Source organism: Delphinus delphis, chromosome 6 (assembly GCF_949987515.2).
Source record: "Delphinus delphis chromosome 6, mDelDel1.2, whole genome shotgun sequence".
Classification (NCBI taxonomy): Eukaryota; Metazoa; Chordata; class Mammalia; order Artiodactyla; family Delphinidae; genus Delphinus; species Delphinus delphis.
Window position 1 is genome coordinate 93,667,242 of NC_082688.1, and position 72,089 is coordinate 93,739,330.

A 72,089-nucleotide genomic window follows, 5' to 3' on the forward strand; every position below is an offset into this window, starting at 1 on the left:
CAAAAATGGGCAGAAGACCTAAATAGACATTTCTCCAAAGAAGATATAGACTGCCAACAAACACATGAAAGAACGCTCAACATCATTAATCATTAGATAAATGCAAATCAAAACTACAATGTGACATCATCTCACACCAGTCAGAATGGCCATCATCAAAAAATCTAAAAACAATAAATGCTGGAGAGGGTGTGGAGAAAAGGGAACCCTCTTGCACTGTTGGTGGGAATGTAAATTGATACAGCCACTGTGGAGAACAGTATGGAGGTTCCTTAAAAATCTACAAATAGGACCACCATATGACCCAGCAATCCCACTACTGGGCATATACCCTGAGAAAACCATAATTCAAAAAGAGTCATGTACCAAAATGTTCATTGCAGCTCTATTTACAATAGCCCAGAGATAGAAACAACCTAAGTGTCCATCATTGGAGGAATGGATAAAGAAGATGTGCCACATATATACAATGGAATATTACTCAGCCATAAAAAGAAACGAACTTGAGCTATTCATAATGAGGTGGATAGACCTAGAGTCTGTCATACAGAGTGAAGTAAGTCAGAAAGAGAAAGACAAATACCATATGCTAACACATATATATGGAATTTAAGGAAAAAAATGTCATGAAGAACCTAGGGGTAAGACAGGAATAAAGACACAGGCCTACTAGAGCATGGACTGGAGGATATGGGGAGGGGAAGGGTAAGCTGTGACAAAGCGAGAGAGAGGCATGGACATATATACACTACCAAATGTAAGGTAGATAGCTAGTGGGAAGCAGCTGCATAGCACGGGGAGATCAGCTCAGTGCTTTGTGACCGCCTGGAGGGGTGAGATGGGGAGGGTGGAAGGGAGGGAGATGCAAGAGGGAAGAGATTTGGGAACATATGTATATGTATAACGGATTCACTTTGTTATAAAGCAGAAACTAACACAACATTGTAAAGCAATTATACACCAATAAAGATGTAAAAAAAAAAAAAAAACCTAACACAGTGGTTTTAGTTGTCTGTTGCTGCCTAACAAACCTCAGTGGCTTTAAAATGGCATATCTTTATTATCTTACAATTTCTGGTGGTCAGGAATCCAGGTGTGTCTTCCGTGAGTGGTTCTGGTTCAGGGTCGCAGAAGCTGCAATCTGGGTGTTGGAGAATCTGCAGTTCTCTCAAAACTGGTGTGAAACGGGAGTCTCTTCTTCCAAGCTCACTCCCATAGTTCTGGGCAGGATTCTGGTCTTTGCACATGTTGGATTGAAGGCCTCTGTTCTTTGCTGGCTGGAGCTATCAGTTCTTGGCTAAGGGGCCTCTCGTGAGGCAGATCACATCAGGGCAGCTGGCTTCCTGCAGAGTGAGTTAGCAAAATGCAAGAGAGGGTGAATGCAGGGACAGGAGGCAAGATCTTTTGTTCCCTAAACATGGAAGTGACATCCCATCACTTTGTAGAAGCAAGTCACTAAGTCCAGCCCTCACTCAAGGAGGGGGTTGACACAGGGCTTTGGATGCCAGCAGGCCCTGGGTTCCCTTTTAGAAACTGCCTATCAACATCAAGATGAAGAATGACGTTAGCCGACATCCTTGGAAACAAATGTTCACAGTGAGTTTTAACAGCTGGCACATGCCTTAGAACTTGGCTTCCCTCTTTTCTGACAAGGAACTGCCCCATGAATATGTCATTTAATGGGTGGAGGGGAGGTAGTGGGTAGAAGCAGATCTAGGTTCCCATCAGCATGTTCCTCCTGAGGGAGCACTGACCTGACCAGGACAAAGTCCTCTCTTCTGAGAGCAGGGAAAAATGCAGGACTTTGTCTCCATCAGAAGCTGTTATCTCTGGTTTCCAAGGGTGGCCCAGGATTGCTTCAGGGGAAAAGATTCAAGGAGTGGGCATGGAGAGGGGTGAGTTGAGAAGAGACCCTTCTCCAGGGTCAGTTCCTGGACAGAGGCAGCCACTTTCTTGTGGTCAGTAACTGGGTAGCACGGCCAGCAGAACCTGGCTTGCCTGTTCCGGCTTTTTAATTAAGAGGTGGCAGCTGTTGAATGCTCCTGCAAGCCAGGCACAGACAGTGCTTTCCCTGTGTCACCTCACTCACCCCTCATAAGACCTCTATGGAGGGGGTGCTGTTTTACCTCGTTTTAAATCTGGGAAAATTGAGGCTACAGGATTGAGCCATCTGCTGGAGGACCTGGGACCAGTAGGTGGCAGAACCCAGATTTCATGGCTTCTCTGGATCCAAAGTCTTCACTTCTCTGTTTAAAAAATTCCAATGCACATCCAAGAGAGGTAACCGCATTAGTTGTTTCTGAAACTGAATGTCACTTAATATGAGTCAGCGGTGAATGTAGGTTAATGTGCAGCCTCCCAGCTTCTCTGAGGGCTGTGAGAGGTGTCAGGCTGGAGTGGCCTTCCTGGAATCCCAGGGGTTTCCACAGAAAGGCATCCTTCTGGGAAGACTCTTATGCCCCATTTTTATCCTTAGTTGGTCCCAACAGTGCTCTAAGGGCTGTGGAAGCACCCCTTCACATGCTCTGGTAGGTACATCCTTCAACACACCACCACACTGCACAAATGTGAAACACACATTGCAAGTGCATTTGTGACCTGGATACAGTGTTACAAGAAAGGGTTGCTGGAGATTTAAGGGACACCTATGGCTTACATTTATGCAATAGAAAGTATTCTTTTGTAGCTATCAATTCCCAGTGGTGAAGCATGGCCAAGCAGGGGCAGACTATTCCTTATCGTAACTGGGACATTGCTCAAATTCTGCCTACAGGATATAATCACAATTGATTTTATTTTCATCTTCTGTGGTACCTATGAAACTTACATGATGGGAATAATCTTTCCCCACCTCTGGATGAAAATCCAGCTGGCCCCCTGACCTCTGTGCTCGCTCTCACCTAATGGAGGGTCCTAGAGTGGGTGGAGTCATGCACACTGTCTCGGGGTCTCATCCACACCTAAGGTGTCCAATCCCAGACTGGAATCAATCTTCACCTCCACCTCCATCTGCCCACCTGGCACTGTGGGCTGATTGCTTGAAGAAGGAACCATATATTCCCCCCTTCCCATCCTTTTATTTTTCTCTTTTCTCCATCCAACTTTGCAGTTTTGGATCCTCCAGGGTGAGCCTGGGGAAGGAAAGAAAGGGAAGAAAACACAGTCTGTTGTGTGCATTTATTTTCTATCTGCGGAGGGAGCCTCTGGGACAGGTATGGTTGGGATTTTCTCTGAGGCACTTTCTGTGGTTCTCCCAGCAATGTTCCACTGCTGGGCTCTGCAACTGTGGTTTTCAGGGTAGGGTGGTGCCTCTTCTCGGAGGGCAGCTGCTGTCCCTCAGGCCTTGGTTTTGCCAGGTGTCCACTGTACTTGCTAACTCTTGCCTTCAGGGAAGTGGACCCCTGACAGGTGATCCTTCTAGGGAGACTTAGGCATCTCCAGACAAGCTTTCTCTCCCCCAAACATCACATCAATTCCACCAGAAGCACTCAGATCCTTTGACCTTTCTCAGCATGGAAGTGTGGTTACCTGCTCTGGTGGGTAGCCTCCAGGGTGGCCCCAAATGGTCTTGCCTCCTGGAACTCACACCCCTGTGAAAACCCTTCCATTTGAGTGCTGGCTGGACCTAATGATTCACTTCTAACCCATAGATTATAGCCAAAGTGATAGGATGCCACTTCTTAGATTGGGCTATAGAAAGACAGTGACTTCAATCTTTTTTCACTCATATTTCACTGGAGATTCATCCAGGTTGTTACTGTATCAATAATCTCTTCCTGGGACTTCCCTGGTGGCCCAGGGGTTAAGAATCCGCCTGCCAATGCAGGGGACATGGGTTCTAGCCCTGGTCCGGGAAGATCCCACATGCCGCGGAGCAACTAAGCCCGTTCGCCACAACTACTGAGCCTGTGCTCTAGAGCCCGCGAGCCACAACTACTGAAGCCCACGCACCTAGAGCCCATGCTCCGCAACAAGAGAAGCCACTGCAATGAGAAGCCTGTGCACCACAACGAAGACCCAACACAGCCAAACATAAATAAAAATAATAATAATAATAATAATAATAATCTCTTCCTCTTTGTTGCTGAGTTGTGTTCCATGGTATGGAAGGACCACAGTTTATTTAATCATTCACCCACTGAAGGACATCAGAGTTTTTTCCAGTTTTTGACTATTAGAGGTAAAACTGCATGAACATTCATGTACAAGTATTTCTGTGAACTTAAGTCTTCATTTCTTTGGGATAAATGCCCAGAAGTATAATTTCTGGGTCATAAGGTAGTCACATAATTTTTTTAAGAAACTGTGCTCTGTTCCATTTTATATTCTCACGAGTAATGTATGAGTAATCCAGTTTCTCTGCATCCTTACCTACATTTGGTGCTGTCACCATTTTTTTTTAATTTTAGTCATTCTGACAGTTGTGTAGTGATATCTTATTGTGATTTTAATGTACATTTCCCCCAAAGCTAATGTTGAACATCTTTTCATATGCTTATTTGCCACCTGTATACCTTCTTTGGTGAAATGTCTCATTTCTTTTGCCCAATTTCTAAGGATTTTTTTAACTGTTCAGTGTTGATAATTCTTTATATATTCTAGTTATTTGCCCTTTGTCAGGTACATGATTTGCAAATATTTTCTCCCAGACTATAGTTTGTCTTCTTACCCTCTTGCAAAACTTTTGCAGAACAAAAGTTTTAAATTTTGATGAAATCCAAGTTAACAATTTTTCCTTTTCTGCAACATGTTTTGGTGTAAAGTCTAAGAAATTTTTGCCTAGCCTTAGATCCTGAGGGTATTTTTTTCTTTTTCTTTTTACTAATATTTTTAAAGCTTTATGTTCATAAACCATTTTGAGTTGTTTTATATAAGGAATAAGAATTCAGTGAAGGTTCATGTTTTGTGTTAAGGATGTCCAAAAGCTCCAGAACAATTTATTGAAAAAGCTGTCTTTCCTCCATTGAATTCTTTTTGCACATTTGTCAAAAATCAGTTGTATGTATTTCCCCAGGTCTATTTCTGGGTTCTCTCTCTGTTCCATTGATCTATTTATCCCCCCACCAATACCACACAGTCTGTAACTATAGCTACATAACAGTTCATTCTGCTTGCTTTGGGTTCATTTTATTCTTCTTTTTCTAGGTTCTTGAGATGGGAGCTTAGATTATTACTATGATACTTCTTATCTTTTCTAATGTATACATTTAATGCTATAACTTTTCCTCTCACTGTTGTTTTGGTTGTTGTCCATAAAATTTGATATGTTGTATTTTCATTTTCATTCAATTCAGTACATTTTTATTTTCCTTGAGACTTTTTGTTGACCCATAGATTATTTAAAAGTATGTTTTTAGTCTGTGTTTGGAGATTTACTTCTTATTGTTCTGTTATTTATTTCTAGCTTGACTTCATTTTTGTCAGAGAACATATTCTGCATGATTTAAATTCTTTTAAATTTTCTTAGATTTGTTTTATGGCCCAGGATATTAGCTATCTTGGTATATATCTTGTGGGCACTTGAAAAGAATATGTTTTCTACTGTTGTTGGGTAGAGGAGTCTATAAATATGGATTAGACCTCTTGGTTAATGGTGTTATTGAGTTTTTACTTCTATGTTCTTGCTGATTTGTTTTGTCTAGTTCTATTGATTGTTGAGAGAGGGATGTTTGAATTTGTATCTGTAATTGTGGAATTCGTTCAATTCTGTCAGTTTTTGCTTCACATATTTTTCACCTCTGTTGTTGATTGTATAGAAAGTTAAGACTGTTATATTGATAATTTGATCATTATGTGTTTGGAAATTTCTCTCTCTGTGTTTGGAAATTTCCCTTGTTCTGAAGTCTGCTTTATCTGATATTAATATAGCCACTACTGCTTTCATTAATGTTTGCATGATAAAAATTTTTCTATTCTTTTATTTTCAACATGTTTAGATCAGCTATTTGAAGTGTGGCTGCATATAGTTAAATAATCTCTTTTAATTTACTTTATTAATTTCCATCTTTTGATTGATGTGTTTAAATCATTTATATTTATTGTAATTATTGGTATGTTAGGGCTTAAATCTTCCATTTTATTAGTTTTTCTGTTTGTTCTCTCAGTTGTTCCTTTCTCTGTTTTTTTTCCTGTTTTTCTGTGGGTTACTCAAACATTTTTTAGGATTTTATTTTGAATTAGCAATTGTGTTTTGAGTGTGTCTCTTAATATAGCTTTTTTAAAAATAATTGCTCTAGATATTACATTATACATACATTTCTTATCAGTCTACTGGTGGTGTCATTTTACCAGTTCAAGTGAAGTGTAGAAACCTTGTACCCTCTCCCCCTCATATAACATGAATGTCTTAAATAGTTCCTTTAAATATATTTAGAACCATATCAGACTGGTATAAAATTTGCTTAAATTATCAAACATTTAGAAAACTCAAGAGAGGGACAATCTATTATATTTACCTATATTTTTGCTTATCCTGTTCTTCCTTCTTTCCTGATGTGCCAAAGATTCATTTCTTGTTTGTTTCCTTTTTGTTTATAGAACTTCTTTTAGCCATTCTTTTAGGGTAATTCTGATTGCAACAAATTATCTTAGTTTATTTTATCTGAAATTGTCTTTATTTTTTCTTTATTCATATATATAGGAATCATTTACAGGATTAGTTTATATGAGGGATTCATATACAGGATACAGGATTCTGGGTTGACAGTTTTTTTCTTTAAGCATTTGCAAAGTGTTGTGCCACTTCTTTTTGGTCTCTAATGGTTTCTGATGAGAATCCATTGTCATGAGAATTATTTTTCACCTATAGGTAAGGTGTCATTTCTCTTTCACTGCTTTCAATACATGTTCTTTATTTTCATTTTTCAGATGTTTGATTATTATGTGTCTTGGTGTGGATTTCCTTGAGTTTTTACTGTTAGGATTCTCTCAGATTCTCAAACCTGTAGGTTTATAGATGGTATTTTTTTCTAAATACAGGAAATTTTCAGCAATTATTTCTTTGAGTACTCTTATAGTTTCACTCTCTTTTTCCTCTCCTTCCAGGATTCCAATGGTACACATATTAGATATTTTGTTATAGTCCCACAGGTCCCTGTGTCTCTTTTAATTTTTTAAGTCATTTTTTCTTTCTGTTGCTTGGATTGGGCTTTTTTCCAGTTCACTGATTCTTTCCTCTGTACCCTCCATTCTGCTGTTGTCTTTCCATTTATTCTTTATTATTGTTATTGTATTTCCCAGTTTTACGATTTCCATTTGGGTCTTCTTTGCATCTTCTATTTCTTTGCTTAGACTTTCAAATGTTTCATAAGTTTGAAGCATGTTCATAATTGTTTATTGAAACATTTTTATGTTGATACATTTAAAGTCTTTGTCAGAGAATTCTAACATATTTGACAACTTGGTGTTAGGATCTATTAATTATCTTTTTTCATTTAGTTTGAAATCTAAAATCTAAAAATGAGTTATTTTTTATTGAAACCTGGAAATTCAGGGACTATGGTATGAGAATTTGGATGTTATTTGTTTTCCATTTCAGTTGGCTTTCGTGACACTGTGGAAGAATGGGATGCAGGGACTTTTAGGATGCCTCTTTACTGCCTGGAGGACACAGAAGTCAACACTTCCCACTTGGCTGCTGCTGGCATGAGTGAGTGTTAGGCCACAGGTTTAAGTGCGATTTTGCTAAAAGGAGAGAATTTCACTGAAAGCTTCTGTCTTACTATTCTGGGTCCCCTTGTCCTTTGGCTAGAAAAAGAATAAATTTGTTGAGGTATTTTTGTCTGCATATTATTCAGCTTCAAATTGGAGTTGTATGAGGCAAAAAGAAAACCCAGAAACTACTACCATGTTGATTCCCTCATCCCAAGGTCCTTAGCTGGCCTGCCTTCTTCTCTCCACCTTTCAGAATCTTCTTAGGTTGTTGTTTATATAATGTCTAGGGTTTTCAGTTGTACCTGGTGGGAGGAACAGGGAAACATACAGCTACTCCATCTTCTTGGAAGCAGAAGTTAAATAAGTTTACTTTGAAACCAAGGGAAAAAAAAACACACAGCACTGGGACTATATTTTCTCAAAGGAGGAGTTTCAACAGATGTCACAAGGCTTCCCTGGTGGCGCAGTGGTTGAGAGTCCTCCTGCCGATGCAGGGGACGTGGGTTCGTGCCCCAGTCCGGGAGGCTCCCACATGCCGTGGAGCGGCTGGGTCCGTGAGCCATGGCCGCTGAGCCTGCGCGTCCGGAGCCTGTGCTCCGCAACGGGAGAGGCCACAAGAGTGAGAGGCCCGTGTACTGCAAAAAAAAAAAAAAAGATGTCACAAAGCAGAAGAAACTGGGAGATGGCACAATTCTCCAACATACCAATACCAAAACCCAACACACAAACACATTTCCATTAGGGTATTTGTTTCTATGGCTGGCTATCTCAATAGGAGAAATGAGAAGGAATGAGTGAAACTGGGTCCTGGGCAATCTATTTATTAAAGTATGATTAGTAAAGCCAACAGAGCAAATTAAGTTGTGTTGGAGAAGAGATTACAATCGTTAAGAGAGCTTGATCTGTTCAAGGTAATGTCCTCAAATGACAGTGAATTTTACCAGCTTCTATTTCTCCTCCAACTCTTTAAGGGGAATTTTATTATTTATTTCATCTGGAAAATATGTTCTGAGAGTTCATATTTATATACTTTTATTTAATCAATCATACATTGGTTATGTAACAAAGGATAAAACAACTGTTTTACTAGTCAAATAAAAATAGTGATAATCTAAGACAAAATAAAATCTTAAAAATACACTTTTATGAACTCAACTTGGTGTCATGCTAGCTTTTGACACAAGTAGGAGAAAGTCTATATTAGTCAGCTAGGGCTGCCATAACAAAATATCACTTACCGGGGGGCTTAAGCAAAATAAATATATTTTCTCACAGTTCTAGAGGTTCAAAGTCTGAGACCAAGAAATCTCTCTCTTTGGCTTGCAGATGACCACCTCCTCCCTGTGTTCTCATTTGGTCTTCCCTCCATGAATGTCTGTGTTCTAATCTTCTCTTCTTTAAGGATACCCGTCAGGTTGGATTAGGGCCCACTCTAATGAATTCATTTTAGTTTAATTACCTCAGTAAAGATCTATTTCCAAATACTGTCATATTCTGAGGTAGTGGAGATTAGGACTTCAACATATGAATCTTGGGGGGACACAATTAGTGCATAAGAGGGTCAACCCACTTGAGGCCACCACTGCATCCCATATTACTTTCTTGCTCACCATGGGCTCCACCAGCCTGTCTGCCTCTGGCATTCCCACTGTGTCTGTATATTTCCTCATCAAAAAAAAAGACAGGAGCTTTCTAAAGATGCTAATGTGTCCATTGGCTCCTTTCCCTGACGTGGTCTGTGGCCCCATCTCACCTTGCAGGGCCCACCCGGCCTGCCCTCCCTGCATCTTCTCTCTTCCTCTCCTGCCAGACATTGCTGTGTACTTTGTCCTGCTGCAGCTGGGAGAGAGAAGGATGTATTGTTGCCTGCACACCATCTCCTGCCTGCTGACTCTGCATTTGGCTCAGTGGTATCATGGAGTCAAACATTTTTCCACCTCACACAACATTTACCTTTCCTTATCAGAGTTAACTGCATCAACTTCTGCTGCCAGGTCCATGCCACGTCTGGGTCCTGGGGAAAGGTGAGCAAGCAACTTTTCTGCATGCACCTCATTCTTGGTCATTTCTGGGGTGGTCTTCCTCTCCTGATAAGTTTAGAAGTTTGCTTCCTTCACTACACTGTGAACTGCATGAGGGCCATGTCTATGTTCTTATCTGTCTTTTTATCCCTAGCTGCTTGGCTAAAGTGCTGGCATAGAATATGTCTCAATAAACATTTGCATCTTCAGTGAAGCCTGGAAATTCCACTCCTAGAAAAATACAGCAGGACAAGCCATGGTAAATTGGTCTGTTGCCTTCCCTTTCTCCACACCTAGGTGAACAATAGGCAGTATTCCCTAAGGAAGAAGGTCCACTTTGGATGTGAATCACAGAAACAAAAGGGCACCATGGGTCTGAGTGGTATTTGTACAGGAGTGTTGGGAGGTTTGAGACCCCACACACCTGTCGGTCATGGGGAAGGCACCGAGAGCAGGGTTTAATCTCTGCTTGCAACCTCACGGACTGACTATTGGTGATCCAGAGTTCAGTCTCCTTGCCCCTTTCCCTCACACCTTTGTGATTCTTGTACTTTTTTGATCAAAGGATATGTTTCCACACATCCAACATCTCTGCAACATTCCCATTTTCTTTAACTTGAAAGACGTTTATCATCTCCTGTGCTTCTCTGCAAGACCCAGCTTCCCTCTGTCCCATTCCACCCATCAGATTTCTGCTCAAGGATGCAAATTCCTCTCTGGTGAGCAGAGTGAATTAGGAGTGTCTCAGCCCCAACTCTACCTCTCCCATCCTCACTCAAGGCTTGTGACTGGCAGGAGCCCCACTGTTTCTACTCATTGTCTGAGGGTGAAGACCACAGGCCAGGACTGTGCTAAGGGTCCTTATGGGTCACTGCACTTAATCTTCAAATGACCTTGTGCACTGGTCACTGTGGTTGACCTCATCTTATAGGTGGGCAAATGAGTCACAGAGAAACTAAATAATTGTAGGGGGTCACCCAAGCAGTGAATGGCATTGCTGGAATTTACACCCATCCTGCCATCAGCTACCAGAGCAATGACTTTCCAAAAGCACCCAGGTAGGCTGAGGTCCCATCCTCCCACTTTAGAAAGACTGCTTTTCCAGGAATCACATGGAGCAAGACAGGGGTTTTCTTTATATTTCTTTCCTTCTCTGCCCTGAAATATACAAAATCAGCAGGTATTCTGTGGGCCTTTGAGGGGTGAAATGTAGAGTGATGTAGGCATAAGGCATGAGGCAGTGAATGAGGTCATATTGGAAACTGTAGGAGACAGTGGGCCAGGTGGGATAGAAACCCACTTGCTGGAGCAGGACAGAACAGCAGGGGATGACAAGGGACCCTGTCACAAGGCCTAATCCAGGAGCCTCCAACCATTTGGGAGCATCATGCCCCTGCCCGCAGAGGTCTGCAGGGAGACCCTAGCAGATGGCCCTGGAAGAGGACACTGAGCAGCTGGGGGCTGGGCAAATGCAGAGGCTCCAGAAAGGCAACCAGAGAAACTGGTGGACTAGGTTCCAGTTAGATAAATATGGCTTCAGCAACCTCAGTCCTGAGCCTCTGCCCGTTGCTCAGGCTCATTCCAACCCCTCACCCTCCTCCTTCTCTCAGCTGTGGGAGTGGTCTTCCTGTTCTTGGAATACACCATGACTTCCCCACCTCCAGACCTTAGTACCTGCTGTTCCTTATACATGGGACTCCCCCAATCCCTTTCTCCCAGGCTTTTGCTCAAGCAACTCCTATTCAATTTTGATGCTCAGCTTAAATGTCGAGTTTTGAGAAAATACTTCCATTTTGCTGTCCCACCCCACTAAAGTTAATTGCCCCTTTCCCATCAAGTAATTCTGCATCTTCCCATTAGAGCATCCCTCCCCATATACACCCCTCCCTCAGTGAAGGTCGAGACTGTGCATTCTGTTTATGACTATAGCATTGGTCAGGGAATTACTGATGGGTGGAGGAGCAAGGCAGGAACTAAGAACTAGGCTGAGCTTCAACCTGGGCAAACTTGGAGGATGGGCAGATAGATGGTGCTGATGTGATTCCAGGAGAAAAGTGATACATAGGTAGATAAAGTTGGTTTTAGGAGAGACACCCTGGTCCCTTCCTCACATTCACTTACTAATGGTCCCTTCACTTCACTTACTAATTACTGACAAATTACTTAATCCCTACACCCCATCAACCAGCTGCCCATTTCCCCACCTGTACTTAGGATTCCCCTGAGTGAGGACCCCATGGATACTCCTTAGTGAATGCCTAGTATCAGGTGGGGTTCATTGTCTCTTTCCCTCTTTCATTCTCACCCTGTTAGTACTAAATATGTTAAAACTCCAGATGTCTGGAGAATCCAGTGAAATTGGCTCCCACCCCATCTTGGTGGTCTTCTTGAACCCAGAGGGTCCTCCCAAGTCGGGTGGCCAGATTTAGCAAATAAAAGTACAGGATGCCCAGTTAAACATGAATTTCAGATAGACATTGAAAAATGTCTTAGTACAGGTATGTCTCATAATGCTTGGGACATATACTAATCAATTCATTATTTATCTCAAATTCACATTTTAACTGGGCAGCCTGTATTTTATCAGGCCACCCTCCCAGGAGGCATAGTGACCTGATTTCTCTACTCGTACCAGCACCAGTCACACCACTTAAATAAACACCACGTAGGATGGAGATTTGATGTCTCTGATCTCAAAGTCCTCCAGCCAGACCACTGATGGGACATCCAGTGACCACCTTTCTCTTAGGCTCCCTGTGGTTCCTAATTTTCTTAAGCCCTCAGGCATCTCAGTCTCCTCCTTCCAGACCAGGCCTTGGGGGCTCCAAGTCCCCCCTAAAATAATTTATCCCATTTTTATTTTGCTTTGCAAGAGGCCAGGTGGTCTGCAGCTGGGCTCGCCCTCCTCCGGGCAGGCTGCAGGCAGTGCTGTCCTGTGGTTCACCTTTCCTTTGTCCTAGTGCTTACATTCTCCCCATGCTCTGTCTTACTTAGGGTTATGACTAAACACACAATGCACAGACACACATATGCATATACACATGCACATAGACCCATTCACATGTACACATAGTCATACATACACATGTATACACACATGCACACAGACATACACATAGAGACACGTACGCATACCTACATACACGTATGCGTTTACCTGCACACACACGTATACACATATACACAGACATATACACATGATTTGAAGACACAGACACACAGGAAAAAGATGGCCATGTGAAGACAAGCAGAGGTTGAAGTGATGCAGTCACAAACCAAGGAACACCGGAGCTCTCCAGAAGCTGGAAGAGGTGGAAAGTATTCTCCTCTAGGGTCTTCAGAGGGCTCATGGCCCTGCTGACAGCCTTATTTGAGACTTCTGGCCTCCAGAACAGGGAGACAATAAATTTCTATTGTTTTAAGCCACCGATTTTGTGGTTCTTTGTTATGACAGCCCTAGGAAACTAATAATAGCCCCTCAAAAACAAAGCGGTAATGATCATCCAGTAAATGAGGTCCATTATCCAACTGACCCAGAAAACACAGGGCTAAAATTGGCAGATCTGATAACAGGCACCTGGGAATTAAGCTCTTACTCAGATACATTAAACCTGGCAGGAGCTGACCCACAAGCTGGGTAGGAGATAGCGAGAACCATCTGGGTCATGCAACAGGAAACTCCTCTGGGTTCTGGAAAACATAGGGTCCTGTAGCAGTTTGAGAGAATTCTTATATGGCCTTGCTGGCCAAAAGCATCAGGCAATGTCACGTGCTGTGGTTCGGCTGGAATCACTGGGGGAATGGCAGGAGCCAGCTCTGGGAAGGTCTGGAGCAGCCTGCCAGGGATGGACAGGGAGTGAGGGGGGTGGGGCCTGGCAGCAGCTTCAGGAATGAGAACATTGCAAAGTTAGGGAGCAAGGCAAAGTTGAAGCCAACGATCTTAGAGATATGTTTGCAGGCTGATATTTCAAAATCTCTATCCAGAGTCATCCATTTTATATTCTGAAGTCCATACTCTGAATTCACACAACTCATCTAGAAATAGGGCCTTTGATTCATATTTCCTTATAAAAGGACATTTTGCCTTCTGTTTTCACTCAGTGTTTAGTGCCCTTGGTTTAAGTTGCCATCCACTGGTTGCCAAAGCCAACGCTCAGAGGGTGTGGATCACAGGATGCCTCTGGATGTGTTTGCCTGTGTTTTTCACCACAGGCTGATGCTTGAGCAAGGGCTCATGAATAACGCACAATGAAAACACAGTGCCTTCTGCCCAGGCAAAAGGTCCCTTGCGCCACAGAGAGGAACAAAGAGGATTGCCTGGTCTTGACTAGCCAGGTGAGCTGCTTACCTAGAACAAGCCTCAGTAGAGACTTGTCTTGATGAGGTGGATGCCAGCTTTCTCATCCTCTCCTGCACAGATCCACAGAGAGAGAACTCAATGGTGTTTGCCGGGGTGATAGGGGACCCTCAGTCTAGACAGATGGGTGAGTTGCTTGGTATGCTATTAACCAGCTTCTGTGACCTGATCCTGTGTGGGTTGGTTCCTTTCTCCGTCTGTAAGGTTTAAGGCTACAGACGGTAAATAAATAAGTGGATGCTCCATCCTGCCCATAAACAACCCTATCTCTCCCACCATCTTCCACAAACCCCCACTGACTCTCCCCTGAATTCTTTCCCAACTCTTCTCTGAAATGTAGGACCCTAAATTCATAAAATTTTGATCCAGATCCTGCCATAAAGATAAAATAAAAAGTTAATCCCTGTGTTTACAGAGATTATCTGGTCTGTTCTATATTTGATCCTGGTACAAATTGTCAGTGCTATTTATAAATTCTGGAGTAAAATGAGTCTCTGGCTAAATCTGGTGGTGCCCCAAGACCATTAAAACAGTAGGTAAAGATTTTAATGCCAGATTGAAAAAGAGACTTTCAGATCCTCTTAAAGCATCATGTGTGCTTGTCATACAGTAAATGCGTATTGTGGTTACCGAGTTGCTTTGCTACCAGCTCCCCCACTTTCAGCTGTGTGACTATAACTTTCTGAGCCTCAATTTCTTCATATTTAAACTGTGAATAGAACAATGACAATAATTGAACATGGTTATGGTAAAAAAATTTAGATGATGTAATCCCCACTCTGGGAAGGCAGAGAATCAGTGCTCAATTAATTAGCAACCTTCCTTTACTCCAAGAACATGTTTGCTCTCAAAGGTCAAAAATATTGCCTTCTTTTTATCATGAGTAAAAGACTTACATGGTCTTTTGTGGCACGTGATATGCATCTAGGAGCTTGTGGGCTTGCCTGGAGACCTGGGCTTGGGCTGCCTCTGCTTGATTGTGGGACCCTTGCTCACCGAGCCTGTTCTACTGATGACTCTCCTTGGGAGGCCCCAGCACTGTCCTGCTCACAGGGGCCCAAAACAGTTTCCCTTCTTACCCAGGGTCACCAACTTCAGTGGCCATGCTATGAAACATTCTCAGACTTCCTTATTCTTTTGTATTTTCACTGTCTGGATCCTCCTCCACTCGTGTTATTTATTTATTTATTGGGATATTTTTCTTTTGTTCTATTTCTTCTCTTATGCATGATTGCCACAATAATCTTTTAAAAATATTATGATCATAGCTCTTCCCTCAACCCTTTAGTATTCGGGTCAGATTTTACCAGTCCCAAACTGTTTATTATCCTCCCCAGCCTCCTGCTTTCATTTTACTGATTTCAAGCTTTCAGGGTAGGTGTCAGAGAACAAACCTAACTGTGCCTTACACAAGAGTAACACCTCACTCTGTCATGGAAGCTGAGCCTGGAGCTAGACCATCCCAAGTTTATTTCAGCCACTCAGCAATGGCGTGAAGGCCTCAGGCTCCACACCTCCAGCATTGCCCACCTTCCTTCATTACCATATGGGTACAGGGTTTCGCTGCAGCTCTTAGCAGGCGGCTGACAGCTCCTGTCTTGAACCATCTTCCTCATCCTCACTGTCATCTTTCCCAAAGGTCACCCTTTTGTGTTTTCACTTGACTTAGAATATTCTCTATCTCTAAACCAAATCTTCTTCCTTTGAGGCCAAATTATTGTTTCCTCTAAGCCTTCCTGGATTTATTATATTTTCTCATTTTCTGTATTCTTGATACTCTGGCAACTGGGACCTTGCTGACCGGGAAGGAACTACTCCTTCTAGGGTTAGTTAATTCCTGGAGATAGCAAACAATTCACTCAAGAGTGTGCCGCTCATATGCAAACTAATCGATCCAGCTCATACCTCCTCTATAACGCTTTCACTCTCCAGGCCTATATTTCTCTGCCCTAATCACCCCAGGGCCAGGTACCAGCCAATTCGGGGCAGCCTCTACACCCTAGAGTCCTATGAAATTATTCAAACTAGCCAATCTTAAATCTGTTTATCATGCTTACTCTGTCTCGCCCATTCCTTTCCATGAAAATCACAATACAGATTCTTGCCCACATTTTGCCTTTTCCCTCTGTCTCCTGACGGACCCTGATGCTTCCTCCTGTGGCCCTGCGTGGCATGACCCCTCCTCTTGAGAACTGTAAGTAACAAACTATCTTTTCAATGGCAGTTGTCTCCGTCTCCTGATTTGTTGGCCTCACTATAGTTAAATAATAATAAAGCTTACATTTTAAAACACTTTCCAAGCTAGCTTTAGCAGTAATGGGAACCAGTGAGATTTTCCTTTCCCAGGCATTTATGTCTTGTGAAACCTTGGATTCAAAAGAGTAAAGGAGGGCTTCCCTGGTGGCACAGTGGTTGAGGGTCCGCCTGCCAGTGCAGGGGATGCGGGTTCATGCCCCGGTCCGGGAAGATCCCACATGCCGCGGAGCAGCTGGGCCCGTGAGCCATGGCCCATGAGCCTGCGTGTCCGGAGCCTGTGCTCCGCAGTGGGAGAGGCCACAACAGTGAGATGTCCGCGTACTGCAAAAAAAAAAAAAAAAAAAGAGTATAAAGGAAGCTGATAGGCACACTGACTGGAGGAAGCAAAGAACTGTGGGGAAAACAAGACAATCAACCAAGATGGCAGCATTACTATTTCTGAGAAGGCTTGAAGAGAGAGAAATGATGGAGAGGGCCACAGTTTGTCGTTAGGTAGAAATGAAAAATATGAAGGTGAGAATAACTAATTTAAATTGTATTAAAGACAGATAGTGAGAGACGCCCAAGAAAGGCCAGATAACAGACTTGAGAGGGGAGAGAGGAAATGAATAAAGAACTTACTCTGATCTGATAGCCCCAAAACATGGTTCCAGATGCAATAGCTCAATCCTTGGAATCAGATTTCCAGGATCCAGGATCCTGGAAGAACTGCTAGCTGAGTAAAAATGAGTGAGATGTTAAATCTATTACTCAGCTATCAGCTGGGACAGACTGGTGGATAAGACTGCAATCTTATTTCAAGATCTGAGTAAAAGTGAGTAATTCCCCATTTTCCCCAAGAAGAACTTTATCTGCTAGTGGCACAACGCTCCAGTTTCCTGCCGCTCATCCATTTTCCTTACCATACCATGTTTTGTTGTTCCTTTTCATCCTGAGGAACCAAGTATGCACACTATGCCTCCCATTGGTTGTTCTACACAGATTTGATCCCACAAGAATAAAATCAGTTAGGATGGCCTCAGTTGAAAGTAAGAATAGCCAAAATAAAACAACTTACTCCAGCACTTCTCAAACTTTAATGTGCAAAGGAATCACCCAATGATTGTGTTAAATGCAGATTTTATTAATACACAGATCAGCAGCCTTGAAGTAGAGATTCTGAATTTCTGACAAGATCTGTTGTTTCAAGGAACACACTCTGAGGTAGAAGGGCATTAATAGCACAGACACTTAGTTTTCTTTCCCAGGAAAGGGTTGATGTGGAAACTCTGCTCCATGGAGTCTGAGGAGTCCCAGGCAACTTCCATATTGCTGCTTCATCATGAAGCCTGCATTCCTTAGAGTTCAAAATGCCTGCTGCAGATCCTACCATTGTGTCCACATCCACCCAGCAGAGAGGTGGAAGGGTTGAAGAAGCAGAGGCAAGTCTTAAGGAAGGCTATAAACAGCTGTTCTATGACACTTAGGGTTTCAAAACGTTACTCAGAACAAACAAAGGAAGCGGAGGAATGTTGTCTTTGTTATAGGGGTTATATGCCCAGCTAACAGCTCTTTGTTCTTTAACTAGGAAGACTGGGTAAATGAATACTAGGGGAAAGCCAGGATTTTGTGTGTTTCTGAGGGTTTAGGAAGATGGCAGGCATTTATATAGGATATGCATATTATTAATATTATTACATAAATAAAAGTAACAACAACAACAAAACACCAATAATGGATAACAATTACATTTTGATTCATTTACTTCTCAAAAAAACCACAAGAGAAATGTTAGGCAGAAGGAGATTAAGGAAATGCTCAGGTCACACAGCTGTTTAGTGATAGAGCAAGGACTCTGAGTGGCTGCTTTCAGGCAAATGTGCCCTTGACTAGCTGGTGCTCTGGTAAAAGTTTAACAACCTGCTCTCCAAACAGAAACGCCCTGATCTGAAGCATTTGCCAAATCCTGTGGTGTAAATACTTCAAGCTACCAGCATGCCATCACTGGCTCAGTCAGGAAGAGATCACTGTGTATTATGTCACCACACGATACTTTACAGTGTTATATGTTACATATGCCATAGATATAGGCAACCTCAGGAGCCCAGGTGTACAATGTAATAAAATAATTAGGAAGTGATAAGTTTTGAGTATATGTTAACTTTGTTTTTAGTATGTTTTACTTATTGTGAGTTTCTGTTATTTAACCTTGAATAATTGCTAAGTTTAATGACCAGCTTGTGAAATTCCTGACAATTTAACAATTGGCTTTTGTGACCCAGTACGAGCAGACTCCAGCCACCACTGCTGGCACCAGTATGCTTTACAAATAACTTAAAACTAAATGTTACACAACTGTTCTCCTTAAAAATATTGTTTCTTTGCCATTTCAGCCATGCAACAAGTCATCTTTCTTCCCCATTTCTGACTTCTCTGTCCCCATGATTTCAGGAATAATAAATAAAATTTAAAATACGTTTTCAAAATCTCATCTTCCTAAGGAAAATAATTTGACAATCTTTGCTTTCTTATTCCTTGCCAACCTATTCTCTCTCTGACCCGCATTGGCTGTGCATGTGACTAATCAAGGAAAGCCCCCCTTCAAAAGGGCATTTTAGTACCAGCCATTGTGGTTCTTTCTACAGTATTTTAGAGTGGTCCATCTAGTGACTGTCTGTAATAGGTATGATTTCCTTTAACTTATGAAGCCGTATCTGCATCCTATGGATTCACTGTATGAGTCACCCTTGGGTCACCCTTGTGGATTCACTGTATGTGTCACCCTTGTGTGGGGGCTGCCTGGGATGAGAAGGTGATATGTCAGAGCTGGCAGAACTGAATGGTGTGTCTCGGCTCTGCTTCTTAGAGTCCCGGAGCATTTTGGTTGTACCTAATTTGTACCCCAAGAAGATTCTCCTTTAAGAAAGTGTTCTGCCCCCTTTAAAAAAATTATTGAAAATCATGGATCTAGCAGATGAGATGGGATATTTCAGAAATGCTCTTCCCTCTGATTGAAACACCTGGTCCCTTTGACTAGCAAAACTCTATTTCCCACCCTTTAAGGTTCAGAATAGTATCACTTACTTTCAGGAACTCTCCCAGTTGCTGTAGACTGGGACCAGTGTCCTCCCATGAGCTGTCATGGCACACTGTACTCTTCTCTCATAACCTTTATCTCACAAATCATAATTATTCTTTGTGTGTATTTATCATTAGACTGTAAACTTTGTGACAATATGCACTGTGATTATAGATTTTTTTATATCTCCTAAACTGCCTGGCATCAAATAGATGTTCAGTCATTCATTAATGACTAATTTGATGGATAGAGCGAATGCTATATGCCATTTCATTAGGTAGTTTTCGGAGGATAGAGGGAAAAACTTCCACAAAAACCAGAGCTGTCCAGAAGTCGAAGGTAATTGGACTCTATTAGGCTATGGAATTATTTCTTCTGGATCTGCTGTGGAGGGAAGGTTTAGGATTAGTACATGGAGGATTAAGAAGGAAGATTGTAATTCACACTAAGTAAAAATGTCTACATTAAAAAAGTGTCACAAAATAGATAATAATGGTTCTGGCAGCACTAAAGTCTACATCTATTTTCCTGTAAAAATACAAAGTTGTGGGTAAAATCTTTACAAGCACATACTTGATGAATCAAAGAAAGAAAATCTTCAGATTCTGGGATTAAGTGTTGAACTCAGGAGATTAACTTAGTTTGGGTTCACCTCAAAGTAGACCCAATAACAGATTTTAATGTATGTGGTTTACATGGGTTGTACTCCTGAGATTGATATATATAAAGTAGAATAAATTTATAGCAATGCTGAGAATAAGGTAGGGGTCATGGTAGGCTTTTCCCAACTTTCTTTCCCAGAACCTATATTTACTCCCAGAGTGAAGGCAGAAATACTTGAGTAGGTGGGGTTAGGGCTCCTAAAATAATAGTTGCCTAGGATAGGGTTCTTTTCCTTTGACATTTTAGGCTTGAGGATGTCTGCCAATTTTCCCTCACCATTATTTATATCCTTAAAGAAACCTGCCAGGTGACATACTTCACTTATATTCAGACTTGCAAGAAGTCCTCAAATTCTGGGGAGAGGTCATAAATGAGCAACATTAGAGTAAATTCTTGTGAACTGTCTAAATTAATCAAACCTATGATTTATTTATAAATACATAGTTCAAGAAAAAAAAATCAAAGGGGGAAAAGAATGAAAAAAGGTGGAGCAAGGCAGGATTTGCCAAGCAGAACTGACCCCAGAGGAAACAAAGAAAGATAATCCAGAGAAAAAAGAGATATTTTTAAATCTCTAATCAAGTAAGAGGAGAAGAAATTACATCCATAATCTAAGAATGGATTACTGTTCAGACAGAAAAAAAATCAGAAAATATAATCAATTCATGGAATTAAAACATGCTATCTGAATAAAACAGTTTAATAGAACTGATTGAAAGAAAAAAATTGATGAAGTACAAAGAGATGAGAAATATGAGAGAAAAATAAGAGCAATTTCAGAAAATTAAGAATAAAACAAAGATAGTAAAATCTTCTAAAAGCAAAAGGTGTATGAACTACAATGAAAGAAGATCAAGATTGGCAGAAGAGTTTTCATCAATAACACTAGTTTTTTAGAATATGATGGAGCAATGCTTGAATTTTCTCGGGAAAATGATTTTTAAGTTAAAATTCTATTCCCAGCCAAGCTATCCATCAAACATGAGCACAAAATAAAAAAGACACTTTTAAACATGCAAAGAAGGATTGGAAATGCTACTTCCTACCAAAGTACCTTTCATAAAATAAGATTCTTTGAGAACACACTGTAGAAAAACAAACATGAAAAGAATCCAACAAAAGAGAATACATGGCATTTAAGAAATAGTGATCATAAGCAAAGTGTGCATGTAAAGCAATACAAGGCTGGCAGCTTGTACACTAGGCCTGAAAAGAAGATGGAAAAGGAGAGTTTCTTTTCCCCTCTCAATAATCACAATCAATAAACAATAATCACAAATAGGTACTTTTCCCAATATGATAATATTTATGCAAATATTTTGAACTCATGAAAGAAAATCAATTTAATGTACACACTCAGAGATAATGTATAAAACCTTGCACGGGAAATACACTGACATCTTGACAGGGGTTGCTTTGTGAAAATGACAAAGGGAGAGGGAGTAAGAGGGGAGGGATGAGAGGTAGGAATATTTCTGCAATACTTTTATTTCCTTTACAAAAAAAACTAGCAAAAAGTTCAACGATCTTGGCTATGACAGAGATTTTTTTCAAACAGCTTTATGGAGAAAATTGGCATACAATAATTGCATATATTTAAAGTGTACAGCTGGAAAGTTTTGACATATGTATACACCTGTGTAACCATCACCACATCAAGATAATGAACACAAGCATCACCCTCAAAAGTCTCTTTGTTCCCCTTGTAATTCCCCCTCCCCAACCCCACGCAAACACTAATATACTTTCAGTCACTGTCACTAGTGCTTTCAGTCACCAGGAAAATTTGCATTTTGTAGAATTTTTCATAAATGCAATGATACAGGATGCATATCTATTGTTCCAGTATAATTATGAATAGTGCCACCTTTCCAGTCTGGGCAATTAACTATACTGTAATCAACTTATTAACAGGCAAAGAGTTAGTTGTAAAAGTGTTTCTGAGCCCAGGTTATCTTTTTCTAATGGGAGACCAAATCTACCCTTGTTTTACCTTATGTGTTCATGCCCAAGTAGGCACTCTGATTTCTGTCTGGTGACAATGACAACTTGGGCTGGTTTAACCTAGCAAGGAGCACTTTGATCATTTTGACAGTTTCAACTTTCAATATGGCTAGGACAATTGAACTAGTCTTGAATATAAATAACCAAATGTCAGAAGCTCACAGGCACTTGTAGTTAAAGTCAGCAATTCCGAATCTTTCATCATCAAGTATAAAGTTGGGCAGAGGAGTATAAGTAAGAAAGATTATGGACTATTTCAAAAGTTGTCATTAGCTTACCCATGGGAAGATTTCTCTCCCATGTTCATCTTGGCTCTTCCTGAATCTCACACGTCATAAGGAGTAGAATTAACAGGGCTAGTCAGACAACCACCACTAAGAACATTTTACCGCAAGAAATTTCATGTTCCAACTATCCATGGCTGCACAGAAAAACCACCCCAAACTTACTGACTTAAATCATCTATTTTACTATGCTCACAGATTCTATAGTTAGAAATTCAGACATTTCTCTAGAGCTCACAGCTCTGGGGCTTCAGCTGGGAGGATCTGAAGCACTGGGGGTGGCTTGACTGGCTGTGAGCTGGAAGCATCTGGGCCCATCTGGCTCCCATATTGACTGAACTCAGCTGGGGCTCTCTGTCCTTGTGCCCACACATGGTCTCAACATGTGGCTTGGGTTTCTCACAGCACGGAGGCTGGGTTCTGAAACACAGCACTTCAAGAGGAAGCATCTGAAGAGCCAGTGTTTTGAGAGAACAGTCCGAAGTGCATGGCCTTTTCTGACCAGGCCTCAGGAATCTCACAGCACATAACTGCAAATGTCCCTGGTACCTTCTCACTACCAAATTCTATTGGTTACAAGCAAGTTCCTAAGGCCACTCAGCTTCAGGAGGAGACAATTACGCCCCACTTTAATGAGGAAATGGGAAGGTTGCAACATATAAAATATTGTGGGATGTGACGTATATCAGTCTGCTTGAGCTGCCATAACAAAAGCCCACAGATTGGTTGACTTAAACAGCTAGAATTTATTTCTCACAGTTCTGGAGGTTGGAAGTCCAAGATCAAGGTTCTGGATGATTTAATTTCTGGCAAATACTCTCCTTTTGGCTTGCAGATGGCTGCCTTCTCTCTGTGTCCTCACATGGCCTTTCTTCAATATGTGTGCATGGAGAGAGAGTTCTCAGGTGTCTCTTTTTATAAGGACACTAATCCCATTGAAAGTGGGCCCCACCCTTACTACCTCATTAATCTTAATTACTTTCTTACAGGCCACATCTCAAACAACAGCCACACTGGGGTTTAGGACTTCAAAATATGAATTTTAAGGGGACACATTCAGTTCATAACAGAATGTTGTTGAGTCTGTCTTTGAAAAATACAATCTTCCCCAACCAGTGCAGTGAGACAGAAAGGGAAAAAGAGCCAAAGTCTCATAGAACGTATAGCTTTGACATGGCTTTGAATAACCAGAGAAAAATATGGTAGCCAATGAAAGACACTTCTTTGGGAAAAATTTACAGCTTCCCTTAACTGGAAAAAAAAAAATCTCTGAATTAGAAGTCAAGATTCATTGGTTTTCTAATGGGCCCACTACTAATCATGAGTAATCATGAGACATACTGCAATCATTGGACCAAATTTTTTCATCGGAGGAATAAAAGGTTCTCAAACAATTACCAAAATTCCTTCTATCTCCAAAAGTGTGTATTTTAATTATTTTCCACCTCCAAAATCTTCCTTCACAGCTCATGCTATTTCTCCCTCTAATTTTTTGCTTCCTCCTATCCCTCCTCCCACAAAGGCTAACATTTACTCCTTTTCTTAGTAACACCCAAATGTTATATTTTCAGGGAAAATGTTGACTGTCTTTATAAAATTCTGTGGACTACAGTATTGTATTCCATGGACTACAGTATTGTATTGTGGACTACAGTTCAAGATGGCAGAGCAGGAAAATCTTGAGCTTACCCCCTTCTATGGACATACCAAAACTACAGCTCCATAGAAACCAACTGCCTCTGAAAACAACCTGAAGACTAGCAGAACAGATTTTCTACAACTAAGGATACAAAGGAAAAACCACATTGAGATGGGAAGGAGGGACATAGATGCAGTCTAGTCACAACCCATACCCTCGATGTGACAACTTACAAGTGCAGAGTTTCCCTGAGGAGTGAGGGATCTGAGCCCCACATTGGGCTCCCAGTCCAGGGACCCCGCACTGGGAAGATGAGTCCCCATAATGTCTGACTTTGAAAACCAGTGAGGCTTACATCTGGGAGAGTCAGAGTGCTGTGGGAAACCAAGTCTCTACTCTTGAAGGACTCACACACAAACTTACTCACTCCACGTCCCAGGGCAGAAGCAACAGTTGAAAAACACCTGAGTCATTTGAGAAGGTGATACATTGACTAATATTAAGGTGGGTACTGAAGGGGCAGGAATCTGATAGAACTTTCTCTGGGTATGGAAGAACTAGCAAGAGACATTTGTATATTTATTTATTTTTTACTTTCCCTTCAACTAGGTGGCCTGGCATGGGCAGGTGATATTTCTCTCACTCTCAATCAACCTACATAACGCCATGAGCCCTGCCCAAGTGTCCCCCTGAGAACTAACCCAGCCTAACTCACCCACCCCAGTTGGCCCCTCCAATGCAGTTTCAACCCCACACCTCTTGGTAAGCAGCCTTGTCCAGCATCAGCTACCCTCCAAAATGGCTCCTGCTCCAGGTGGCCAGCCCCTCTCCGCCTAGCAGGCAGACTCAGCCAGCACCAACATACCCCCCAAAGCAGCTCCTGCTCCTGAAGGCAATCCGTACACACCAACACACCCACAACAATAGCAGCTAGGCCTTGCAGCCAGTCATACTAGGGGCTAGAACTGCATATCAGCATGCTCAGAGCAGTTGCAACCAGGTCTGTGGATAGCCAGGGAACCAGCTGGGAACCAGCCCTTCCCACTAGGGTGTCTTCCCACCAGCAGCCAGCTCCACCCACTAGTGTGCCTGCAGCAATTGCAATCCAAGTACAGCAGGAAGGCACAGGCAGCCCACACAAGGGATACCCCTAAAACACTATTGACAAGGAGTGATTTTTTCACTGGGCCCCACAGGACACCTACATAGGTCACTCTTTCAAGATCAGAAGATATAGCTGATATACCTAATACACAGAAACATATGCAGAGAATTAGGCAAAATGAGGCAACAAAGGAACACCTTCCAAATGAAAAAAAACAAGATCAAACCCTGCAAAAAAAAAACCTAAATGAAACAGAAATAAGCAATTTACCAGATAAAGACTTCAATAGTCATAAAGATGCTCAACTCAGGAAAAGAATAAATAATTCAATGAGAACTTTGACAAGGAGACAGAAAATATAAAAAGAAGTAATCGTAACTGAAGAACCCAATAACTGAAATGAAAAATATGCTAAAGGGAATCAACAGCAGATTACAGAAGATGGGAACAGCAATCTGGAACACAGGGTATTAAAAATCACCCAAGCAGAAAAGAAAAAAAGAATATAAAAAATGAGGATAGCTTAAGGGCTCTCTGGGGAAACATCAAGCATCATAATATTCACGTTATAGGGGTCTGAGAAGGAAAAGAGAGAGAGAAAGGGACAGAAACTCTTTTTGAAGAGATAATGGCTGAAAATTTCCCTAACCTAAGGAAAGAGACATTCAAGTCCAGAAGACACAGAGTACCAAATAAGATAAACCCAAAGAGACCCACACTGAGACACATTATAATTAAAATCTTAGGAGTTAAAGATAAAGATAGAATAAATAGCCTAACCTTACTCTAAAAGCAAATAGAGAAATAAAAATAAACAGAACCTAAAGTTAGTAGAAGGAAAGAAATCATAAAGATCAGAGCAGAAATAAATGAAATAGAGAAGAAAACAATAGCAAAGATCAATGAAACTAAAAGCTGGTTCTTTGAGAAGATAAACAAAATTAATAAACCTTTAGCCAGATTCATCAAGAAAAAAAGGGAGAGGACTTAAATCAATAAAATCAGAAATGAAAAAGGAGAAGTTACAACTGACACCACAGAAACACCAAAGATTGTAAGAGATGACTACAAGCAACTATATGCTAATAAAATGGACATCTTAGAAGAAATGGACAAATTCTTAGAAAGGCACAACCTTCCAAGGTTGAAGTAGGAAGAAATAGAAAATATGAACAGACTAATCACAAATACTGAAATTGAAACTGTGATTAAAAAACTTCCAACAAACAAAAATCCAGGACTAAATGGCTTCACAGGAGAATTCTATCAAATATTTTGAGAATAGTCAACATCTATCCTTCTCAAACCATTCCAAAAAATTGCAGAGGAAGAAACACTCCCAAAATCATTCTATGAGGCTACCATCGCCCTGACACCAAAACCAGACAAAGATATCACAATAAAAGAATATTACAGGCCAATATCACTGATGAACATAGACATAAAAATGCTCAAAAAATACTAGCAAACCGAATGCAACAACACTTTAAAAAGATCATACACCATGATCAAGTGAGATTTATCCCAGGGGTACAAGGATTCAAGATATGTAAATCAATCAGTGTGATACACCACATTAACAAATTGAAGAATAAAAGCCATATGATAATCTCAATAGATTCAGAAAAAGCTTTTAATAAAATTCAGCACCATTTATGATAAAACCTCTGCAGAAAGTGGGCATAGAGGGAATATACCTCAACATAATAAAGGTCATATACAACAAACCCATAGCAAACATTATTCTCAATGGTGAAAAACTGAAAACATTTCCTCTAAGATCAGGAACTTACAAGCTTTTGCACAGCAAAAGAAACCATAAACAAAATGAAAAGACAACCTACAGAATGGGAGAAAATATTTGCAAAAGATGCAACTGACAAGGGCTTAATCTCCAAAAATATACGCTGTTCATGCAGCTCAATATCAAAAAAAAAAAACAAATAACCCAATCAAAAAATGGGTGGAAGACATAAATAGACATTTCTCCAAAGAAGACATACAGATACACAGATGAATAAGAGGCAGATGAAAAGATGCTTGATATTGCCCATTATTAGAGAAATGCAAATAAAAACTACAATGAAGTATCACCTCACACTTGTCAGAATGGCCATCATTAAAAAAAATAAACCTACCAGCAATAAATGCTGGAGATAGTATGGAGAAAAGGGAACACTACTACACTGTTAGTGGGAATGTAAATTGGTACAGCCACTATGGAGAACAGTATGGAGGTTCCTTAAAAAACTACAAATAGAGCTAACATATGATCCTGCAATCCCACTCCTGGGCATATACCCAGAGAAAACCATAATTTGAAAAGATGCATGTACCCCAATGTTCATTGCAGAACTACTTACAATAGCCCAGACATGGAAGCAACCTAAATGTCCATCGACAGAGGAATGGATAAAGAAGATGTGGTATATATATACAATGGAATATTACCCAGCCATAAAAAATAATGAAATAATGCCATTTGCAGCAACATGGATGGACCTAGATATTGTCATACTGAGTGAAGTAAGTCAGACAGAGAAAGACAAATATCATAAATCACTAATATGTGGAATCTAAGGAAAATGGTATAAATGAACCTATTTGCAAAACAGAAATAGACTTACAGATTTAGAAAACAAATTTTTGGTTACCAAGGGGGAAAGGGGGAGGAATAAATTGGGAGATTGAAAATGACATATACACACACTATATATAAAATAGATAACTAATAAAAACCTATAGTATAGCACAGGGAAGCCTACTCAATACTCTGTAATGACCTATACAGGAATAGAATCTAAAAAAGAATGGATATATGCATATGTATATCTGATTCACTTTGCTGTGCAGGAGAAACTAACACAACATTGTAAATCAACTATACTCCAATAAAAATTAATTTTAAAAATGTAAAGATAAAATCTTAAAAGCAGCAAGAAGAAAAAAAAAAAAGCTAGTTAACCACATGAGAGTCCCCAGAAGACTACTGCTGATTTTTCAGCAGAAAGTTTACAGACCAGAAGTGGCTGACATGATGTTTTCAAAGTGCTGAAAGGAAAAAAAAAAAAAAAAACAACTTTGCAACCAAGAATACTCTGCCTAGCAAGGTTATCATTCAGATTTGAAGGAGAAATAAAAAGTTTCCTCAGACAAGTAAAAACTAAAGAGTTCATCACCACTAAAACAGCCTTACAAGAAATGTTAAAGGAACTTGTTTTAATGGAAAAGAAAAGGTCATAACTAGAAACAAGGAAATTATGAAAGAAAAAACTCACTCATAAAGGCAAACACATAGTAAAGGTAGTGTATCAACCACCTATAAATCTAGTATAAAGGTTATGAGACAAAGTAGTCAAACCATATATCTCAAAAATATTTAGTTAAGCAATACACAAAATAAAAATGTCAAAATTGATAAAAATTTAGCCAGATTCATCAAGAAAAAGGAAAGCTCAAATTAATCAAATCAGAAATAAAAGAGAAGAAACTAAAACTGATGCACAGAAATACCAGGAATCACAAGAGATCACTTCAAATATGTATACACTAAAAACTGGACAACCTAAGAAAAGTATAAATTCCTAGGAACACACAATCTTTCAACACTGAATCAAGAAGAAATAGAAAACCTGAACAGAGCAATGAAATTGAATTAGTAATGAAATTGAATCAGTAATCAAAAATTTCCAACAAACAAAAGTCCAGGACTCAACAGCTTCACAGGTAAACTTTACCAAACATTTAAAGAAGGGTTAACACCTATTCTTCTCAAACTATTCCAAAAAATGGAAGGGGATGGACTGCTTTGAAAATCATTCTACAAGGTTAGCATTATCCTGATACCAAAACCAGCTGAAGACATTACAGGAAAAGAAAATTACAGGATAATATCTCTCATGAACATAAATGCAAAAATTCTCAAGAAAATATTAGCAAACCAAATTTCACAATACATTAAAAGGATCATACACCATGATTAAGTGAGATTTATTCCAGGTAATGTAAAGATGGTTAAATATTCACAAATGCATGATACTCCATATTAACAAAACAAAGGATAAAAACTATATTATCTCGGGCTTCCCTGGTGGCTCAGTGGCAGATAATCTGCCTGCTAATGCAGGGGACACGGGTTCGAGCCCTGGTCTGGGAGGATCCCACATGCCACGGAGCAACTAAGCCCGTGAGCCACAACTACTGAGCCTGCGCGTCTGCAGCCTGTGCTCCGCAACAAGAGAGGCCGCGATAGTGAGAGGCCCGCGCACCGCGATGAAGAGTGGCCCCCGCTTGCCACAACTAGAGAAAGCCCTCGCACAGAAACGAAGACCCAGCACAGCCAAAATAAAAATAATAATAATAATAATTTTAAAAAATATAGTAATTAAAAAAAAACAAAACTATATTATCTCAATAAATGAAGAAAAAACATCTGACAAAATTCAACATCAATTTATGATAAAACTCTCAACAAAGAGGGGATAGAGGGAACATAACTAAACATAATAAAGGCTATATATGACAAAAAACACAGCTAACGTCATACTTATAATGGTGAAAGCTGAAAACATTTCCTCTAAGACCAGGAAAAAGAAAAGCTTACCCCCTATTGCTACTTTTATTCAGCATAGTATAATATTCAGCTACAGCAATCAGACAAGAAAAAGAGATTTAAAAAATACAAACTGGAAAGGAAGAAGTAAAATTGTCACTGTTTGAGGATGACGTGATACTACATATATAGAAAACACTAAAGACTCCACCAAAATTAGAGCTAATATAAATTCAGCAAAGTTGCAAGATACAAAATCAACAAAAAGAAATATTTTGCATTTCTCTACACTAATAACAAACTTTGGGAAAAGGAAATTAAGAAAACAATCCCATTTACAATTGCATCTAAAAGAAAAAAATACCTAGGAATAAATTTAACCAGAAGATGAAAGATCTTTATATTGAAAATTATTAGACATTGATTAAAGAAATTGAAGATGTCACAAATAAATTAAAAGATATGTTGTGCTTATGAATAAGAATTAGTATTTTAAAATGACCGTACTGCCCAAAGCAATCTACCATTTCAGTGTAATCTCTATCAAAATACTAAGGGCATTTTTCACAGAATGTGAACAAATAATCCTAAAATTTGTATAGAACAACAAAATGCCCTGAATAGCCAAAGTAATCTTAAGAAAAAAAAGAGAAGGTATTGTGCTCCCTGATTTCAAACTATACTGCAAAGGTATAGTAATCAAAACTGTATTGAACTGGAAGAAAAACAGACACATAGAGCAATGAAACTGAATAGAAAGCCCAGAAATAAACCCACACTTATATGGTCAATTTGTTACAAAGGAGCCAAGAGTATACTGGGGAAAATACAGTCTCTTCAATAAATGGTGTTGAGAAAACTGGACAGTTACATGGGAAAGAATGAAACTGGACCACTTCCTTGCACTATATACAAAAATAAACCCAAAATATTTTAAAGACTTAAATGTCAGGCCTGAAACCATAAAATTTCTAGAAGAATATGTAGGTGGTACACTCTGACATTGGTCATGACAATATTTTTTGGATCTGTCTCCTCGGGCTAGGGCAACAAAAACAAAAATAAACAAATGGGAGTTCATCAAACTAAAAGGCTTTTGCACAGTGAAGGAAATGATCAAGGATATGTAAAGGCAACCTACTGAATGAGAGCATATTTGCAAATGATATATATGATAATGGGTTCAAGTCTAAAATATATAAAGAACTCACACAACTCAGTAACAAAAGAAGAAATGATCTGATTTAAAAATGGGCAGAGGGACAAGAAGTGAAACTCCCTTCAGGTAGCCAGTTTCTTGGATGAACAAGTGTCATGGCTTTCTGGCACATTTTATTCATAAGAACAATCTCATCCCAGTACTTCTATTGGTCAGCCCAATGTAATAATCAAAACTTCAACTATCATTACATTTAAAAATTATCTTCTTTGACACCCTTGGATTATTTCAGACTAGGAAATTGCAGGGAGTTGGGACAGGTGTGAGTGGAACATCTTGTTTTTGTACTACCTCCTCCTGACTGGTCAGTCTTCAAATCAGTGAAACAGCAACTTGCTTCCAAAAGTTGTATTTTTTTTTTTTTTTTTTTTTTTTTTGCGATACGCGGGCCTCTCACTGTTGGCGGCCTCTCCCGTTGCGGAGCACAGGCTCCAGACGTGCAGGCTCAGCGGGCATGGCTCACGGGCCCAGCCGCTCCACGGCATATGGGATCTTCCCGGGCCGGGGAACGAACCTGCATCCCCTGCATCGGCAGGCGGACTCCCAACCACTGTGCCACCAGGGAAGCCCCAAAAGTTGTATTTTTATCCTTCCATGAGGCAGGACAGTATCAACACAATCTCTCACCTTTAGGCTTTTTGCAGATGAGGCTCAGAAAACAGGTCTTGTGACTCTCAAGTTCCAGGAGGGGCAGTTCAATCTCTCTCTTGAAGCCCCTTTCACCTTGTTTGAAGTGAAGGGTGAATGGGGGCAACCCTCCCCACCCTCATGGCAAGTGTAGAGCAGCAGAGTGACAATTTTCTGATAAGTTACTCCTTCCTTGCCAGCCTTTTACATCTCTTAGACCCTAGAGGTGAAAAATGGACTAGCATGATGGCTACATCACTTTCAAAACTCACATAGGTGCTGTAGCAACTTGCTTTAGTATTTACAACTGTTTAATATTCTAGACTGTGATGACCAATAAGTTACCACTAACTGCATGTGGCTATTTAGCTTTGAAATGTGCCTAGTCCTAATTGACATGTGCTGTAATTTTAAAACACATACTGATTTTGAAGATTTAGTAAGAAAAAAAATGAAAACAATCTCATCAGTAAGTTATGTTGATTATATATTAAATGATAATATTTTGAATATATTAGATTAAAAAAATGTATTATTTTTTAACATTAGATTGTTTTATTTATTTATTTATTTTAACATCTTCATTGGAGTATGATTGCTTTACAATGGTGTGTTAGTTTCTGCTTTACAACAGAGTGAATTAGCTATACATGTACATATATCCCCATAATTCCTCTTTCTTGCGTCTCCCTTCCACCCTCTGTATCCCACCCCTCTAGGTGGTCACAAAGCACCGAGCTGATCTCGCTGTGCTATGTGACTGCTTCCAACTAGCTATCTGTTTTACATTTGGTAGTGTATATATGTCCATGCCATTCTCTCACTTTGGCCCAGCTTATGCTTCCCCCTCCCCATATCCTCAAGTCCATTCTCTAGTAGGTCTGCATCTTTATTCCCGTCCTGTCCCTAGGTTCTTCAGAACCATATATATATATATATATATATATATATATATATATATATATATATATATATAGATTCCATATATATGTGTTAGCATACAGTGTTTGTTTTTCTCTTTCTGACTTACTTGACTCTGTATGACAGACCCTAGGTCCATCCATCTCACTACAAATAACTCAATTTCATTTCATTTTATGGCCGAGTAATATTCCATTGTATATATGTGCCACATCTTCTTTATGCATTCATCTGTCGAAGGACACTTAGGTTGCTTCCATGTCCTGGCTATTGTAAATAGAGCTGCAATGAACATTGTGGTACATGACTCTCTTTGAATTATGCTTTTAAAAGGGTATATTCCCTGTAGTGGGATTGCTGGGGTGTATGGTAGTTCTATTTTTAGTTTTTTATGGGACCTCCATATTGTTCTCCATAGTGGCTGTAACAATTTATATTCCCACCAACAGTGAAGGAGGGTTCCCTTTTCTCCACACCCTCTCCAGCATTAACTGTTTGTAGATATTTTGATGATGGCCATTCTGACTGGTGTGAGGTGATACCTCATTGTAGCTTTGATTTGCATTTCTCTGATGATTAGTGATGTTGAGCATTCTTTCATGTGTTTGTTGGCAATCTGTATATCTTCTTTGGAGAAATGTCTATTTAGGTCTTCTACCCAATTTTGGAATGGGTTGTTTGGTTTTTTTGATATTGAGCTGCATGAGCTGCTTGTATATTTTGGAGATTAATCCTTTGTCAGTTGCTTCGTTTGCAAATATTTTCTCCCATTGTGAGGGTTGTCTTTCCTTTGCTGTGCAAAAGCTTTTAAGTTTCATTAGGTCCCGTTTGTTTATTTTTGTTTTTATTTCCATTTCTCTAGGAAGTGAGTCAAAAGGATCTTGCTGTGATTTATGTCATAGAGTGTTCTGCCTATATTTTCCTCTAAGACTTTTACAGTGTCTGGCCTTAGATTTAGGTCTTTAATCCATTTTGAGTTTATTTTTGTGTATGGTGTTAGGAAGTGCTCTAATTTCATTCTTTTACATGTAGCTGTCCAGTATTCCCAGCACCACTTATTGAAGAGGCTGCCTTTTCTCCATTGTATATTATTGCCTCCTTTATCAAAAACAAGGTGACCATATGTGCGTGGGTTTATCTGTGGGCTTTCTATCCTGTTCCATTGATCTATACTTCTGCTTTTGTGCCTGGAGTATACTGTCTTGATTACAGCTTTGTAGTATAGTCTGAAGTCTGGGAGCCTGATTCCTCCAAGTCCATTTTTCTTTCTCAAGACTGCTTTGGCTATTCAGGGTCTTTTATGTTTCCATACAAATTGTAAAATTTTTCGTTGTAGTTCTGTGAAAAATGCCATTGGTAGTTTGATAGGGATTGCATGGAACCTGTAGATTGCTTTGCATAGTATAGTCGTTTTCACAATGTTGATTCTTCCAATCCAAGAACATGGTATATCTCTCCATCTGTTTGTATCATCTTTAATTTCTTTCATCAGTGTTTTATAGTTTTCTGCATACAGGTCTTTTGTCTCCTTAGGTAGGTTTATTCCTAGGTATTTTATTATTTTTGTTGCAATGGTAAATGGGAGTGTTTCCTTAATTTCACTTTCAGATTTATCATCATTAGTGTATAAGCATGCAAGAGATTTCTGTGCATTAATATTGTATCCTGCTACTTTACCAGATTTGTTGATTAGTGCTAGTAGTTTTCTGGTAGCATCTTTAGGATCCTCTATGTATAGTATCATGTCATCTGCAAACAGTGACAACTTTACTTTTTCTTTTCCGTTTTGGATTCCATTTATTTCTCTTTCTTCTCTGATTGCTGTGGCTAAAACTTCCAAAACTATGTTGAATAATAGTGGTGAGAGTGGACAACCTTGTCTCATTCCTTATATTAGAGGAAATGGTATCAATTTTTCACTATTGAGAATGATATTGGCTGAGGGTTTGTCATATATGACCTTTATTATGTTAAGGTAAGTTCCCTATGCCTACTTTCTGGTGGGTTTTTATCATAAATGGGTGTTGAATTTTGTCAAAAGCTCTTTCTGCATGTATTGAGATGATCATATGGTTTTTCTCCCTCAATTTTTTAATATGGTGTATCATACTGATTGATTTGTGTATACTGAAGAATCCTTGCATTCCTGGGATAAACCCCACTTGATCATGGTGTATGATCTTTTAATGTGCTCTTGGATTCTGTTTGCTAGTATTTTGTTGAGGATTTTTGCATCTATATTCATCAGTGATATTGGCCTGTAGTTTTCTTTCTTTGTGACATATTTGTCTGGTTTTAGTATCAGGGTGATGGTAGCCTCATAGAAAGAATTTAAGAGTGTTCCTCCCTCCATTATGTTTTGGAAGAGTTTGAGAAGATAGGTGTTAGCTCTTCTCTAAATGTTTGATAGAATTCACCGGTGAAACCATCTGGTCCTGAGCTTTTGTTTGTTGGAAGATTTTTTAATCAATCAGAGTCTCAATTTCAGTGCTTGTGATTGGTCTGTTTATATTTTCTATTTCTTCCTGGTTCAGTCTTGGAAGGTTGTGCTTTTCTAAGAATTTGTCCATTTCTTTCAGGTTGTCCATTTTATTGGCATATAGTTGCTTGTAGTAATCTCTCATGATCCTTTGTATTTCTGCAGTGTCAGTTGTTACTTCTTTTTCATTTCTAATTCTATTGATTTGAGTCTTCTCCCTTTTTTTCTTGATGTGTCTGGCTAATGGTTTATGAATTTTTTTATCTTCTCAAAGAACCAACTTTTAGTATTACTGATTTTTGCTATTGTTTCCTTCATTTCTTTTTCATTTATTTCTGATCTGATCTTTATGATTTCTTTCCTTTGCAAACTTTGGGTTTATTGTTCTTCTTTCTCTAATTGCTTTAGTTGTAATGTTAGGTTGTTTATTTGAGATGTTTATTGTTTCTTGAGGTAGGATTGTATTGCTATAAACTTCCCTCTTAGAACTGCTTTTGCTGCATCCATAGGTTTTGGGTCATCGTATTTTCATTGTCATTTGTTTCTAGGTGTTTTTTGATTCCCACTTTGGTTTCTTCAGTGATCTCTTGGTTATTTAGTAACGTATTGTTAGCCTGCATGTGTTTGTATTTTTTATAGATGTTTTCCCGTAATTAATATCTAATTTCATAGTGTTGTGGTCAGAAAAGTTTCTTGATAGGCTTTCAATTTTCTTAAAGTCACCAAGGCTTGATTTGTGATCCAAAATATGATCTATCCTGGAGAATATTCCATGAGCACTTGAGAAAAAATGTCTATTCTGTTGTTTTTGGATTGAATTCCTATAAAAATCAATTAAGACTATCTTGCTTAATGTATCATTTAAAGCTTGTGTTTCCTTATTTATCTTCATTTTGGATGGTCTGTTCATTGATGAAAGTGGGATGTTAAAGTCCCCTACTATGATTGTGTTACTGTCAATTTGTCCTTTTATGGCTGTTAGCATTTGCCTTATGTATTGATGTGCTCCTATGTTGGGTTCATAAATATTTACAATTGTTATATTTTCTTCCTGGAACGATCCCTTGATCATTATGTAGTGTCCTTCTTTGTCTCTGGAAATAGTTTCTAATTTAAAGTCTATTTTGTCTGATATGAGAATTGCTACTCCAGCTTTCTTTTGATTTCCATTTGCATGGAATATCGTTTTCCATCCCCTCAAACATACACATTCAGTCTGTATGTGTCCATAGGTCTGAAGTGAGTCTCTTGTCAACAACATATATACGGTTCTTGTTTCTGTTTCCATTCAGCCAGTCTATGTCTTTTTGTTGGAGCATTTAATCCATTTATATTTAAGGTAATTATCGATATGTATGTTCCTCTTACTATTTTCTAAATTTTTTTGAGTTTGTTATTGTAGGTCTTTTCCTTCTCTTGTGGTTCCTGCCTAGAGAAGTTCCTTTAGCATTTATTGTAAAGCTGGGTTGGTGGTGATGTATTCTCTTAGCTTTTTCTTGTCTGTAAAGGTCTTCATTTCTCCATCGAACCTGAATGAGATCCTTGCTTGGTAGACTTATCTTGGTTGTAGGTTTTTCCCTTTCGTCACTTTAAATATGTCCTGTCACTCCCTTCTGGCTTTCAGAGTTTCTGCTGAAAGATCAGCTGTTAACCTTTTGGGGATTCCCTTGTATGTTATTTGTCATTTTTCCCTTGCTGCTTTTAATATTTTTTCTTTGTATTTAGTTTTTGATAGTTTGTTTAATATGTGTCTTGGTGTGTTTCTCCTTGGATTTATCCTGTATGGGACTCTGTGCTTCCTGGACTTGATTGACTACTTCATTTCCCATATTAGGGAAGTTTTCAACTATAATCTCTTCAAATATTTTCTCATTCCCTTTCTCTTTCTCTTCTTCTTCTTCTGGGAGCCCAATAATTTGAATGTTGGTGCATTTAATTGTCCCAGAGGTCTCTAAGACTGTCCTCAATTCTTTTCATTCTTTCTTTATCCTGCTCTGTGGTAGTTATTTCCAGTATTTATCTTCCAGGTCACTTATCCATTCTTCTGCCTCAGTTATTCTGCTCTAGATTCCTTCTAGAGAATTTTTATTTCATTTATTGTATTGTTCATCATTGTTTGTTTGCTCTTAAGTTCTTCTAGTTCCTTGTTAAACGTTTCTTGTATTTTCTCCGTTCTATTTCCAAGATTTTGGATCATCTTTACTATCATTATGCTGAATTCTTTTTCAGTTATACTGCCTATTTCCTCTTCATTTGTTTTGTTTGATGGGTTTTTACCTTGCTCCTTCATCTGCTGTGTGTTTCTCTGTCTTCTGATTTACATACTGTATTTGGGCTCTCCTTTTTGCAGTCTGCAGTTCCATAGTTCTCGTTGTTGTTGGTGTCTGCCCCCATTGGGTAAGGTTGGTTCAGTGGGTTGTGTAGGCTTCCTGGTGGAAGGGACTAGTGCCTGTGTTCTGGTGGATGAGGCTGGATCTTGTCTTTATGGTGGGCAGGACTGCATCCAGTGGTGTGTTTGGGGTGTCTGTGACCTTTAGGATTTTAGGCAGCCTCTCTGCTAATGGGTGGGGTTGTGTTGTTGTCTTGTTAGTTGTTTGGAATAGGGTGTCCAGCACTGTTTGCTGGTCGTTGAGTGGAGCTGTGTCTTAGCATTGTAATGGAGGTTTCTGGGAAAGCTTTTGCAGTTTGATATTATGTGGAGATGGGAGTTCTCTGGTGGACCAAAATCTTGACCTTGCCTCTCCAAACTCAGAGGTACAGACCTGCCACTGGCCAGAGTACCAAGACCCTGTCAGCCACCTGGCTTAGAGGAAAAGGGAGAAAAACAGAAAGAACAAAAGAAAGAAAGACAGAAGAGAGAGAAAGAAAGAAAGAAAGAAAGAAAGAAAGAAAGAAAGAAAGAAAGAAAGAAAGAAAGAAAGAAAAGAAAAAGTTATAAAATTTAAAAATTATGAAAAATTAAAAATTAATGACAAAAGGAAAAATTAAAAGAAAGAAATAAAGAAGAGAGCAACCAAACCAAAAAACAAATCTACCAATAATAACAAATGCTAAAAACTATACTAAAAAAAAAAACATACGGACAGATAGAACCCTAGGACAAATGGTAAAAGCAAAGCTATACAGATACAATTGTACAAAGAAGCACACACATAAACACTCACAAAAAGAGAAAATGGAATATATATATATATATATATATATATATATATATAATATATATACTTTTTTTTAAAAAGGAAGAGAGCAACCAAATCTGTAAACAAATCTATCAATGATAATAAACTCTAAATACTAAACTAAGATAAACATAAAACCAGAAACAAATTAGATTCAGAAAGCAAACCCCAAGTCTACAGTTGTTCCCAAAGTCCACCGCCTCAATTTTGGATGATTCGTTGTCTATTCAGGTATTCCAGAGATGCAGAGTACATCAAGTTGATTGTGGAGATTTAATCTGCTGCTCCTGAGGATGCTGGGAGAAATTTCCCTTTCTCTTCATTGTTCGCCCAGCTTCTGGGTTTCAGCTTTGGATTGGCCCTGCCTCTGCATGTAGGTCACCTGAGGTATGTGTTCCTGCCCAGAGAGGACAGGGTTAAAGGAGCAGCTGATAAGGGGGCTCTGGCTCACTCAGGCCTGGGAGAGGGAGGGGTATGGAATGTGGGGTTAGCCTGCCACGGCAGAGGCCGGTGTGACATTGCAACTCCCTGTGGCATGACGTGTGTTCCCCTGGTTAAGTTGTCCTTGGATTATGGGACCCTGGCAGTGGCAGGCTGCACAGGCTCCTGGGGGGGGAAGTGTGGATAGTGACCTGTGCTTGCACACGGGCTTCTTGGTGGCTGCAGCAGTAGCCTTAACATTTCATGCCCATCTCTGGTGTCTGCACTGATAGCCATGGCTCACGTCCATCTCTGGACCTCATTTAGGTGGTGGTCTGAATCCTTTCTACTCGCGCACCCCAAAACAACGGTCTCTTGCCTCTTAGGCAGTTCCAGACCTTTTTCTGGACTCCCTCCCAGCTAGCTGTTTTGCACTAGCCCCCTTCAGGCTGTGCTCACGCAGCCAACCCCAGTCCTCTCCCTGGGATCTAACCTCCGAAGCTGGAGCCTCAGCTCCCAGACCCCGCCTGCTCTGGTGGGTGAGCAGACAAGCCTCTCAGGCTGGTGAGTGCTGGTCGGCACCAATCCTCTGTTCCAGAATCTCTCCACTTTGCCCTCTGCACCCCTGTTGCTGTGCTCTTCTCTGTGACTCCAAAGCTTCCCCCCTGTTCACTCCCTGTCTCTGCCAATGAAGGGTCTTCCCAGTGTGTGGAAACTTTTCCTCCTTCACAGCTCCCTCCCAGAAGTTCAGGTCCAGTCTCTATTCTTTTGTCTCTGTTTTTTCTTTTGCTCTACCCAGGTACATGGGGAGTTTCTTGCCTTTTGGGAAGTCTGAGGTCTTCTGCCAGCATTCAGTAGGTGTTCTGTAGGAGTTGTTTCACAAGTAGATGCATTTCTGATGTATTTGTGGGGAGGAAGGTGATCTCCACATCTCACTCCTCCGCCATCTTGAAGGTCTCTCAAAATGTATTATTAAAGTTAACTTCACCTTTCTTTCATTTTTCAATGTGGTTAAGAGAAAACTTAAAACTATATATGTGACTTGTTTATACTTGTATTGAACAGTGCAGCACTGTACCAGACCTAAGCCAGAGTTCCATGTTAACATGAGATTCTACTATACAAAGACTACAAGGAGTCATTGGTAATTTCTAAACTGCTTCCCTAACTGGCATAATGATGGTGTAGTATGAAGTTGAACTTCTATAAGTGCTTACAAGTTTCAGAAACTGTCAAGCAAGAGAGACCGTGGTAAATACCCCAAGCTTTTTGTTGAAAATCAGATGCCTACATCCGAGGGGTTTGAATGAACTAGACATTAGGCTTGTCAGGGCCTGAAGACAAGATTCAAGTTTCCTCAGTCCCTGATTCTTTGGTTGGATCAAGGTGATCCAGAAATGCTAGTGATCCTTTTAGCTCCATGAGAAGCAAGGTCTTCTCTGCAGGAAAATCTCAACATCTAGAGATTGCAATTACTGCTACAATTTTCCATATACAATGACTGTAACTCAATCAGAAATATTCAGGCACTCAAGCAGAGACAATCTGACCAAGAAAAAAAAAAAAGGGCAATAGAAAGAGATCTGCAGAAGATCCAGGTAATGATGCTATCAAACATGGGACATTAAAATAAATATAATTAATATGAATGAGGCATTAAAAGACAGAATTGAATGCTTTGACAGAATACAAAAAATGTTAAACATAGGATAGCAATACTAGAAATAAAAATATTATATATAGTAACTGAAACTGAGAACTCAGTGTGTGGCTTTAACAGAAATTAGACACATTTAAACTGAGAACTAGTGAAGTGGAAGGGAAATTTTCTTGTTGGACATTGTCAGAAAATGAAGTCAGTACTGGAAGTTTTTTTTTTTTTTTTTAAACTGGAAGTTTTATTCCCACATATATTCACAGCCTCATGATATGCCTTCTGTACTCTGTACTATCCAGAAAATTTATATTTTTCCACAAAATAGGTCATGTACATTTATGTTGTGTTTTTACTAAGTAGTTAATAGGATTTTTACTATTATGAATGTGAAGGAATATCCATGTTATATTTTAGTATATTAGAAATTATATTGATTTTTTATGTTCATCTTTTATCTAGTCATATTAGTAAATTATTCTCAGAGGTATTCAATTGACCCTCTTAAATCGTTAAAGTATAATATTGGCTGCAAATCATGATCTTTTCTCTCATTCTTTCCAATGATAAATTGGGAGATTGGGGTTGACTTATAAACGCTACTATATATAAAATAGATAATTAATAAGGACCTACTGTAAGGCACAGGGAACTCTACTCAATACTCTGTAATGGACTATATGGGAAAAGAATCTAAAAAAGAGTGAAACTGATTCACTTTACACCTGAAACTAGCACAACACTGTAAATCAACTCTACTCCAGTAAAAAAAAAATTAAATGTACAAATATGTCCCCCATTCTAGGTTAAATAATAATAATGTAATATATATAATATAAATATTAATTTATATATTATATATATATAATCTATTCATTTGTTGATAAACATTTAGGCTGTTTCTATATTGTGAATAATGCTGAAACATTCACATATGCACATATGTGAATGTGCATATGCACATATCTCTTCAACATCCTGTTTTAATTTCCTTAGGATACATACCCAGAAGAGAGATTGCTAGATCTTATGGTAGTTCTATTTTTAATTTTTTGAGAAATCTCCACACTGTTTTTCACAGTGACTACACCAATTTACATTCCCACTAATAACACATAAGTGTTCCTTTTTCTCCACATCCTTGTCAACAATTACCTCATCTTTTTGACAATAGCTATTCTAGCAAGTGTGAGGTAATACCACATTGTGGTTTTGATTTGCATTCCCCTGATAATTACTAATGTCAAGCACCTTTTCATGTACCTGTTGGCCATTTGTATGTGACTTTTTGAAAAATGTCTATTCAGTTTTCCTGCCCATTTTTAAGTCAGATTGTTTGGTTTTTTTTGTTTGTTTGGTTGGTTTTGCTATTGAGTTGTATGAGTTCTTTATATATTTTGGATAATAACCCCTCTCAGATATATGATTTGCAAATATTTTTTTTTCTCATTCTGTAGGTCATCCCCTCATTTTGTTGATTGTTTCTCTTGCTGTGCAGAATCTTTTCAGTTTGAAGTAGTCCCACTTATTAATCTTTTCTTTTGTTGCTTGTGCTTTTGTTATCATAGCTGAAAAATTTTTGGATGACCAATGTCAAATGGGTTTTTCTCTTATGTTTTCTTCTCAGAGTTTTATGGTTTCAATTCTCATGTTTAAGTCTTTAATCTATTTTGAGTTAATTTTTGTAAATGGTGCAAAGTAGGGGTCCAATTTTATTCTTCTGAATGTGGTTATCTAGTTTCACCAATGTTATTTACTGAAGACACTATCTTATCCTCATTGAGCATTCTGGGCTTCCTTGTCAAATATCAGTTGACCATATATTCATGGGCTCATTTCTGGGCTTTTAATTCTGTTCCATTGGTCCATGTGTATATTTTTATGCTAGTATCATATTGTTTTGATTACTATAGCTTTGTAGCAATGTTTGAGATCAGGAAGTATGGTACTTCTAGACTTTCCTTTGTCAGGATTGTCCTGGAGATTCAGGGTCTTTTGTGATTTCATACAAATCCTAAAATTGCTCTATTTCTGCTAACAATGCCATTGGAATTTTGATAAGGGTTGCATCGAATCTATTGAGGGCTTTGAATAATATGGATATTTTAACAATATTAATTCTTTCAATCAGTAAGTAAAAAACATCTTTCCATTTTTTTGTGTCATCTTCAATTTCTTTCATCAAAGTCTTGAAGTATTCAGTGTACAAATATTTCACTTTCTTTGTTAAATTTACCCCCAATTTTATTGTTTTTGCTGCTATTGTAAATGGATTTTTTTTTACTCCTTTTCCAGATTTTTCATTGTTAGTTTACAGCAATAGGACTGAATTTTGCATTTTGATTTTTGTATCCTGAACCTTACTGAACTCATTGATTAATCCCAACAGTCCTTTGGTGGAGTCTCTCGGACTTTCTCTATATAAGGTCATATCATCTGCAGACGAAGACAGTTTTACTTTTTCCTTTTTGATTTGGATTCCTTTAATTTCTCTTTCTCTGTATGATTTCACTGGCTAGGACTTCCAGCACTATGATGAATAGAAGTGGTGAGAGTGGGCACCTTTGTATTGTTCCTGACCTTAGAGGGAAACATTTCAACTTTTCACCACTGAGTATGATACTACCTGTTTTCCTGTCATATATGGCCCTCTTTATATTGAGGTGCACTCCTTCCATACCCAACCCATTGAGAATTTTTATCATGAAAGAATGTTGTATTTTGTCAAATTCTTTTTCTGCATCTATTGAGATGGTTATATGATTTTTATCTTTCATTCTATTATTGTGATGTGTTACATTTATTGATTTGTGTATGTTGAACCAGGCTTGCATCCCAGGAAAAAAATCCCACTTGATTCTGATACATGATCCTTCTAATGTGCTGTTGAATTAGGTTTGCTAGTATTTTGTTGAGAATACATCTATATTAATCAGGGATATTGTGGTTTTCTTTTCCTATGGTGTTCCCACCTGGCTCAGGTAGCAGGGCAATGCACATCTCACAAAGTGAGCTTGGGAGTGTTCCCTCCTCTTAAATTTTTGGGAAAAGTTTGAGAAGAATTGGTGTTATTTCTTGAAATGTTTGGTAGAATCCATATTCTGTGTTACTTTGTTTGATAGTGTGTTTATACCATAACTGTAGCTGGTAAATTTTATCCATTTCCTTCTTGGTGTTTATTAAGATGTTACTATCTCTTAGTATAGTGGATTTTTTAAATATAATTCCTAATGATGAGACACTTTCAATTCCCAGAATAAGCCCTTTTGGTTATGATGTATGAATGTTTTACTGTGTTGCCATTTGCTGTTGTTGTTATTGTTGTTACATCTAGTTTAGGATTTTTGCATATATTTTAAGAAGTAGAGTTTGCCTATATAGTTTGTTTTTGTGTACTATCCTTATCTATTTTTAGCATTCAAGTTACAATAGCCTCATAGAATAATGAACTTGGAATTTTTTCTCTGTCTCTATCTCTATATGTATATGTATATATAATTTATATAATTAAATTAAATATTAATTATATAAAGTAATATTTGATAATCAAATGTTAATTAAATAAATTAATTATTTTAAAAATAATATATGTAATAAGATCATACACACATAATATATTTAAATTTATAATAATATAGTATGTATAAGAAGTATCTGTTCCTTAGAAATTTGGAAGAGGACTTCCCTGGTGGTGCAGTGGTTAAGAATCCGTCTGCCAATGCAGGGGACACGGGTTATAGCCCTGATCCGGGAGGATCCCACATGCCACCGAGCAACTAAGCCCATGAGCCACGCCCGTGCGCCACAACTACTGAGTCTGCACTCTAGAGCCCACGCGCCACAACTACTGAGCTTACGTGTCACAATTACTGAAGCCCTCATGCCTAGAGCCCGTACTCCACAACAAGAGAAGTCACCACCGCAATGAGAAGCCCACGCACCGCAACGAAGAGCAGCCCCTGCTTGCTGCAACTAGAGAAAGTCCTCATGCAGCAATGAAGACCCAACACTGCAGCGGTGCAGAGCAAAAGGGGAAAACCCCAAAGCTCCCTTTCTACTTTATCCTCATAATGTAGAGCCTGGCTGCCTACCCTTTGTGACAATACCAGAAGCTCCACACCAGCAGATCCTGTCACCTCTGTGGGGATTCCCACAGTTTCTTTTCAGTTTGGGTGTTTCCCTCTATAGGGAGGGAGCCCACAGGCAGGCTAGTTTAGAGGCTTGTCACAAAGACTTTCCTATGATAACCTTTAGCTTTATAGAAGTGACTCTGAATGATAAAATGGTGGAATTAGAATTGCAAGCAATTCTAAAAGCCAATAAAACACCAAGATCCTACCCTTAATGGAAGTGGCAGGCCTAATCTGCTTACTTTAAAGGAAAGAGCTGTTTTGCTCTTAGCAGATGGCAAAATTCTTTCTTAATGTGCTGTGATTAAAATTTATTGCTCACAAGAAATCAAGATCTAAAACATTGATACAAATTGTCTTCTTTTACAAGGTGGAGAGTGTGTTCTTCTTAGTTGTGTGAATTCTGTTGCTTTGTATATAATTGCTGATGTGACTCAAGGAGAAAGTGGGACTGCCTCTCGCATAGAGAAGTGAAAATGGTACATGCACAAAAGCTGCTGCCTTAAGAAAGCCCTTGTGGATGTCAGGGCTGAGGGGGGCTAACATAAGCTGTAGACTGAGAAGGGATTAAACATCAAATGCCTTACTTGCAATGACGATTATAGTAGTCCCAATTTTAGAGGATGGTTTTCAGCATTACATTACTATGTAAATTTTACATACTGACATGTAAAATTATCAGTATGTCTGTTCCACATTTTCATTCTCTTCAGAGGTTATGTTTTATCTTTGCCTGTGCGTTGATTTTTTTTTTCACCTTCAGGCAAACACTACTGTCTGATAACAAAGATAAAGAAAAGCCAGACGCTGTCTGGGTCAACCACATTAAGCTCAAGACTTGCAGGATGGAGAGCCATAAGCATCAAGAAACCACAGCCAGCCACTTCTCACCCCATTGAGAAATGCTTAGCTGTGGGTAACAGCCCAATACATGTTAACTATTATTGCTGTGTTACTGTTATTTTCATGAATATTTGCTAACATATGATGTCTGTGTCTCTTCTATAACAGCCCTAACAAGTTATGACCTGTAATTTTGGGAGGTGTGTTAACCATCTAGTTTCAGAATAGTAAGCCACATGGTTATCTCTGTGTCTTTGCAGATGAAGGTTAACCATTTTTAAGGATTTTGATTCCCCAAAGCAAATTCCTAATGCAAACAAATAAAGGAAACAATCACTTAGAAATTTAGAAATAGAGTTTATCTTTTTCATTTAATTAAGAGAAAAATTAATTACAGGTTCTAGTACCAAAAGATAAACAGCCAATGTATTTTATCTAATATATAGATGTAGGGCTTCCCTGGTGGCGCAGTTGTTGGGAGTCCGCCTGCCGATGCAGGGGACATGGGTTCATGCCCCGGTCCGGGAGGATCCCACGTGCCGTGGGGCAGCTGGGCTGTGAGCCATGGCTGCTGGGCCTGTGCGTCCGGAGCCTGTGCTCCACAACGGGAGAGGCCGCGGCGGTGAAAGGCCCGCATACCACAAAAAAAAAAAAAAAAAAAAAAAGGTAATATATATAGATGTACATGAATTAACATTCAAATAATTAAAAATGAAATTAGTCCAATAAGGTAAAATTTATTTTTATCCTACTTCTTAGTTCTTACAACTTATTTTTAATTCACTGTTTGAATGTGCTTGAAAGCAGGCTCATTAAGGTACTGGTTAAAAGAAGAATTTTCTTATTTGTACTGGAAATACGTCTATGACTTTACTATTAACTTAGAAACCCATGGTTACTGCATTAGAGAGGCTACTATATGCTGCTTTCTTCCCAGGGTTAGTGTCTTAACAATCCATGGGTCTCCTATCTGAGGCTTGATGGCATTTCCAAAACATCTCAGTTCCCTGGAGCCGCCATAAAAAATTACTACAAACTTGGAGGCTTAAAGCAACATAAATTTATTCCCTCACAGCTCTGAAGGCCACAAGTCCTAAGTCAATATATTGGCAGAGTTGGGCTTCCTCCAGAAGTTCTAGGGGAAATTCTGTCCCTTTTCCAGCTTCCGGTATTTGTCAGATTTCTTGGCTTGGTACCACACCACTCCAATTTCTGCTTCCTTCTTATTGCCTTCTCATCTGTGTATATATAAGGGCACTTGCCATTGAAATTAGGGCCCACCTGTTCAATTGAGGTTGCTTTTCTCATATCAAGATTCTTAACTTATTGTTAGTACTAGACCTGCTCTACAAGAAAGGTTACGTGAGACCTTCGGGTTGAAATGAATGGAGAGTTATTATTTAATGGGTACAGGGTTTCTATTTCAAATGATGAACAAATTCTGGAAATGATAGCGGTGATGATGGTTGCACAAAAATGTGAATATACTTAATGTCACTGAAATTGTACAGTTGACAGTTAAAATGTTAAATTTTACATTATGTATATTTTACCACAATAAAAAAGAAAAAAGGAAAAAAAGATTCTTAACTTAATTACGTCTGCAAAGACCCTCTTTCCAAATAAGCTAACATTCACAGGTTCCAGGGATTAGGATGTATACTTATGTTTCTGAAGACTACCATTCAACTCAGCCCTATAGTTCACCCACTGCCCCCTCCCAAATTAATATCTGTCCTACATGCAAAATACGTTCACCTCATCATGACCTCCCCCAAAGTATTAACTCTAAGTCTAAAATCTTATCTAAATATCATCAGATCAATAGTCCCAGATCTCGTATTCTAATCATGTAAGTCAGGAATGGGTTTGGCTCTGGCTGGGGCAAAATTTCTCTCCATCTGTTGACCTGTTAAACTAGAAAACAAAATACAATGATGAGACAGCCATAGTATAACAGTTTATAGACATTCCTATTCCAAAAGAGAGAAAATGAAAAGCAGAACTACGTCTCCAATCCCAAGTAATATCACAATGCATAAGGGAAAATTCCATTAGTTTTTAATGCTTGGAAATAATGCTCTGTTACTTGATGATCTGTTCTCTGTAACCACAGCTCCATCCTCTGTGCCTAAGACTCTGCTCTCAGAGTCATCTTCCTTTTCTTGAAGAATAGCACATGTTTGCAGCTGAGTAGCTCTGTTTGTTTCCCACCAGTAGAATTCCAGAAGTCCAACAACCTTCCCTCATTTTATCCTCTTTATGTCCCTTTCAGTATAAGCTGGCAGTTTTTCTGCTGATATAACATTGTCAAAAAACCTTGTGGTTCTCCCATGTATGTCCTGGAAACCCACACCATTACACAAGTCTTTCACAAATCTTCCCTGAATAATACTACCTCAATTCCTGGCTCTGCTGATATGACTGAGTAGATAGACAAGACACACATAATTCTTTCAGCAAAAGATTGTCCATGTGCACCCTTGGACTTCTCTCTAGAGCACACTTTCTGAACAGTGAATCTCCTAATATCAGCATCTTTTACAAATTTCTCAAATGATCCTTTTTTTCTTTATTTCTTTTCCCCAACAGTTTTCCCTCAATGTATCTCTTTCCTCTTGCATTTTACTATAAATGGCAAAGAAAAAACAGATCACACCTTCAATACTTTACTTAAAATATCTTCAGCTAAATATTCAAGTTCATTGCTTAAAAGTTCTGCTTTCTATCCAACATCAGGACACAACTCAGCTAAATCCTCTGTACTATATCACAAGGACATAATGATATCCTCCAGTTTCCAATAGCATGTTCTTCATTTCCTTCGAAGTCTTCATGAAAAGCACATTTAGTGTTCATATTTTTACCAGCATTATGTTTATGACCACATATGCATTCTCTAAGGTGATAGACACTTTCTCTATTGTGTTCCTGACTTTCTCCTGAGCCCTCACTTGCAGAGTCTTAGCACCCATTCTTCTATCAACAGTCTGCAAGAAAATCTAGGCTTTTTCTAGCATACACCTCAAAATTAAACTGGTCACTGTTTTTGTACATATGGTGCTTAACAAATTTTTATAATTGCATCTCAGTTGTTTCATATTGCATGTGTTCTCTAATTCATTTGATGAGTCCCCTTAGGATAGACGTCCAGGTTGTTTAAAATTTCTGCTACTGTAAAAAATCTATAGTAAATACTTTTGTACAAATAACTGAGGGCTAAAATCCCATAAATGGAAATGCTGTGAGATTTTTATAGATACTGTGAAATTCACTTTACAAGGTGACTTGGCTAGACCAATTTATTTTCCCATCAGTAGTGAAAGAGAGGATTTATTTCCTCCTAACCTTGCCATCTTGCTGAGAAATAAATTTCAGATTTTTGCCAATCTAGCAGGTGCAATTTTAGTTTGCGTTCTTTCATTATGAGATTATGATATCTTTTAAATGATCTAAATTTTAATTTAATGAAGTAGAAATTTAAAATCTTTCAATTTATGGGTTTGTTATACTTTAGCCTTATTTAAAAATCTTTCCCATTCCCAAAGTGATAAAGATAACTTCTTATACCATCATCTAATGAATTATAATTTTGCCTTTTATAATTGTTTGTAATAATTTTGCTTTTAAATCGACCATTGAGGTTCCTCTCAATGTCCTCAACTCTTCAAACAAGTGCTCTTACTAAAAAACGAATAACCTTAAATAAGTTTATTTTCTCTGGACACATTTCTTCAACTGCTGCAATGAAACAGTATAATTAACTAAACATCAGTAAATGGCTTTGTTGCTTGGTTAGCAAATGAACCACTTGGAAACATTTTGGTTGTAATCATGTCTATCTCTTGATAGATGATAGATAATAGATAGATAGATAGGTAAATACATAGAGATAAAAAATTTTGCGAGAAATTCTGCTGTGATAAGGTATGCCATTTCAAATTTTCTAATTTTTCTGCCTATAGTTGAGGCTGTGGTGATGAGTGCTTAGTCTGGTAATGTAGATGTATACTGTATTCTTTAACACACTTACAGTGTCATTGCATAATGAAGACATACTTTGCCATCTAATCTGATAATAAATAATTCACTCTCCCCTGTGTCTTGAAAACTTGATATTCCCTAACCACTTTTTTCCTCCTCTCTTGATTGATATGATGAAGTGCAGTGAGATTAAATAAATAACATTTTGCAGTGCAGCAGTACAAGTGATACTGGGAAAGCCAATGAATTACAATGGCATCCTTGCAATCTGTAGTGCAACGGAGTGCAAAGCAAGGAGAACACATAGCTGGTCATATCACCACTAGTTCAGTTTGTAGTTATCGTGTGAAAGCAGCCACTGACAGTACATGCAGGGATAAATATGGCTGCTTTCCAATAAATCTTGATTTATGGACACCAAAATGTGAATTTCACATAATTTTCACAGGTCATGAAATGGTATGCTTCTTTTGATTAAAAAAATTTTGAAAATTTAAAAGCCATTCTTTGCTGGGAGGGGTGCAAAAGCAGGCAATGGGCTGTAGTTTGCCTATGTCTACTTTACAGAGAGAGATTTTACTTCCGGAGATTTGAATCATTATGTTACTAAGTATATATATTTATATTTATTCTACTAAATTGAAACTAGACTAATTCCTGGACAAAAACTTACTGAGTGTCTGTCATGTGTCAGGAGATATTGCAATGAGTAAAGCAGAGAAGAGGGCTGCCTTCAGTAGGTTTTTGGTCTACTGTTCAGAGGAATTGATCTATTGATATACATTAATTTCCAGGAAATAAATGACCTATTTTTAAACTTTCACTGAAATTAGTGGGAAGATAGACAAATAATGTATCGATTACAAAATGATGTAAGGATTGGGATAGAGGTAAGCACTAGATCCTATATGAGCACATGAGAAAAATCCTGACAGAATAAGATGATACAAGAACCATGAAGATGTTCTGAGAAGAGGCAAATATTGAACTGCTCCTTGCAGTATAAGAAATATTTGTTAAAAAGTAGAGGGAAGAGAATGGTAGGAGTTGGCATTTGTAAAGGGAGATAAACAAAACTGTCAACAACAACCTGAACATTGGATTTTAGAATGCATTTTCATATGGTAATCCTTAGGGTCAAATGCAATTTAAATCAGAACCCTAATCTCTTGTTAGGTTTCTGTGGCAGGGAGATAGGGTAGCCCTGAACAAAAATAATTTTAGTCCATACAGTAGAATAAATATCTGAGATATTTACTAAGAAGAATAGAAAATAATATGCGTGTGTTGCTGTGGGGAGGTTGTGATTATCTTAAACACCATCTTGCCCTCCTGCTGGTTTATAGTCTTAATAAGCTACCTCATTGCTGACAGATGCTAACAGAGGGTAATTCAAATTTCAGAGCAAATAGTGAAGACACTGTTTATAGAAAGTACAGTTGTAATTGTACTTAACTTACTTTTAGAATAGCTTTCAGACTACTATATTGAACATCATTTTTCATATATAGGTTTGTTCTTATTGCAAGGAAACATTCATAAACAATCAAATTATTTGCAAACTTAGGCCACCGTACAGTTTTAGTTAATTTGTAGGGGGCATAGGATTTGCCAAGAGTAGATATTGATGTCACTAACGTGTTCAAGTTTTCTCCACTATGCAAGTTGAGACATCCTTCCAAAATGAATCTATGCATTTGCTGTTAACCAGGGTAAACTGATGGAGGACTATAATTCCTTGGTTTAATTACTGTGAGTGAAAAACTGATAAAATAGCATATGTCTTGAAGGATATTTGGGAAAATTTCCTCCAAATTCTATTTTCAGAATGGCTAAAATATTGATGAAGGCAAGTAAGCCCCAATAAGGGAGTTTTAAATTATAAATTCATATGTTAGGAGACAATGGACAATATTTAAGAAGGCCACCAATTTTCCAAAAGAGGTATATTTGAAGGGTGAACTCTAAATCCAGGTATTCGCCTTTTTTACCTAATTCCAGTTTCAATCTAAAAGTGATTGGATCCTCTCCAATTTACATATGTAGATTGATCTATCTATCATCTATCTCTATCTATCTATCTATCTATCTATCTATCTATCTATCTATCTATCTATACATCATCTATCCTGGTTAGAAAGGCCATAAGCCAATGGGAATGCAGCCAGCACAAATGATTTGTAGCTGTGGTGGGCTGTAGAAAACTGTTGCTCTCATATTTGGAAGGGCTCTTTTGTACAGTGCACTGTGCTTCTAGAGGGCTTTCCTGTCCCTTGGCAGCCTGAGCCTAGGGCTTACTTTCATTAGATGGGCAGTATATAGTGCCTTGTATGGGGCTCACACTGCTGTTGGCTGTCTGAGGCTGAGATACGAGATTTAATAACAGGGCTGGGTGATCTGACCCTAGTATTTTTGTTCCCAATGTCTCAAGCAGTTTTTGCATGTGTTATGTTTACTAACTCCAAGTTTATTTTGCCCAGATATTTTCCCTCTTAATCTTTTCAATCCATCTGTGTTTTATGAACAATTAAATCCATGAATGGTTTTGGTTTGTTTCTCCTTAAATTTGTCAAAATGTGGTTTTGCTGACTGAGCAGTGTTTGATGTCAGAGAATGCCCTTGAGACCCTTGGTAATAATAATTCACGTTGTAAGGAAGATAAAACAGGTCACTGAGAAAGTGTCTTTTGAGTTTGCCCTGATTTCAGTCAAGTTGCCGTGCTGCTTTGCACAGAGCACTTTTCAGTTCAACAGCCAGGCTGGGCCCCGTCACACATTTTAGCTGGACTCCTGTGTTTCACATCTGTTCAACCCACTGAAGTCCTTCCAGCCCTTATGGCACTGGGTGGCAGCACAACCCAGCAGGACATGCCTTTGGGGGCTTATCCACGTGGAGCCTTTGGGAAGGGAGGTTGGTTATCAGAGAGTAAAGGCTTTTACTGCCTATCCCGGGAAGAGAGACCTAATTAATTTTCACCTGAATTAGTTACACAGATATTCTTATTATAGTCTGCTATAATTAGAGAACTGTCTCTTGACTTGGAAAAGAAAGGAAGGCATAGCTGATCTTTTAGATTTGAGCCACATTCTTTGAAACTAGAGGTGTGACATTGCTCACAATGAAGTCAGTCTTGGTATATTGTCAGACCAATAAATTGACCTACTGGATCAAAACACGCATTTCTATTTTATGAAATGGATGACTGTGACATCATCTGGAAACATTTTATAAACAGTCAACTTTTATCAAGGGCTTACTGAAAAATCTTAAGTGGAAAGAACACTTGAAATAATCTCATCTCCATTTTGCATTTGTGTATGAGCTAGTTCAGGTAGAATGGTGCTAGATAGACTCCATAACACTCAACGGTTTTCTACTTCTAATGTCAAGGAGTCAGGTCACTACTCCTGAAATTGTATCTGAGATAATAGGATAAAAGCCCTCGACATTACTATTGTTCAAATTCCTTGGTTAACATGTGAGAAAGTGAGAGCAGAAAGGTCCAGGTGTTTATCCAGACGCAGTCTGTAGTACAGTTAGGAATATTACCAGATCTCTTGGTTACCGGTCCTGGGTTCCTTCCATTGCAGGCATTGATGTTAATGTCTGTGTCACACTCTACACACACACACACACACACACACACACACACACACACAAACATACATTACAAATCTCTTTGGAAGGAAGAAGAAAGAGGGAAACTTGCTAAATCCTAGAATCATCAGTGTGTCTCTTTGAAGGTCATAAAAGCCATTCTTCCCCTGCCCCCAACACTAGCTGCCCTCCTTTGCCCCCACAAGGTCATTCTACAAGGTCATTTCTATATAAAATTTATGTAGATAAAGCTGGTGGTCAGCCTTAAAAATGATTATGTTGACTGCACTGGAGTAAAATAGCAGAAGTCCTCAGTTGCAGTTTTGTTTTCCATCTTGATAAGTGAGAGCATCTCTCTACAAGAAGACAGGGTGCATCTTGATGTGCTCTTCACTTTGTGAAAGAGCATTCTGACTGGAACGCAGTAACTGAATAATGGGTAAATGAAAATGAAGACACCAAGACCAAATTGAAGACCACCACAGCAGTTTCAAGGGTCCAGAACCAGCCAGTTCTGATCTGCAGTCAGCTTGAGTTAGCAGGTGTCTCCAGTCTGAGCTGACTCTTTTCAGACAAAGAGATAATCTATGAAATGTGTTTGGGCTGTTGGAATTCACCCGTGGAAGAAGCTGAGATTTAGCCATGATTCGGCTTTTAGGCATGAGTAGTATTCCATTGTATGTTTACATATATGTGTATATATATATATGTATACAGCACATCTTCTTTATCCATTCATTTGTTGATGGACACTTATATTGCTTCCATATCTTGGCAATTAAAAATAATTGTAAATAATTCTGCTATGAACATTGGGGTGCATGTATGTTTTTGAATTAGTGTTTTCATTTTTTTCAGATACATACCCAGGAGTAGAATTGCTGGATCATATGGTAGTTCTATTTTTGTTTTTTTAAAAATCTCCATACTCTTTTCCACAGTGGCTTCACCAATTTAGATTCCGACCAACAGTGTACAAGTGTTCTTTTTTCTTGTCAGCATTTGTTATTTGTGTTCTTTTTGATGGTAGCCATTCTGATAAGTGTGAGGTGATATCTCATTGTGGTTTTAATTTACATTTCTCTGATGATTAACAACATGGAGCATCTTTTCATGTGCCTGTTGGCCATCTGCATGTCCTCTTTGGAAAACTGTCTATTCAGGTCTTCTGCCCATTTTCTAATTGGGTTGTTCATTATTTTGATATTAAGTATACATCAACAGATGAATGGAGAAGGAAGAGGTGATACACATACACACACACACACACACACACACACACACACACACACAGGAATATTAGCCATAAAAAGAATGAAATTTTGCCATTTGCAACAACATGAATGGATTTGGGGGGCATTATGTTAAGTGCCATAAGTCAGACAGAGAAAGACAAGTGCTGTATAATATCACTTATATGTGGAATCTAAAAAGTGAAGCTAGTGAATATAACAAAAAAGAAACAGACTCACAGATATAAAGAACAAACTAGTTTTCCCACTAGTTTGAGGGAACATGGGGACAACATAGGGGTAGGGGGTTAAGAGGTACAGACTATTACATATAAAATGAGCTACAAGTATATTTTGTACAGCACAGGGAATATAGCCAATATTTTATAATATCTATAAGTGGAATATAACCTTTAAAAATTGTGAATCACTATGTTGTACACCTGTAATTATATAATATTGTACTTCAACCATACTTCAATACAAAAAAGTAGTTCCAGAATTGCTAACCACTATTCCTGTGAGAAACAAATTTATCCACTAGAGTAAAGACCTTATGTAGTTTTGTTTGTCTTTGTCTTTTGTGTGTGTGTGGAGAGGTGTCTTTTTGCCTTTTTATGTCTTTCTTTTTGATCATATCCAGTCAGATAGATCCTTTTAAAAATGATACCTCCCCATTCACACCCTATTCCCATCTTCTTAACCCTCCTTTACTTTGCTCTATTAGCAGTTACCACATTCAGATACACTATACAAATTTTGTATATTTATTAAAAAGTGTCCATCTCCCTTACCAGGATGGAAGCTCCATAAGAGGGCAGAACCTTGTAGGTTTTATTCACTGTTGTGACCCAGCACCTAGCAGAGTTCTTGGCACACAGAGCTATCAACACATGAAGTGAAGTAAGGACCAGTAAGTGAGCCTGGAGATCCATATGAATTCAAATGTCTGTTTCATATAAGTGGGCCCAAAGAGGATCTCTGTACTTCTGTAATCTCGACAAGTGACCAGAATTTGTCTGTTTCCCATGTTTTCAGCACATCAGCTTCTTCAAACGAGCATCAGCCACTCCATGGAAGCCTCAGAGAAATCTGCTGATGTCCCTAGCACTGGAATCACCTTAAACATTAGCTCAGTCTGGGCTGCACATTGGAACCTGATGCCCAGGATCTGCTTCCATGGATACCGATCAAATTGGGCTGAGATGGTGTCTAAACATTGAGATTTAAAAAATTTTTGGTAAAACATACGTAACATAAAATTTACTGTTTTAAATCCTTTTAAAGTGGACAGTTCAGTGACATGAAATACTTTCACATTATTGTGCAACATCTACACCAGCCATCCCCAGAACTTTTTCATCTTGAAAAACTGAAATTCAGTACTATTAAACAACTCATTCCCCTCTTCTCCAGCACCTGGCAATCACCATTCTATTTTCTGTCTCCATGACTTTGAGTACTCTAGCCAGGTACCTCATATAAGTAGAATCATACATATTTGTCCTTTTGTGGCTGGCTTATTTCACTCGGTGTAATGTCTTCAAGGTTCATCCATGTTGTAGCATGTGTCAGAATTTCCTTCCTTTTTAAGGCTGAATAATATTCCATTGTGTGTATATACCATAGTTTGTTTTTCCATTTATCTGTCAATGGACATTTGAGTTGTTTCTACCTTTTGGTTATTGTAATACTGCTGTGAACATGAGTGTACCAATACCTGCTAGATTTCCTGCTTTCAATTATGTTGGGTAAATATTCAGAAGTGTCAGAAGTGAGATGGCCTAAACGTTGGGATTGTTAAGTGACTTTCCAGATAGTTTGGATGTACAGCCAAGGTTGTAATCCCATGTGCTTTATCACATTACTAAGAGGAGAGGCTGGCTGGCATTCCAGTGGTCAAAGGCACTCCATTCATAATTGTTGAAAGGATGAATTCAAAATGAAGAGTTTTTGAATGTCACTCAAAAAATTCATGTTTCTGGAAAAAATAGAGTTGCAGTTAAAGCTGAAGCTATTTTTATTTATTTATTTTATTTTATTTTTTGGCTGCGCAGCATACAGGATCTTAGTTCCCTGACCAGTGATTGAACCTGTGTCCCCTGCAGTGGAAGCATGGAGTCTTAACCACTGGACTGCCAGGGAAGTCCCCAAAGCTGAAGGTATTTTGACAATGGGTTTCTGGAAGTAGACATAATATCAGTGTGCTACTTGCAGTCCTAAAAGCAAAGTCTCCTTCCAGCTTTATCTTCCATCACAAAGCCTAAGTCAGTTTGCTGCCCATTTAGTCAACATCATACTTTGATGGGGGTGAGAAAAGGGAAAGTGCTAGTTGAAACATATGAATCTAACTCATTCAGATCATTTTCTAAAAATGCTTAATGTATGGGGCTTCCCTGGTTGCGCAGTGGTTGAGAGTCCGCCTGCCGATGCAGGGGACACGGGTTCGTGCCCCGGTCCGGGAAGATCCCACATGCTGTGGAGTGGCTGGGCCCGTGAGCCATGGCCGCTGAGCCTGTGCGTCCGGAGCCTGTGCTCCGCAACCGGAGAGGCCGCAGCAGTGAGAGGTCCACGTACTGCAAAAAAAAAAAAAATGCTTAATGTAAATCTATCACAGTTTGGTGTTTTATTTCCCCCTAAAAGTATTTCTTAGAATACCTTTGTAAAGAAAATTTATTGAGTAAGACCTCATCTTTAGATGAACAACAAGATATTTCTGTTGAATTCCAAAGGGCCAAAAACAACAAAAAAGGGAAAAAAATAGAGAAAGGAAACAAGACATGCATTGTCCCCATCTGCTGAGACATCTTGTGTCTCCCAGGTTTTGGTGGCAACTATAAGGGGGTGATGCAGAAGTTCTGAAAGTGCCCCCCTCAGGGGAGGAAGTTCTTAGCAGGATTCCCAACACCGCCCTCAAGAGAGTGCTTGGCAGCAGTCTGAAAGCACGGCTTGCCCTGAGGTCAGAGGGCATGCTTTTAACCCCCAGAGGCACCTGCCCAGCTGTTCACACCCTGTCACTGTCCTGCCTCTCAGCAGGGCCCCACAGGGGAAGCTAGCAGCTTCCAGGAAGCAGGCCTCCCTCCCAGAATCTCAGGCCAGAACCTTCTAGCTCTTAGGAAAGAGACTTGGGAAATTGCACCATGGCCCAGCAGAGGGTAAGCTGGGAACACGCTTGCTGTCCTGTTGCTCTGAGCTCTTCTGCTCAGAAACCCAATGAGAGGGCTTCCCTGGTGGCGCAGTTGTTGAGAGTCCACCTGCCGATGCAGGGGACCCGGGTTCGTGCCCCTGTCCGGGAAGATCCCACATGCCGCGGAGCGGCTGGGCCCGTGAGCCATGGCCGCTGAGCCTGCGCGTCCGGAGCCTGTGCTCCGCAACGGGAGAGGCCACAAGAGTGAGAGGCCCGTGTACCAAAAAAAAAAGAAACCCAATGAGAGAGCAGAAGAGTATCTGAACTGAAAAGAGGAGAGATGGTGGAGAGGTACAGCTCTGGGCAGCGTGTCCACGCTGGATGTCTGTCTGCACAACGAAAGGGGCACACCACATGGTAAATCTAGGTGGCTCCTCTCCCTGGGGAGTCAAGGTCATTGTTCAGTGGAGTGACTGCCATTGTGCTACACCAGCTGGGCCTGTGCCCCCACATGTGCATTTCCCCACAGCAGCCCAGCTGCACAGAGTGGGCGAGCATGACCTGTGCCGCCAGGGATCAGGTCACTATATTTGCTTTCTCTTCAAATACTAGGACAGGTGCAGCTCTGGCTGGGAACTCCCCTCCTGCCACCTATATATATACATGCCTCTGTCTCTCTCTGTCTCTCTGTCTCTGTCTCTCTCTGTTCACACATACACTACTCGCTACCTCCTGTTGCTCTCTGAGTTTTTGGCTCCTTCTCTAATTACCTGCATGGCAAGAAGAGCCAGCAAGGAGGGTACTCTGCTCTCTTCTTTCTTCACAAGCTGCCATCAGGCCCCGATTTGTCCCTCCAGGGCCCCTGGGCTCCCACTGGCTCTTCCAGGGCTTGCTGGTTGCATGCAAACCCTGCTGGGCCAGGATTTCCCTTCCAGAGAGCAGGCCATACCACATGCTGAAGTAATGGTCTGTACCCTGTCCCTCTGCTTCATTTGTGGCGACCATTAATGTTGACATTGTGATATTGTGATTTATAATAAAAATATTAATATGTATATTTGGTACTTGTCCACGTTTCTGGCACCTAAAACTTGTCCCCATCCTAAAGCTCTTAGAATTTCCTAAGCAGTAAGAGTGATAAAGGTGTTTTTTGTTATGTTAATGAAGTGACTTCTGGAAACCTCCTAAGTTTAACTGCTGGTTGCCAGGAGAACCAACCATGGGATTAGAGGGTGGGAATTCCCATGCACCCCTCTAGAAAGGGAAGAGGAGCTAGAAGTTGAATCAATCACCAATGGCCAATGATTTATCAGTCATGCCTATGTAGTGAAGCCTCCATAAAATGTCAAAAGGACAGGAGCTCTGGGGTGGTGAACACGTGGAGGTGTGGGGAGAGTGACACAGCCAGAGAGGGCATAGAAGCTCTGTGCCCTTTCCCCGTGCCTTGCTCTGTGCACCTCTTCCATCTGGCTGTTCCTAAGTTATATCCTTTTATAATAAACTGATAATCTAGTAAGTAAAATGTTTCTTTGAGTTCTATGAATTGCTCCAGCAAATTAATCAGACCCAAGGAGGAAGTCGTTGGAACCTCTGATCTATTGTCCGAAAGCTCAAATGACAATGTGGACTTGGTGATTGGTATGTGAAGTGTGGAGGTGGTGGGAGAGTCTTGCAGGATTGAGCCCTTCACCTGTGTGACCTGATGCTATCTCCAGGTAGATAGTGTCAGAATTGAGTTGCTTGGCAGTGTGGGAAACCCCCCAACCCCTCCTCCACACAAACACACACACACACACACACACACACACACGCACACGCACACGCACACGTACACACACACACCAGAATTGGGTGCAGAGCCCTTTTAGATATCCTGATGATTGATGGTGGCCACCTTATTCTTCTGAGAGACAGATGAAGGGACAAAGGAGGAAGGAGGAAAGCGATGAATACATATTGATCAGCTTATACAATGTTTTCCAATTTTTGGTCTACAATTCTGAGTAAGAAATATATTTCACATTGCACCTCATAAGTGTGATACAACTGAAATAAAAGTTTCATGAAAAAGCTTACTCTTACTATGTATGATAAAGAAAAATATAACAAAGATTAATATCAAGTATGACTTTGAGAAGATTTAAGTTCAAGTTCCCAATAAATCATTTAGAATCAACAATGATGCAAATCATTTAGAATCATGACTTACTGAATTGATTCTCCTTCCCTCTAATGGGTGGCAACCCACATTTCCAAATCACTGGCATAATCACGTACCAGATGCTAGATGCCGGGTACGGCTCATTTAACACCCACAAAACGTATCTGAGGAAGATATTAATAGCTCCATTTTGCCAATGAAGAAACTGAAAGCTCAGTCAGCGTAAGTGACTTGGAGAAATTCTTTGCCTAATAAAAGCCCATTCTTGTTCCACTCTCTCGGCTTTGCTGGCAGGAGTGAACACCTGCCCTGATGCAGGTGGCAGGAGCTTCCTGGATCTGGGTCTGCACAGGGTCTCTGCTGGCAGTAGTCACTCCTCCAAAGTCTGGACTCAAGAATGCTGTGCAGTCTTGCAGCAGCAACCTCTCCATATCTAAGCTGGGAGAATCACTGATGGAAACACCACTAATCCACGCATCTGTCAAGAGCTTCTTCAGTAGCTGCTTTGGTTTGGGTTTTTTCTGTTGCTTTGTTTTGCTTTTTAAAGGGCAAGGGCCACAGCACTGCAGGCTTCATCCTGTTGTTTCAAATGGAATATTCCCAAATTCAAGACTGGGCAGACATTAGTCCTTCATTTCTCTGAAGAATCTGCTCTTTCCAGGGTCTGGCACGAGCAGGCCCTGACCCCAGGCACTGCATCTTGCTTCTGGAAGAGTGTGTAAAATAAACCCACACACAGGTGCTCTTTGCCTGGGATTTCAGCTTTTTAATCAGAAACCAAGTTTAACGAGTGAAGCTAAAATTATATGAGTCCCTCTTTTCTTTTTCTATTCCTTCCCAAACTATCTGTTCGGATCCCAGCTGCTGCTGTTGCTGCTGGTCCGGGGACCCCGCTTTGAGAACCACAGATGTAGTTAGTGTTGCCCGCATGAAGCATCTCCAGACTGATCTGAAGTTTAGCTGGGGCTCTTTGGGCTCCAGGGGAAGGGGGTGTTTGGGTAAAAAGATCACTGTGGTCAAGGTCAGCCTGCACTGAAATGTGTTTGAAGCTGTTATCTAATACCTCTTTCCTTTTCCAAAGCCTGATCCCCCTCCCAGGAGCGGGATGCTGGTGATTGGCAGGTCCCCGGAGTACACCCCCAAACCTGCTGATGTCCAGCCCATCTGTCAGAGCATATGCTCTGAAACACACAGGCCTCCCACCAGGAGCTCATTATTTACAAATCACTAAGCCAGCAGCCGAAAATGTCTCCTCTTGGCCTCCGCTCTGTCTCTGCAGCCAGTGCATGTCTGACAGGTGCTACCAACACCCCCGAGGTCCTTCTCCACCTCCAAGCCAGTACCTGTGAGTGCTCACAGGGATGTCTGTGCAGAAAGGCTCTGCTGGTCTTAGTCAACTCCTAGGAAAATTTGCACTTATACTTGTTTATGTGGTAATTGTTCGTTACAGTGAGGACTGCACCCTGTGCAAGGTCAGTGTTCTCTTTTAGTGTCAAACATTGAACAGAGATGTCTTCAAATCGAGCCCAATCTGCAAGTGCCCTCTGAGTACATTGGATATGCACAGCGCCCCCTGGGGTCTGTGACCTGAGAAGCCCCAGGCTCCCCAGTCTTCCTGATCCAGAGGGTACTCGGGAGCATCCCTGGAGAATGCTGTTGTGCACGCAGCAGCTGTGTTTGGGGCACACCTTGGCCATCTTTTCTCACCTTTGCTTTGATTGGTTTGCTGGAGTTAGGTCACATGCACACTATTATTGTTAACACACTATTATTATTTGAACAGGCAGAAAAAAAATTGAACAAGAGGGAAAGACACAGTTTCTTTTTCTGTTTAATATTCTAGCAAGATTGTTCTGATTTGTCTGAGAAAGAACACGGACCATTTGTGAGCTGGCCTGTGTGACTTCGGGCCTGTACACACACACAAACACACACACACACACACACACACACGGGAAAGAGAACTCAGAGCTATTGAAAACTCCAATATCTTACTTTATACCAAACTTACTCTGAAATCTTTCAGGCTCAGTGCCTTTCTGACAATTACTTTCCTCTGCATGAGCAGAGAAAATAGACTGGGCTTTGCTCAATAGTTTTATCCTTGAAGGAGATGCAGATCCCTGCAGCGAGCATCACCTGCTGGCTTTTCAGTTTGTCTGAATCCAGTGCTGTCACTGAGCTTGGAGCTGTTGCAGGCCTGCCTCTGTCTGGCTCCTGATCAGGGTAGAGAAGTTGTGTGAAGGCACTTTCTGTAGACGGGTGTCTGTCTTAAAGAGAACTCTCATGCTGACCTGAATACATCGCAGCCCCCGGGGAAGCGGGGGCGGAGGGGAGGGGACAGAGGGCAAAAAGTCAGGAGCAGCCTTCCTGGGAGAACAAGCTTCTCTTCCACTAAAAACAGTATCTAGGGACTTCCCTGGTGATCCAGTGTTAAGACTCTATGCTTCCACTGCAGGGAACACAGGTTCGATTCCTCCTTAGGGCAGTAAGATCCTGCATGCTGCACCGAGGTGCCAAATAAATAAATTAATTAATTAAATATCTTTTAAAAAAAACAATATCTAGATTCTAATAAGAATTCTTCAGTGTATGTAGATGTGTCCAAACTGGAGGATCTCACCTGCAGCCTGGGGAAAAGGAAACCGGATACATACAGACAGTTAATGTGATGCAAATAATTAAGGACCAAGGTCATGTTCCCTGGGAGCAACATGGGGCGTCTCAGAGACCTGGTGGCCCCTATTTCCAGCTTTGGCTCTGGGTCTGGCTGGGGAGTGAAGAAAGCTGCGTCCCCAGGGCTGAGAAGCTGGCATCTTTCACCATGGGAGGAACACTGGCACAAGAAGGTCTGTTCCGAGGTAAAAGGGCAACATGTGGGTACAGTGGCCCCAGCCCAGAATGTGGGTGAGTGAACATGGTGCTTGTCTCCCAGGCACCCAAATAAACAATGGCAGTAGGACAGATGCGGAGGCCACACCAGGGCAAGTTTCTCCGTGTGTTCCCATCAGAGAGCGGTTCAGGGCTGAAAACTGGTTCTGCCAGAGCTGCAATCCCAGGGCCCCAGCAGCCGCCAGCCTGCAGGATGGCTGCACAGGGGCCAGCGGGGCTGGGAGCTTTCACATTTGCTCCTCATTTCACCCAGTTCTTGACGCAATTGGCAGAAAGACCCAGGACCTTTGTTTTTCTCTTTCTGACTTACTTCACTCTGTATGACAGACTCTAGGTCCATCCACCTCACTCCAAATAACTCAGTATCGTTTCTTTTTATGGCTGAGTAATATTCCATTGTATATATGTGCCACATCTTCTTTATCCATTCATCTGTTGATGGACACTTAGGTTGCTTCCATGTCCTGGCTATTGTAAATAGAGCTGCAATGAACATTTTGGTACATGACTCTTTTTGAATTATGGTTTGCTCAGGGTATATGCCCAGTAGTGGGATTGCTGGGTCTTATGGTAGTGCTATTTTTAGTTTTTTAAGGAACCTCCATACTGTTCTCCATAGTGGCTGTATCGATTTACATTCCCACCAACAGTGCAAGAGCATTCCCTTTTCTCCACACCCTCTCCAGCATTTATTGTTTCTAGATTTTTTGATGATGGCCATTCTGATCGGTTGAGATGATATCTCATTGTAGTTTTGATTTGCATTTCTCTAATGATTAATGTAAGTCAGAAAGAGAAAAACAAATACCATATGCTAACACATATATATGGAATCTAAGAAAAAAAAAAAGTCATGAAGTACCTAAGGGTAATACGGGAATAAAGACACAGATCTACTAGAGCATGGACTTGAGGATATGGGGAGGGGGAAGGGTAAGCTGTGACAAAGTGAGAGAGTGGCATGGACATATATACACTACCAAATGTAAGGTAGATAGGTAGTGGGAAGCAGCCACATAGCACAGGGAGATCAGCTCGGTGCTTTGTGACCACATAGAGGGGTGGGATAGGGAGGGTGGGAGGGAGGGAGATACAAGAGGGAAGAGATATGGGAACATATGTATATGTATAACTGATTCACTTTGTTATAAAGCAGAAACTAACACACCATTGTAAAGCAATTATACTCCAATAAAGACGTTAAAAAAAAAAAAAAAAAAAAAAGAAAGACCCAGGGCCTCAGGAGTGCAAGCCAAGCTCCTAGGGCTAATGAAGGGCGAAGAGAAGGAGAGCGGGATACCAGCCAGGATGAGGGGCCTGGAGCTGCAGTTTTGAGATGTCCGGGCACCATCCACTTGGGAACATTGTCATTGTCATCGGATCCAGAAACTGTATTTGCTGCTTATTTTACAAAGTCTTCCTGGACACACTGTCTCACTTAATCTCCTAGTGGTAGGGGAGACAACATGGCCCCATTTTACAGATGAGGAAACTGAAGCTCAGAGAGGCCTATAAGCAGTAGGTCAGGCCTTTTGGTTGTGGGCGGGGGGGGGGAGGTTCCAGACCCTCTCACTAGGGATCTGTGTGCATCCATATCCTTCCTTTATTTCCAGGCTTTTTTTTGTCTGCAAACCCAATACTATTTTAATCTGGAAGAATTTAATTATCCATTCCCCGCCCATCACATTCTTATCACATGCCACAGGCAAAGGAGATTCGGCCAGGGTTTGCTATCATCATTTGGGAAGATCAGCAGAGTCATGATTATTAACCCCATTCCCCACCCGGTGCTAGCAGGGCGGGTGTGGAGGCTGAAGACAGCTGAACAAAGGGATTGGAAAGAATGGGGCACTTCCACCCACCACACCCTAGGTAGGGGGGCCTGCCACGTGTGTGCAGTCACCTCCCTTCCCCAGTCAACAGGAATCCATACAAATAGATTTAAAAGGCAGGACACATTGCCCCCTTGGCCACTGTGGATGACAGGAGGCAAAGGAGCCTAGTGGAGCAAAACAGACAATGGAGGAAAATGTCCAGTGAAAGAAGGCCATTCTAGGAGGCACGTGCACCCAGCAGTGACCAAGTGGCAGCACTTGAGCCTACGACTGGAGTGGGGTGGGAGGCAGGACTGGGGTCTGCAGGTGCACCGTGGTCCCACAGTGCTCCACCCTGGTCAACAGGTGGGTAGGACTGTCCCTGTGGTTATTCCTCCCCCCATGTAAGCAGCACAGAATGCGGCCCAACTTCCCCACAAGAGTGTTCCTCGAAGAGGCATCTCCAGGGCAACCGGCCATCTAAAGTAGTTGTGCCTCACAAACACTCTGCCCCCCCCCACATATACACATCACACACTCAGACACACACCACACATACATACCTCATATATACACACATACAGACACACACACACACACACACACACACACACACACACACACACACTTAATAAGAAGACATTCAACTGTGAGTTTCTGCTGCCACCCAGAGGTTCAGCTGTGGAAGAAGCAGATCAAAGAAAGAAACCACCTTAAGATCTTAAAATATGATCAATCTCTACATCCAAGAGCAACTGCTTATTTTTCCAAAGCAAGGGCCAGAGAGGTTCCAATTAGGGAAAAGATACATGTGTTATTTGATAAGGAATCTGTAACCTTGATTTAGTAGAATCTACTTCGCACTCTTTTGAGCTCTGAAAATCATATGCATCTGTGTGTATTTGTTTATAGGTGTGCATATGTGCATACGTGTGCATGTGAAAGAGACTTGTGTGTATGCATGTGTGTACACACATATATGTGCGTGAACGTGTGTGTGTGTCGTTCCTGAGAAGACATTCCTGTAGTAAGAATACAAGCCAGAGGAGATGGCCAAAAGTCACGGAAGTTTGGGAGAAGGGTGCAGGGAGAAAAACAGACAACCTGAAGCTATAAATTCAGGATGAGGTAGAACACTGAGAGCTCATGAAATAACCTGGCTCATCCTTCCAGATCAATCAGTTTGGAAACCCTTACCAGTTTGTGTAAATAAAGCTCTGTCTGGAAAGCAGATTCTTTTAAATATTCTCTGGGTGATCCTATTGTCCAGCCAAGGTGGAGGACAATGGTCAGCATCAGGGCGCAGAACCTTTCTTTCTGGAAAGGGCCAGACACCTATTTTCAGCTTTGAGAGCTAAGCTGTCTCTGTTGCAACAATTCAGCCCTGACTTTGTAGCCTAGAGGAAGCCACAGACGATCCATAACAAATGACCATGATCCATATAAGTTCCAACAAAACTTTATTTAAGGACACTGAAATCTGAGTTTCATGTATTTTTTATTTGTCATGAAATATTCTTTCTCTTTTCATATATTTTTTCATTCATTTAAAAATCCAAATAATTATTCTTAGCTCACAGGCCATGCTCAAACAGGCTGCAGTGGATTTGGCCCACGGGCTGCAATTTGCCGACCTCCAATTTCTGTCACTGACTCAGCACAAAGCTCTACGTCTACTATAAATTTACACTGGATTTTTCACTACTACAGTGTATCAGTGCCCTGTAATGTTTGTTATAAACAAGGTTATTGATATTTTATTATTGATATTTTTATGTGTACACAAGATCCATTCTCATTCTTGATGGCATATCTAATAGGCAACTATTTATTTTTCCACCAAGGGGAACAGTGAAGCTAAGTTGCAATTTAAGCTTCTAGATGACTTCATCCATAATTGGAAGCCATAGACCATCCAGACAACAGCATCCTTTAATCTAAGGCTCAGAGAAGGGATTAGAGTGACAATTTGGAGATGAGTTACTTGTGATCTTTCCCTTTCTTTTCTAGCCTAGGATTGTTGCTTTGAAGACTTACAGATCAAGAACGTTGTAGAGACATATTTTGCTGCTGTATGCCTCCTAAATGAAGTCTGCAGGTAATGGTAGTGTGAGCATAATGTTTAGAAGTATTTATACATGATTAATGTGTCAGGCTGTGGGGGTGGAGATGTGAATGCTTGTTTAAGTTTGGAGTTTGAGAACCATGTACTTTGAGTTTTTTCTCTAGGTACTATTAGACTTTTCTGTTTTGAGGATTTTAGTCAACTTTTAACAATGTTGAACAATGTTAAACAATCATTTAACAATGATAGTTAACTGCACCTTTCATTCAACCAACTCAAAAATGTGGACATAAACAGATAGGTTTTTGAAACATAATTTTCTTCATTTAACTCTGATCAATTTTTTTTTTTTCAAATTAGAAGCACCTTTTTGGACTTTTGCTTATAATATTACTTTTCTTGGTCAATTTGTATGTCTTCATTAATTTTCACTGTACCTCAGTATGAATACATGTGACAAAGGGTAATGGTTCCATTTTCAGACAGAATAAGAGAAGTTTGAGGGGCTATCAAATAGCTTTATGAGTCTGGTTACTTTTTTACCAGATGACCTCAGAGTTCCTTCCATCACTAATATTTTAAAATTGCACAATTTTCTGAATGCACTACTGAATTCTTCCATAAAGAAGATGGATTGAAAATTTGTTCCTTAAATTTACATCATTGTAATTATGAGATATATTTCCCTTCATATAACTTTTTATTTAATAGTACTAATTACAGCAACACACTTTGATATCATTTCAATCTAGATTAGAAAGGATATTAGTGATGTTGCAACAATTCAGTCCTTAAACAGGTCTCCATCTTTGAAGTCTCCATGTCTTTTCCCAAGAGTCAGATCTTTGCTGGCCTCCTATTATAAACTGAACTGTGCCCCTCACCACCCTGCCCCCACCTCACCTAATTCATACATTGAAGCCCTAACCCCCAATGTGACTGTATGTGGAGATAGAGCCTTTAAGGAGGTAATGAACGTTAAATGAGGTAATGAACGTTAAATGAGGTCATAAGAGTGGAGCTCTAATCTGATAGGACTGGGGTCCTTGTGAGAAGAGACACCAGTGATCTCTCTCTCTCCATGTGCACAGATAAGAGGCCATGTGAGGGCACAGCGAGAAGGCAGTTGTTTGCAAGCCAAAGAGAGAGACTTCACCAGAAACCAACCCTGCCCATGCCTTGATCTCAGACTTTCCAGTCTACAAAACTTGGAGAAATTAAATTTCTGCTGTTTAAGCGCCCGCACCCCACCCCAGCCTGTGGTATTGTGTATGGCAGCCCTAGCGTATCTCCAAACTGTTCTCCGTTTGGTGTCTGAGTTTGACTCTGAAAAAAATCACTTCCTTTAAGAGCTCAATCTTAAGCAAAGCCCTTATACATGCCCTTTGTCTCCTTGGGAACATTTGTCAGCTTTCCACAAAAGTGGTCTCATCTGCCACAGCTATTGTCCACCTCCAGGCCCCTTGCCACCCTCCACAGGGCAGGGGGTCACACTTCCATGCACATCAGAATGACTTGAAATGTTCTGCCAAAAAGACAGATTCCTGAGGAAGTCTGTGTGCAGTTCTAGCTGGGGCTCTGACCTCTGAATGTGACCAAGAATCCCAGGGATTTCTAGAAGCTTCTCAGGATACTACACAGTGTGATGGCTGGGGCTCATGGGACTGCTGATGACTCCACTCAGGTGGTTTACAACACAAGAAGTACATAAAAATCATGTGGGAGAACTTTAAAAAAATGTCAGGCTCAGTCCCCACCCTCAGAAGTCCTGATTCTGGAAGTCTGGCAGGGACACAGTCACAGAATCTGTGATTGTATGAAGTCCCTGGGCAACTTGAACACATCATTAGATGTGAGCACCCTGCACCCTACCTGGGTAGTTCTCAACCCTGGTTGTACTTTAGTAATTTTCAGGGATATCTCAAAATCACTGGTGCCTGATGTTACTGGGTGCATAATGGCCCCCAAAGATGTCCATATCCTAATTCTTGGAAACTGACCAACTTAATTTCCATAGTCTATAAAAACGTTCCTGCTATATATCTCTGCTCCTTCCCCAGCCTTTACCCTGTTATTGTTACAGATTACGTATTTACACAATGTGTGTCCATCAATTTAGATTTAAAATTATTGCTTTATGCAGTGTTCTTGTAAATCAGATAGGAAAAAAAGAAGTTAAAAACAATAAGTACATTTATGCTGTCTTTTATTTTTACCTATGTAGTTACCTTTATCAGTGCTGTTTATTTCTTAGTGTAGATTTGAGTTATTGTTCAGTGTTCTTACATTTCAACTTGATGCACTCCCTTTGGTATCTCTTATAGAGAGGATTTGTTAGTGAAAGATTCTTTCAGGTTATTTCTTATCTCAGCATGCCTTAATTTCGCCTTCATTTTGGAGGGTAGTTTTGCTGAATATAGAATTCCTCCCCAACAGTTTATTTTTTCTTTCAGCAATTTGAATGTCATTCTACTGCCTTCTGACCTCCATTGTATCAGATGATGTCAGCCAATAATGTTATTGAGGCTCCTTTGTACATGATGAGTAGCTTCTTTCAAGCTTCTCTCTTTGCTTTTGTCTTTTGTTAGGTTTGATTATGATGTGTCTTGGTGTGGATCCTTTTGAGTTTATTCTACTTGGAGTCATTGATGTCAGCTTGGTCATTTGACTTGGGATGTTAGCATTCATTACAGAGCAGAGGCCTGAAGAGTGGTTGCACAAATTGGGCTCTCACACCTGGGATAAGCTCCTGGCCCAGGAATTGGATGTCAGACACATGGTACAGAGCTACCTCAGCCAATTCACCCAGTCAAGCCCAGCCTATGTTTGTTTTCTTCATTCAATACATAAATGCCGGAGAGATCTATAATTTTATATGTTACTGAAATTTTGTGGTTGTTTGTCATGCAGCATTATTGTGGTAATAGCTAGCTGATAACTGCCAATTGAAGATCAGCAAAATAAAAAGTACACTCTGAAATGATATTGTAAGTCATTGCACAAAGAAGTATTAGTCAGCTTATGCTGTGGCAACAAACAACTCCCTTTCTCAGTGACTTAAAATAGGCAGCATTTCTTTACTTCTCACTCCTGGGTTTGCAGATAGGCTCTGCCAGTTCTACTGCAGGCTGCAGGCATGCAGAGATCTGATTCTTGTACATTTTCAGACTGAAGGAAGAATGACTATCTGGGACAGACAGCAGGAGCACACAAAGTGAGACAAAACAAGCAAGTGTGTTTATGTCTTTGCTCAGAGAGGCAAATCCACCTCCACTCACAATCCAATAAGCCAAAACAAGTCATTCAGTCCATCATTCAGGGGACAAGAATGTCCATCTTTCAGGGGCAGATTGGAGGTGTGACAAAGGGAATAAATATTTGCTGAGCAACAGTACAATCTCCCACCAAAAGTCATATAACTATTTAGTTTGCAACTTTTCATGAACAGTTTAATTATCATAAATGAAACATTATTATGCACATTATTTAAAAATAATGATATTAATATCTAACACAGTTTTCTAGGACCTTCACTAAAGTCCATCTAGTCTCAGAAATTCTCTCTAGGGTGAAATGCACATAGAAGAAAAGGAATGAGTGAAAGCCTTGGTCACACAGTAAAAAGAGCTGGGAATAAATGGAATGAATCATTATCCTTTTCTATATCCTTTGTTCATCCGGATGAACAAGTTTGCTTTCTGATGTATAATAGGGACGTGTGGTCAGGGAAAATTGTCATATAGCCCCTGAAAGCTGCTGTCATCTTACTGTGTCTCTAGTGACCTCTTTTGCAGGAAGAATGACATCAGCTCTGCTGTTTCAGAGAGACTTGCACTGGGCAGGTCCTGATTCAACCTAGCAGCCTCCTTCTCTTTGTGGCAAGAACAGCTGCTGCACAGGGGTCAACAGCCCAGCAGCCTCAACTGTCATGTGTCTGGTGCCAGGGACCCAGTGGGAAAGGCAGAGCTGAGGGGCAGGGGAATAAAAACTATTTAGGGGGTAGGATAGAATCCAGAAGGGTGATGATTAATATGACCCTAATATGACCCTCTTAACATGAAACCATGTTTATACTTCCCACAAATGTGACTCAGTGTTTCATCCAGCATAGCTCTTTACTGTGGTGTTGCCTCTATTTTGGGTTTAGCATTTTCCTAGCAGTAGTTTAAAAAAAAATTCCCATTTTTATTTAGCATTTTAATCAGATTGCAATAATATTGAAAGCCTGTGTTAACTACAGAATATAACTTTTAAACAGTGTCCTAAATCAGAATGCACAGCCTATTTTCCTGTTATATGAGTATGTTCTTATTAATGAACAAAATCATTTCAGAAAGCAGTCCAAATTCCTCCTTCCATTTCTAGGCCTGCCACAGTAGCACCTTTGTTTTAATTGTCTAAACATTGTGTCTAAACATAACTTTGTGATTTACAAGATTGATGAACATGGACCTTAGCCCCAGAAACTACTGTTATATCCAAAAGTATTTTAAGACTCTCTTGCATCACTGTTTTAAGACAGAGACCTTCAAATGAAACAGGTGAAATTACATGTGTTTTCATCATTATGATAACTAATTTGTGAATGTATTTATTTAGAATGAAGTGCCCTTAACATAGTTACATGTATATGTTACTTCTTTATGAAAGAGCTTCCTCCGAGGTGCTTTGGGTAAAGTGGGTATTTTGACTTGGAAATTGGTATGGACAACATATCAGTGCACACGTATCTTGTGAATTTGAAGGAAATAAGAAAGGTTTTTAGATTGATCAAATATTCATCTATTTCTTTTATTTGATTATGGTAAAAACACTTAATATAAGATCTACTCATTTAATAGATGTTTAAGGGCACAATACAGTATGGTTAACCACAGGCATAGTGTTATACAGTGGATCGCTAGGGCTCATTCATCTTGTATAACTGAAATTTTATATCCATCAAACAGCAGCTCCCCATTCCCCCTCTTCCAGCCCCTGGCAACCAGTATGTCACTCTCTGCTTCTCATTTAAGTGGACTCATAAAGTACTTGTCCTGTGATTAGCTTATTTCACTTAGCACAATGTCCTCTTGGTTCATTCATATTGTCATATGTGGTAGGATTTCTTTCTTTTAAAAGCTGAATAATATTTCATTGTTTTTATCTCCATCTCTCTCTCATTTTTTTTCCACAGTCAAATGTGGAAACAGCTTAAATGTCTATCAATAGAATGTCTAACAATAAAAAACATATTCATCTATTTATGTAGAAAATTTCCGTGGAACACCGGATGGTGCTATTGTTTTTAGCAGAAATGAAAAACAAGAACCACACCTATCAGAATCCCCAAATTCCAAATAACTGTGATCTCAGAAGCCTGGTACTCCTTCTAGCTTGCTTTTATTCCCTTAAGTGCCTCTGCAGCCATGTCCTAGTCTTGGCTGCTAATATAGCATGACTCACCCAGTGAACACACCTGCTCCTTCTGGATTTGAGTCAGGAAACATTGGACACTCTTATTGGGATCTATATTTATAGGAAATGAAAACTGTCAAAGCAGAACTGTTGATTAGCAACATAACATGAATCTCCTAGAAAACAAATTTAAAAGCAGTGTTCTTCAGTCCTCTCCTTCTCTTGAAGTCTTAACAGCTTCATTCCCTGTCAACACAACAAACATCTCCATGGCATAGAGTAGTGCTGAGGGCATGAAGCTCAATATTGTTATTTTTTCTCTAGTTAATATGTGTCTATCTCTCTTCAGCCACAAACCTATTGCAGAGAATTATGTTTGACAATAGAGACACCAATAGAATGCCCTTGACTTTCTTCTTTTCTTCTCATTTCAGGCTCTGTGACTTTTTACATACTTAAGACCTCAGCAACCATTTCATAATCCAAATTGCTTACTAAATATAACCATTCAGTTTTAGCACAGACACAAAAGTCCAAAACTTAACTTGTCATTTCTTTAAACTTGCTTCTTTCTCTGTAGTCTCTCCTTTGGCTATACCAGAACTATCCACTTCAGCTAGACTTTCTGTTATCACCTCTTCTTCTCTTTCCACATTCTCACTAGTTGACTCTTTCATCCAGGTCACCTGCTGAAACCTTTGGAACTGCTCCCCCAACAACACTGTGTAGCAGAACCTGTCTTCGCACTGCCCAAAT